The following is a 72,089-nucleotide window of genomic DNA, read 5'->3' as shown; positions in this document are numbered from 1 at the left end:
TCTTAAGACAGAAGTGGTGAACTTCATGACACCCATGCAGATAGACAATACAGTTACGACTACTGAATCTTACACAATTGCACTTTATAAGCACTTACATGAGTGCATGGAACATGCTATCCTCCAAAAAAGGAAGCCAATCTGGTGGTCCCCTGCCATAAACAAACTGTACAAAAAAAGGAAGAAACTCTTGCAAAAGAGAGTAAAATCCCACAAGTGGAGGAGCTCCCTGGTCAGCCTCAGTAAGAAGCTATGATCCCTGATAAAATCCTCCAAAGCTAGTTACGAAAGCAAAATCGCCACTGATTCTAAAGACAACCACAAAGCATTCTATAGCTATGTCAAGAATCTTAATGACAACACTCAGATCTGCTCTGAGTTGCAGCACAATGGCACTAAATATACAGACCCAAATGATATTGCCAAGATCCTGGCAGATAGTTTCAATGCTAATTTTACCCCCCTCACACCCCCTATAGAGCCCATCTCTATACCAGAAGAATGCAAAGTTCCTGTAATCATGGCTTCACAGGTAAAAAACACACTCTCCAAAGCCAAGAACACGGCATCCATGGGACCAGACAACATCCCAGGCTGCATTCTACACGAACTACAGAATGAACTGGCACCCCACCTAAGTACCATGTTCAGTCATAGCCTCACCTCAGGCTTTGTGCCTGCTGAATGGCGCACAGCAACAGTTATCCCACTCCACAAGTGGGGAGCCACCACGGACCCCGGGAACTATTGCCCCATTAGCCTTACGAGCCTGGTCTGCAAGGCCATGGAACATCAACAAAAACTGGTAACAGGAACAACTGAATAAAACTCTAATCCAGAAGGAATAACTCAATGGAAGCAATAATACATCCTTTTAATGGAAATCTCAGCTCGCAGCAGAACAATTACATAAAAAAATCAACCAAAATCTTGTTTTTGTAGATAAATTAAGCACTTTCATCCACTGGTATGTGGACTTCTTCAGAATGAATTAATCAATTAAATCATCTCTATTTAAACACACTTTGGCGCCATTTCAAGATAATAATTTAAAGAAACAGATATCTACATTTAATATAACACATTCAGTACTTCTTAAAAATTATAAACAACTCAATTATTAATGCAATTCATACACATCTATCCACATATATTATTTTAAAATCCTATGTTTAAAAAACCCTAGTAAAATCTAAAAAGTAGAGAATTTTTTATGTTCATGCATAATAACATACAAAACATGGGTTGGGAGAGTGGCCTAATGGATAAGGTGTTTGCCTTACAAACACAAAGTACAGGGTTTGAGTCTCACAGTGTATAATTGGCTACACTTAAAATGGCTGGCAAGGGCAGTTAGCTTAGTACAAACCTATGAACATCCTGATGTGCAGTAAAATTGTTTCCTATAAGCTTATAGTATGATGCATTGCTATACATCCCATTCTACTTTTGCATTAAAAATGTTCCCAGTGCCTGTAGGGTCTAATTGATATAAGTAAAAATGTATAAATATATATATAATTAAATACATATATAATTAAATAAATAAATAACTATATAAATATGTAAAATATAGTAAGGATGAATATAACAACAGTAGTTCTATAATCTTCAATACTAAGATTTGGGACCTTAAAAATCATGATGAATGTATAAGAATGAAATCTTAATGCATAAAAATACATACAAATTGACACAAACTGTGTAAGGCAAAAAATACTTCCATTTAAATAACTACTTAGGCAATACAGTATAATTATTCACACTTCCATATATTGCAAAATATGAAAATATATATATATATATATATATATATATATATATATATATATATATATATATATATATATATATATATATATCATAGCTATTAAAATATAGAATTGTAGAATTAATTTCCTTAAAATAACATCACATATATCAATAATTGCATGGTTTGGATCCAATAACTACAATTGTAATACTAATACTCATTCTATAAAAACGGTTTTAATGTAATATAGTCATTCAATCCTGGCAATGTTGATGCATCCGTTAAAATTTGCCATTTGGCTTCTCTCTCAGCTAAAAATGCCTTCAGGTTACCTCCTCTCAAATTCATTGTAACCGTCTCTAAAATGGCAAATCTAAAGAAATGCGTACTATCTGTATTTTGTATATGCTTAGCAAATGCATTAGTATTGTCTCCCTTCTTGATGGCATATAAGTGCTCATATATCCTCTTCTTAAACATACGTTCGGTTTTACCTATGTAAAAACAAGAACATATTGAGCATTTTGCCATATACACCACATACTTTGTGTTGCAATTCCCCTCTCCTAAAAACTATTTTAGTTTTATTAATGTTATCCAGAACTACACCATCCACTTCTAATATAACCGGGCAGTAAGCACATCTTCCACATTTGAGCGTTCCCCCTTGGTGCAAGGATATGTCATCCACCTTCTTAGGTCTCTCTAATATATGTTTTAAATTCAATCCCATCTTATAAACAAATATAGGGGCATCACCAACTATTTTCCTCAGTTCTTGATCCAGGGTGAAAATATTCCAATATTTTTTCAAGATGTCCTTAATGTGAGTGGTATAGGGTGAGTATTCCAAGATACATGCTCTTTTGTAATTAGTTCTCTCTTCCCTTACTACCTCTTTCTTTAATGGTTTACCCAAAACAGGGGCATATTTCTTTCCCCATTCCCCTATTACATATGTTTTGACTTCCTCTATTAAATAGGATGGATATCCTCTATTAATAAATAGCCTACTTATAAATTTTATTTCATCTAACATCTCTTTATAACCTGATGTCATACATGCCGCCCAAATGCACTGTCCTTTAAAAATACTTTTTTTGGTTTTAAAAGGATGGTTACTTGTAAATTCCAGATAATTATTAGAAAAGGTATTTTTTCTAAATATACATGACACAAATCCTTCTTTGTTGCTTGATATGTATGTGTCTAGGTAGGACAACCCTTCTTTATTGTAATTATGTGTAAATTTCAAAAACCGACTAGTGTTGTTAAGGTACTGAATAAATTCATCAATCATCTCTTCTTGTCCATCCCACAAAATAAATATATCGTCTAAGAATCTAGTATAATATCTAATATATTTATAATACTGACTCTTAAAGATATTTTCCATTTCCCAATCTAACATCACTAGATTAGCATAAATTGGGGCACAGGCAATTCCCATTGCTACTCCTCGGGTTTGTCTGTAAAACTCCCCCTCCAAGAAAATATAATTGTAATCTAATATAATACTCATTAATTCCATAATTACAGATGAATGTTCCCAGTCCAAATTCGAATACTGTTTGATGCTGTTATAAAAGCTGTCAATGCCCTGATCCTTAGGGATGCATGAGAACAAATCAATGACATCTATAGATATGTAAACCAATCCCTCCTTCCAAAGCTCAGGGGTTAGGTTTCCTAAAAACATCCACAAATCTTTTATTAAATGTGGACTTTTGCTGTAAATATGTTTTAACCAAGTGTCGATGACAACGCTCATAGGGAAAGTTTTAGAATGACTACCTGCTATGATGGGTCTAAACGGGGGGTCCTTTTGATTCTTGTGTACTTTTGGCACTCCTACTATAGTAGCTAAAATAGGGTCATCCACTTTCATATAATTATAAAGGTCAACATTAATTCTCCCTTCTAGCATCATATCTTCTAAAAACATATTTATCCTTCTATATCCAATTTGATCTCATTTATGGAAGCAGTAGTGTAATTTCCAGAATCTACTAATATATTGTACATTTTGTTAACATATTCTTCTTGGTCGTATATAACTATCCCTCCCCTTTATCAGGTTTCATTATTCGTATTGATCGATCAGCTGTTATATGTTCCAATAAGGCTAATTCATCCTTATTCAAATTACTACTATAAAATCTACCTTTTTTATTATTACTGTTTTTATTCACCCAAATATTGTTTTTTTACATATACATGTCTCGGGTCACTAATTTCTCATATAATGTTACATATGGGTTACCGGGGGGGATAAATGTACTTTTTTTCTTCAGCTTATTAGTTTCTGTCTTCCTTGGTGCATTATTATAGTAAATAACTAAATTGAATTTCCTGAGGTATTTCTTTATCTCGGTAATGGTGTCTACAATCCTAAATTTGTTGCTTGGAACAAATTTCATACCTTTGGAAAAAAGTGTAAAAAATTCATTACTAATTTCCATATCAGTATAATTAAAAATGTTAAATTAATTTTTCTGATGTACAATTCCATAAGCATCAACATTTATTGTACTACTTCCATTTTCTTGAATGTCAGTAAATCCTTCATCTTGGTACACCATGTGATTACTATCAGGTGTCACAATTAATATAGCTCCCTTGTTGAATGTGGATGTGGGTACCATTCTTGTCTCCCCCCTCTTTCGTTTTCCCTCCATTTCCATTTTTTCTGCCAATTCGTTCTCATAGCTGGTTCCCTTCCCCCATGAATGTTTTTATTTCCTCTGTATTCTTCATTTCCATACTCCATTTTTTTATTATTAAAATTATTTCCTTCCATTCCATTAGTATATGCCTTCCCTGTTTTCCATTGATATACCATTCCGTTTTTGTAATCGTACAAGTCCCTCGCTATCTTCTTATGCTTCCTTTGTATAATATTTTCGGCTTTACGATCAGCCTCTCTGAGCTGTTTCTGATATAGGTTCTCCCACTGTTCAAATAACAAATCTTCACATATGATTTTATTTAATTTTTCTACCTTATCAATATATTTACACAATTTCTCATCATTTTTCCTTACTAATAACTTCATAAATTCAAAGCCAAATTGATCGAACAGCGTTCCAAACTCATTACAGTTCTGTTCATCCATTTCTATTCCCATTGGTTGTTTAAAAAAACCTAAGACCCTTAGGCACCACTTTTAAAATTAAACATTGGTTCAAATAGGCATTATCAATTTTAATACCTCTAATAATATTAAGATGTTTACCCATAGTATAAATTAAATCACACAACGTGCCAACACATTCATCATTATTGACATTTACACTAATGTCATTGCAACTGGTTTTATCAAAACACATGTCAGCTGTGATAAAATTGTCCAATCTATTGCTACCACCATTCATAGTCTTTACATTGTCCATATTAATGTTAGTTCTAGCCCTCAGGCTAGAGCTCAAGTGTACAGTACCTTGTTGAGTGTTATTGTGGGCTGCAGCAGGAGTATACGTTTTCCCAGCCATGAAACGTTTAGGTTTGGTCCCAGTACATTTGGATACTTCGTCCAAATTGTACAGGGAAAAGTCAAAGGTAAAATCTTTATCAGTAAGCCTGCTGTTATCGGGAATACAATTGTTCATATCCAATAAATTATTTTGAGTCGAAGCTGTAGCCAATGATTTCTGTCCATTAGGTAGCTCAAAGTCCAACTCACTCGAGCTGGACGGCATCCTATCAGCGCCATGTGTAACCACTTCAATGCGTTTCACCTCGTATTGTGTTAGCATCTCCAATAGTCTAGTTACCTCTCCTTTAAGGGTGGTAACTTCTGAGTGAAGCTGTGTAAGATCCTCTGATTCTCCTGGCATACGCTTCCCTGTAGCCCCCTCCCCTGGATATCCATAATGAATCAACAACAAAAACTGGTAACAGGAACAACTGAATAAAACGCTAATCCAGAAGGAATGGAACATATTATCATGGAACATATAAACAAAGACATTGGTAATCTCCATACTCTGGACCCCACCCAGTTCGGGTTTGTAAAAGGCAGATCATGTCTCCTAAACCTGATAGACTTCTTTGAAGCAGTCACCAAAGCCGTAGACAAGGGTAAGGTCGTTCACACAGCCTATCTAGATCTTGCCAAGGCTTTCGACACCATCCCTCACTTTGGAATTATAGATAAACTCACTAAACTAGGTATAAATCCCTATGTCACAAGATGGGTTGCTAACTGGCTCACTGACAGAACCCACACTGTGAAAGTAGCAGACTCCAAATCCAACTTCAGACCAGTGACAAGTGGAGAACCACAGGGTTCAGTCCTGGGTCCTCTCCTGTTTGGTATCTACTTCTCTGAAGTACAGGCTAACACAGAATATCTTTGGCTAATGATGTTAGCAGATGACTGCAAACTAGGAGCCATAATCGAAACTCCTAATGATGTGGACATCCTACAAAAGGGTCTCACTGAGACAGATGCCTGGTGTCAAAGCCAAGGCCTCAAGCTCAATGTCAAAAAGTGCATTGTCATCCCCTTTGGTAAAAACTCTGTACCCATGAACTACAACATAGGCGGTAGTATACTTAACACCAAAAGTGTAATAAGAGACCTTGAGACACAGGTGGACAGTAGTCTCTCCTTTGATAATCACATCGCCACATTAGTCAGGAAATCCTTCTACATGGCACACCTCATCACAAAAGGTTTCTCATCCAAAAAAAGAGGTCATTGTTCCCCTCTACTCATCACTCATTAGACCCATTATAGAGTGCAACGCCCGTTTTGGTATGTACCTCACAAGACATCTACAACAACTGGAAAGGCCACAGAAATACCTCACAAAGAAGATTACCAGCCTCAAACAGATGCCCTATGCAGACCATCTCAAAAAACTTCAGCTTTACTCCGTCGCATATCGCCTACTCAGAGGTGATCTCTGCCTAACATACAAAGCTATGTCAAACCCAGAGCTGTTGGACATGCTCAACTTAAAGAAATACCAATCCCTCAGACCTACACACTCTAGGGACCTAAACCTTGTCACCACAATTAGCAGAACATGCCAGGGGGGTAGATTCCTGTCCCAGAGACGTCCCATACTCTGTAATAAACTACCTATCTATATCAAACAAAGCTCCTCATTAGCACTCTTAAAGAAAAATCTTGATGATTGGATAGGAAATAGGAAATTCACCTCGGGGATCGCCTCTGTGGCTCTGCTCGACAATGGCACAGGAAAATAATTTTCTTGAGTGGCAAACGCCAGGGTACCTTTTTGGCTGGGCTTTTATAGGCCCCAGGGCCGATAGCCTAGTACCTACCTATGAACCTATGAACCTATGTACCTATGAACGTACACATCCTGATCTCAAACACATACTTCATGGACATCCACCTTCCTAGTACTAGGATCACCACATGCTGGACAGATCCTTGTCCCATACACTTTACATAGTCCTGCCATACCATGCATTCTTGTCCAGCAAAGCTGCACATCATTCCCCTCTCAGACATGGTATGATGACTGTATGGTAAATGTATCATTAACCCTGTGGATCAGTAATGTGGCACTGCTCCACCTGGCCCCAGAGACCCGCCTGTTAGCTACAGACAGGTAACATTTCATCCTAGAGTGATACATGGCCCATGGCATATAGCCTACTAGTTGACCTTGACTGTACATGCTATAGTTGATATCCATCCCAGCAAATAACATCTGGCTAGCCAGTGTCCCATGTGTATCACATGTGCAACACAGGTGATATATGGCAGGATGTTGAATTGCTGTACAGTGCCATGTAGATGTATATGGCAGAACACATACATGTAAAACCTTACATGAACAAGTCTGCAGGGTCACAGGTCATGTCTGTTAAGGCAGTGTAAGTCTTTATATGTGACATATACACAGCATCAAGGTCAACTGCATTCATGTGGACACATCCAGCCATGTGCTGATAGGTAGGAACACCAGTACAGGCAAACAGACATGCCCACATCAAGACAGCATCCACATGGAGTATGAGCAATGTAATCAGGTGACATACACACATATATGGTGATAATATCCACTCACCATTGAGTGTCACATGTGTGTGACACAAACATGTCAGTGGTGTCAGTGCCATGTAGATTTGCAAATGCAACTATTTAATCGTAATAAATGTGATATACATGTATGTTCAGCTGTAGCTCTGTATGTCTCTGTGAGTTACTGTGACCTGTCTCCATCATTATGTCTTCCAGGTATGCCACGTGCAAGGCTACCCCCTTATACCCACTTGGAGGATGAGGCCCTCATCCCATACCTACATGACAATCATGATATCCTGTTCAGCCATGTGCCACAGGATGTGCAGCAGCGGGATGCCCTGTGGATGGAACTTCGCAGGAGGATTAATGATGTGGGTGGCCACAAACACACATACCAGCAAGTGCGCAGACACTGTACAGACCTCATTAGACAGGCAAAACAGCATGCAAATGCAATAATCAGGGAACAAGGTGCAACAGGTGGTGGACCACCAACCCAGACCCCACTCACACGTACCTAGGAGCTACTGGACAACCTGGTGACACCTGCAGAACAACATCCACAAGCCTTAGCTGATATTGTGGAGGTGGGTGTCTCTCAACCACTGAGCCTGGAGTTGTCTGGTAAGTCAGTACTGCACTTATAACAACTATATTCCATATAGTTGCAGGTGTCACTGTACAATATGTAATGTAACATCATATGCAAGGCATGTATACACACATGCCACATACTATAGTATGCTACTCTGTGTATGCACACATGTGCATACAACATAGTATAGTCTAATGTACTGGTGTATGTGTTAACATGCACATTGCACCCTGTAGCCATCATACAGGCGTGGATAATGCTCATACTGCTGTGTTACTCCTATTTAGGTATCTCTGGCGTTCTGCTGTGACAGCAGCCCATTGTAGGTGAGACTGCTATTATTTATCAGGTATTGTAATGCACAGATCTATCTGCCATGTGGCCATTTACCACATGTACACATAATGTATGGTCCTGTCACAATATACAGGTCAGACCTGCAATGCATCACAATGCCTACCAATGTGCAACACTTGCAAAATATGTGAATCACCTCACCAACATGAATCCTCACAAACTGTCATTGCCAGATGTGTGGAAAGCTGTGCATAAAAAGTTGGAGGTGCTGTTCACTGTAGGGACATGTACTACAGATTAGAACTACACATGTGGGGAATACAAACAGTACTACACAGTGGGCTGGAGTATGGCCAGCCCACAGGATTCACTCGTGTGGATCATAGCCCTGCTATGAATGTCACACAATATGATGTGCTATCTTGACACGTCCATGACATCTAGTGGCCTGGCTGCAACACTATCTAACTAACCTGAAAACATATCCATTGTACCGCCCTTTGTCTGCATAACCCTGCTGTCAGTGGAGCATATGACATCTATGGGTGTATGTCATATGGGACAAGACAGACATGTGAAATAGATGCCTATCACAATAATTTGGCTAACACATGTACACACATGGCCATGGAGGATGGCCAGAGACATGAAGCAACACACACAGTAGACGTGATGTGCTTGTGTGTACACCCTGTCATACAATGGCTACACATGTTCCAACTATGGCCTTTGTGTAATGGTTATATTGTAGATGTGGAACACCAGACATCCTACAGGCCTGTGCACATCTTGTGTAGGCATGACATCAATCCACCACATAAGATGTGTTGAACATCTTGAGGGTGTCACGACATGACAGCAGTCACCTGTACAGTATCCACATCAGCCCATAGATACAGTATATTCCCCTTGCTGGTGTCGGACATCAATGTCATACTTGCTCCTCGTGTGTGTGTGTGTGTGTGTGTGTGTGTGTGTGTGTGTGTGTGTGTGTGTGTGTGTGTGTGTGTGTGTGTGTGTGTGTGTGTGTGTGTGTGTGTGTGTGTGTGTGTGTGTGTGTGGTACACAGATGTCATGAACTGATGTGTTTGCCATGTCTGGCCATAGTTGCCAGGCAGCAGCAATATGGTTGCAGATGTGCAGGGGTGTCATCCGTATACACTTCAGTGACCTATGTCACACATTTCACATCATGGTTTAGTGTGTATACACCTAAGTGATGTGAGTCACATTCCACAGTATATATGTATTGTATCTGAACACAGTCATGGCTATGAACTGTTTCTGTAACTCATACTGTATAGCAATAGAGATGCCTCATGATTCCCGGAATGGCCATGCACATCAGCTAAAATGTGCAGTATATCTGTAGGACGGACAGACAACACTGCATTGGGACACCATTACCCCACTGTATATTTGACAGGACACCATTGTGTTAAACATGCATGATTGTCAAGGTCATATGTCACACATCAGGCAGGTGCACTATTAACCTGGGCTGGTCTACAAGGTGTAACACAGGGATGTATGCTAACTACTACTATGATTGTGAAATTTGCATGCCATCTGCTATGACGCATGCATGCTGTTGTGTGCAACCCAGGGATGTATGATAACTACCACTATTATTGTCTGCGCTGCATGCCGTCTGCCGTATCACATGCATGTTGCATGCCTTCTGTCATATTACATGCGTGTGTTTCTGTGTGTGTGTGTGTGTGTGTGTGTGTGTGTGTCTGTGTGTCTATTTTATAGATTGTAATGTATAGTTCTTGTCTGCCCTCACAGGTGATGTAGGTGTGTTGCCCTCCTGTGGTCCATCTGATGTTAGTGTCCCCACAGACTCTAGCAGTGATGATGAACATATAATTGAGGCACAGGTAGGGTTGTCAGAGGCTGAAACTGTGCCATTGGTCACCATTCCAACTATATCCCCCTCATCCCCGCACACAGATCCCATGCCTGCACATACCCCATCTCCAGTGGCCATAGAGGAAGGACAGTTGGCGTGTGGTAACTTGGAACAGGAAAGTGTGGGGGCAATTGAAGGTGTGCCTGCACACCATGGTGTCAGTCAACTGACTGGTGGTGCCCCACACAGGCACGTGGCCACTGCTGCTCATAGGAGGACCTCTGGCCAATATGCTCATGCAAGACAGAGCGCAGCAGCTGATGTCACCAGACGCATGTTTCAGGCTGTAATGGAGGCACAGGCACATGCTGAATGGCATAACAGAGAAGATCAGAGGCTTCAGAGGGCTGCTGCCCATTCTTTAAACAACAACATCCAGGCAATGGTAAATGTTCAACAGCAGATTGCTGAAGCTTTGTATAGACGGTTGGGTGACATTTTTGGAGTCCTTGATTGTGGCATGACAATCTGCAAGAGTGAGCTGTCTGTGTTGGAACATCTGGTAGGAGTGAGGTGTCAGGCACGTGAACGTAGGCCTGCTACATCACCTGGTTCAGGTGTACATGTACGAGCTACCTCACATGTCCGCTCCCATAGTGGCAGTAGCAGCAGCAGTGCATCTGGTGCTGTGCTGTCCACACCACGACACAGCAGGCCATGTGCATGTGGCCCGGGATGGTCCCAACAGGGACACTGTTCCAGTGGACAAGTGCCATCAGACAATACCCAATCTGCACCTCTGCCTGGCAGTGCCCATGCAACCCCTGGCAGGCACAGGTCACATGTCCATGGCTGGACACCGTGAACTGTAAAACCTGGCCTGTACAATCTGCAGCTGTCAATAATACCCCTGTGTAGGCCAGACACATGCCAGAACTGTGTGCATACATACACGCACACACTGGAAACATATGTAGGGCACCGCAATACACACATGCATAACATCCACACACACCCAATTAGATCAAAGGCCCTAACCCACACACATGATGTCATCCAATGGTGCAGCCTAGGCCTCTGGCAAACATTATCACCCTGTGCATATGATGATGCCTGCGCCACATCCCTGACATCCACAGCATCGATGCAGGACATGCTGATATGGTCTGATGCACAGGGTGAACAGACTAGGAAGATAAGTGTAGTTTACAATTGTTGTGTACTGTTGACAGGCAGCAGACATATCATACAGTACAGGTGTACAATGCATTTTGTACTGTTAGCAGTATGTGTCTTGTGTAACATCAGTAACTGCATGTTGGTTATGATGTTCTGCTGTCCTCCTTTAGGTCTAATCGCACGTGCCAGTGGATGTCAGTGTTTGAAGTTAGTGTTCCATATGTCAATGTGGACTACTCACAGGTATGAATGAATATACCAGCATGCACTGTGTAGCTGCCACATAACAGTGAGAATGTCCCACGTTCCAAACATGTCTACTGATCCAAGAGCATGATAGCTGTGTATTAAGCTACTGTGGCTACAGACGTAACATCCATACTGGGTGACATCACAGGCACAGTTACATGGAGTGGTGAGGTAAGAGAGTGGTCTAGCTGATTACAAGGGTAGAGGCCAGTGGGAAGTGTGATGCCTCATTGAAAAGCAGTAATACACGTTCCCATGACAGGATGCCAACACACAACTGCACCCACACACTCAGGTATTGACACACATGTATTCAGTGACACAGTAACACACCCACACACTCACGGATTCACCGACACAGTAACACACACTCACACACAGTTGCTACTGTTGAGTTGAGGACCCCTGCCTATATGCAAATCATCATTACAGTACTGTGCACCTACATAATGTGCCACAGAGAATACACATGTACAGGTAGTCAGTATGGCCTAAGATCGGGGACATCAACACAGATAGTAGATTGCATCACCTGGAGGGGGGGGGTCTTATCATTTCAGTATGGTAACATACATCCTCACTCCAGGGACCAGACAGCCATACAAACACACACACACACACACACACACACACACACACACACACACACACTGTGGCATTCAGTATTGAATACACCTATGTCATGCACATACAGATACCTCACATGTGTGAGATACACGCCCCTGCCTATGTCCTGCTTTCTGCATTGCAGTCTGTACAGATGTGTACACTAGTGTACAGGAGAGTGAGTAACAATTGAGATGTATTCCCCACCATACGTGACATATATGGATACACACGCAACCACACATGCCAGTACTGTGAATCAAAGACCTGCCTAGCTCATGATATGTATGACAGACTTACAACAGTATTGCATGCGTTACAAAGTGTACTGACGCTTCCTTTGGCAACAATGCTGATATATGCACACGGGACATCTTAACGGTTAACAGGTGTCAAGTGATCTACCTTCCATGTCACTCTGACCGCTGTCTTAGTTGTGTGTTATGTCCTTCAATTAACGAAACCATTACTTACCGGTTACACAAGTTATTGTAGGACCACTTGTGACAGACCTGTGAGCTGTCCTCAGCAAACATCCAAATGCAAAGATGCCCCACCACTTAGTTATTTCCACACATCTGTCCATACCTGAGGTACATCCTTCTGTACATTCAGCATATCACCATATACAGTTGGTAATGTTGAGGCTGCATTGCAATTGCATGAAGTACTAGGATATATGTTACCTGCATACATCAGCAACTGCACACGCATGGTATCTGAACACACGCCACTACTTGTACATGTGTGTAGGTCCTACAATCCTGTCATTTGGGCATGTTTGTAGGCATTGCAATTGGTGGGCATGTGTTATGACATACATGACACATGGACTGTTGTATGACATGATAGGTGTAATGGGTGACTGGTACAGAGGGAATGTTACCTCTGTCAACATTGATATCGCACCTTATGTACTGTTAGCATTCAGCAGCCATGGACCTTCATTCCATGTGCATGTGTGTAATGGCTGTAGCCACCTGTCTGCACAAAGGACAACAACAGCTATGCTATTTACATGTATGTTTTGTGTGTGTGTATGTGTGTGTGTGTGTGTGTGTGTGTGTGTGTGTGTGTGTGTGTGTGTGTGTATGTGTCTGGAATGTGTACAGCTGACCTGGTTACAGACAGTGGTATCATCGCATTGCATAACACATGATGCAACTGTGTCAGTACATCGGTACTCTCTACAGTTGATGTAGAGATTGGTACAGTCCACTGGTCAAGGGTCACATGGTGATGTACTCTTATATGTCCTACAACATGTATGGATGCATGTTGGTCATCCAAGGGCATGGTGGTGTCTGAGGTTTACATCCTAGAATACAGCATGTGACACTGTGTCCTGCACATGACTCATCTGTGATGCCTTTTGTTGGGGTACCAGTCAGTACATGTGAGTGGCCTCTATGTATGTGGGGACACCACAACCTGGAGCAGTCCGTACCTGTGTTATGGCCCACATGTCTGGTTCTGAGGTATATGGTGGTAGTGCTATTGTGCCATCAACCAGATGTGTTCCTCACTGCATAGATGTCAGTACTCCCCATTGTTGGATCTACAGTGAGCAGCTGTGATTATGGATGCTACACATCTAGCACTGGTTAGCATAAGCATACAATGCAGTTGTTCTGTAGGTGTCAGTGTGTTATCCTGTGTTTAGGACATTTGGCTTGGAATGGCACTGTGTGGGAGGATACGACTTGGGTATTATCCTACTCCCTTGAATCATGGATGCATGTGATATGTGTCAAAGGCCAGTCTACTGTCAGTCATGTCATCCCATAATGACAAACACTGAACAACCTCGTACTTACAGCAGGACATTGGCTCATTGTATTGTTCAGGCAGTTGCCACCTCTATCAAGGCTTATTGAGTTGTTCAAGCAGTTTCCACTCCTAGCAAGACATCACTGCAAGTGGTGATATTGTGCTTGGTATAGGATGGTACATCTAAGGTGATGGACAGCAGCTGACATTGTGTAAAAGACCGGTGTCAGGTATATGTAGAGCAGCGTTCCTGCTAACAATGACAACTACTAACACCAGAGCCCATTACAATGTGTTCTTTACATCTACCTGTAATAGCATGGCCACTGTGGCCTTACTTGTTTAGAATCAGAGTGCATCCCAGACAGCCCTGTGCTACTAACTGTATGAGCATGCCCAGTATAACCTTGTGTAGATGGACACATAGTGCATTCTGAACAGCCCTGTGCTACTGTGTGAGCATGCCCATTGACTCCTTGTGTTGGTTATGTGCCTCTGTGTATGGGCATGGCCATTGTAACCCTGTATAGTGATAGTAGTCGTCCATTCCACAGATGGGCATACTCCTGGTCAGGATGGATTCCTACTTTAAACACATAGGTTCACAGGTATGTACATCTTAACTGCCAGCATCCCTGTTGATGTCCGCATTCCTAGAAGGTCATAATGACAGTGTTGAAATGTGTAGTCTGTGTGGAGCAACTCGTAACTATGTAGTATTGTAATAGTGATCTGTAAATAGGCAGGTGTTCCGTTCCCACCACTGGCGTGTGTGTGTGTGTGTGTGTGTGTGTGTGTGTGTGTGTGTGTGTGTGTGTGTGTGTGTGTGTTTGTGTTTGTCCCCATTTGCCAGAGGACTGAAAAATGTTTTAGACTGCTCACACTCCATACATTTCTTATACCCACCTTTGGAAGGGCTGTTTATGTCACCCACCTACAAATACACCTCTGGGAGTGCTGTGTCCAAGTAATTTCGGTAGCTTCTGTAACTGCATAATTCTGTAGTGTAATAAAGTAGTTAGGTCTGTGTTCTACTCACAGACTTGCCGTGTGTGTGTGTTTGTCCCCGTCTGCCTGAGGACTGAGTAATGCTTTTAGACTGCTCTCACTCCATACATTTCGTATACCCACCTTTGGCAAGGCTGATGATGTCACCCATCTACAAATACACCTCTGGGGGTGCTGTATCCCAGTAATCTTGGTAGCGAGTTCTGTAACTGCGTAATGCTGTAGTGTAATAAAGTAGTTAGGTCGGTGTTCTAATCCCAAACTTGCCATGTGCGTGTGTGTTTGTCCTCATCTGCCTGAGGACTGAGTAATGCTTTTAGACTGCTCACACTCTATACATTTCTTATACCCACCTTTGGCAAGGCTGATGATGTCACCCATCTATGAATACACCTCTGGGAGTGCTGTGTCCCAGTAATCTCGGTAGGGTGTTCTGTAACTGCATAATGCTGTAGTGTAATAAAGTAGTTAGGTCGGTGTTCTAATCCCAGACTTGCCATGTGTGTGTTTGTCCCCATCTGCCTGAGGACTGAGTAATGCTTTTAGACTGCTCACACTCCATACTTTGTTATACCCACCTTTGGCAAGGTTGATGATGTCAGTCATCTACAAATACACCTCTGGGAGTGCTGTGTCCCAGTAATCTCGGTCACGCGTTCTGTAACTGCGTAATGCTGTAGTGAAATAAAGTAGTTAGGTCGGTGTTCTAATCCCAGACTTGCTGTGTGTGTGTGTGTGTGTGTGTGTGTGTGTGTGTGTGTGTGTGTGTGTGTGTGTGTGTGTGTGTGTGTCCATCTGCCTGAGGACTGAGTATTGCTTTTAGACTGCTCACACTCCATATATTTCTTATACTCACCTTTGGCAAGGCTGATGATGTCACGCATCTACAAATACACCTCTGGGAGTGCTGGGTCCCAGTAACCTTGGTAGCGCATTCTGTAATAATACAGTGTTGTGGGACATGCAAATCCCAGGCTATGTCCATGTGAAGGACGATCAAACACAGACATGGCATGCATTGCAAAGCTATGGCCATACACATTGGTAACCAGGATGTCAGGCAAGATAATGCAGTACCCATCTGTGTGGGACATTGCAGACACTACACCGCTGCACTGCACACCATTGTCGGGTGACGCGATGCCAAGGATTACCCCTCACCCAGCCTTGTACAACCATCTTGCACAGCCAACCACTACACACCCATGAAGCAATGCATACCTGCATGGCAGTAGTGGCACTTTCTGTCTGTGTGTGGGTTGTGATGCTTCCAACCACAGTCACTCCCAGTATAACCCTCACTGGCATACCAACAGATGTCAAGCACCTTCACATGCCCTAGCCCATAGAACTTCCAGATATCCCTTGTGGTGCATGTAGTCCTGTGCATTACTGCAGTGTGACAAACTAAGTAGATAGGTTGTGTATTTGTGGCCCTGGCAAAGAGTGTCAATGCGTGTCCATTAGAGAGTGTGGTTGTGGTGACAATAGCATCCATTCACGTGGACAGCCATGTGTGCCACACCTAATGTATGTCTACTATATCTCTGTTGCAGATGTCATTCATCTACACACATATATGTTCTTACAGCACAGCAACATGTCACCTTTGTGGCACATGTAGTAATGTCATGCACATGTAATAGTAATGAGTAGTCAGTCAGGGGGTTGACCCCTGTGCTGTTCGGTGTGGCAGACGATGCTTAGGGTTAAGTCTCCAAGCCCTTCCCTGGTGTATTTTGCCTGTCCCACCCACACACTCTCTTGTGGATGTGAAGGAGTACACCTGCACAGCAGCAGTATGTGTATTGTAAGTGATGGACATGGTCAGGTGATGGCCTCTGCACCTATTGCAGTCCTCCTCTTGCTGACTGCATGTGGTACAGCTGTGATGGTGTTCCCATATCCATCCGCATGATAAACACAGTACACTATCTAGGGAAAACATGTTATTTGGCCATGACAGTTGCTGTGAGTGGTACCTGGATGTGCTGTTCTGACACTGCATCACAGATGATATCTGGATGTACCTCAATCATTTTCCACAGTGGGAAATAGCCTAAAGACAGGAGGGTGATGTGCCACACATGACTACAGCATGTAAGTGTAGCTATGCTGCATTGAGACTACTGCCTGTTTAACATGTGTGTGGTAATGGCTATTCTGCATGTTATAATACAGACATGACAGTACTGTTCATGAGGGACCCCCATCTGTAGGGCCATCTGTGAATTGGTTAGTGTGTGCAACCATTTGTTTCCTGTGTTACACACTGAACACACCTCTGTGGACAGCAGAAGCATGGTGTGAGGATTGCAGACAGTATATGATGATAGGGATGTGTTACTGCCATCACATCCCTGACTGGACATGTTTCTCATGAGACAGTGGTATGGCAGACACTATCTGAGGTTCCCAGTGACAAGCCAATAAAGGGCAACTGTTCATAGCTGCGGTCACACGTCTACTACACATTGTACAGATGGCATGCAGTACATATGCATGTGTTATGCTCTCTCTGCAAATGTATACCATCTGTTGTGTTGTGTTGATGGTGATATCCATGCATACTGTTGTAGGTAATCCTGTATGCTGTTGTGTTGGGTTGATGGTGTTATCAATGCATACTGTTGTAGGTAATTCTGTATGCTGTTGTCTATCACTAAGCCATATGTGGGTTTAAACTGCAACACCATAGGCTGAATGGGTTGGGAGGTCCCGGCAGAACCTTCTGTCCCACTTCATCTGACCGTGGCACCATGCACAAGCATATCTGGGGCCCAGCCTTAGACATCAACCTCTGTTGGCTCTGCACCACCTTGTGGTGGTGCCACCACTGAGGATGGAGCATGTCCCCCTGGGAGCGGGACCAGACAGGTACATGTCTGCTGTCGTGTGGTCCCGGACGTGTTGCTTTGGTGGCTCACTAAGGGGTTCCGAAGCCAGATACGTAGACAGATATATATACATATATATATATATATATATATATATATATATATATATATATATATATATATTTATATATTTCATGTATGTAGGTATATATCTATGCACACATATTTGTGTGTGTGTGTGTGTGTGTGTGTGTGTGTGTGTGTGTGTGTGTGTGTGTGTGTGTGTATATGTATATATATATATATATATATATATATATATATATATATATATATATATATATATATATATATATATATATATATATATATATATATCTATATATATATATATATTACATCTGTACATACAAACATACATTTCCTATGCTGGGAGCTGCTTACACCCATGCAGGCGCACTCACCTATGCTTACTGTGAGTTACATATGCTTACTGCCGCTTATTTGTGCTTACTTGTGCCTTATTTATTATGACAGTACCACTTTGATTTAAGGGATCTGGTTAATAGTCCCATGTGATACACACGTTCACTTTTACATGTTTAAATGTCGGCTTTACAGCAAAGCGACATTCATTCCACAAGGAAAATGATATGTGCTATAGTTGAACTTGAACTGTGAATGCCTTTTCATTAGGCGGATGTTCTAACCACTACACTCTTGGTGTTCTGCTTCATTTATATGTATACCCATGGTTCATATTTACCCGAACACATGCCTCAACATTTCACTTACACAGCAGGCATCCATTTTCTTGTTGGGAAAACTGCACTACTACACATGCACCATTCCCTATTGCTCTGGACCCTTGCCGCATGTTGACTCACTCAAAGTATATTCAGACCTCCAAAGCCTATAGTCCTGGCACATACGTCTATTTGATTGTAAGGGTGTTCATGTGGTCATCTAGGTTTAGGCTTGCTCGACTGGGGACTGGGACTGCCTTGTACCTAGTTGAAAGTCAGACTTAGCATGGGTACATCGTTAGTTCAACTTTTGGCATCCTTCCTGTGGTTGGGGATGCAGAGGTGTGCTCACCTCTGGCCATCCTTATACATAACAGCACTAAATATTATGGGGGGTTCCGTTGCTGTTTCCCTTCACATTTGTTATGACTGCTATATTATGACCATGTTCATTCTTCATATCTACATATATATATATATATCGGTCTGTACATACACATACATATACACCTACATGCTTATTTACATTTCCCATACCATTGAATCGCCGCCACTTACTGTCACGCATACATGCTTGCATACCCTCTTACGTCTAGGGTTGCCACCTTTTCAAATGGCCAAAGTGGGGCATTTTCGGGATACACATCAGATTTTACAGGCTGACACATACCCACGGTCAGTACAAAGGTTAGAACTTTACTTATTTTCCCTAAATGAGAGCTTATTCTTGTAGTAGTTTAGTTGTTTATTCTGTTTCTTGTAACATTTAAGTATTTTACATAGAGAAATAACTGGTTTATGCAACTGTTACATGAAATATGGGACATAATTATTTCCTACAACCACAGGACATTTGCCATTGTATTATTTTTGGTCAGGACACAACTGCCCAAAAAGGGACTGTCTCTCGCAAAGTGGGACAGGTGGTAACCCTACTTATGTCTGCTTTAAAGCACCTTAATCACCCTATTTCTGACTGCCACTATGCAAATGTGTAAGGTATATATTCCCGATAATGCACATGGGGAGGCGTGCATCACGGTCAGGTGTTTAATCCCGAGTCATAGGTTCTGCAGGACCGGCTGTAGGCTGAACAGTCTTGTGGACAACTACTGCTCATACAACTTGTGTCCAGATGTCTACAGGACTGGACATCATGTCGTGACACCAAGTCTAATGTTTAGAACAGATACTTATCCCATGAGGGATATCCAAAAATTGTGGGGATCGAAGACCTTGATTCTTTTGGCTTTACGAAAATGAGGTTGGGTTATACATGCAAGGGATACATAGTTTGCAATCCTAATACTGCCTAGGGTGAGACTGCCTACTAGATATGAGTAGGGGTCACTATGTGCAGATATGGCTGCGCCATGCTAGAAGCCAGAGTATGAGTGATTTTGGTGGACATTCAGGAAGGGGGGTGGTGTGCTGTGGAGGGGATGATGGGTATTCAATTATGTATCCAGGTGTGTTGGGGTTGGATGGCTCAGTTCAGGCCAGACCATTATGTGGGCATGTGCCGGTAACGTTTCTGTACATGTGTATTGCACATTTTAATGTTCATATGTTTGTGGGATTGTGTTCTACAGTATGGCCTGTCAGGTTGTATTGTGGATTTGAATGTTTGTTCTTTGGTTTTCTTTCTGATTTACCCACTGCTCCCTCGTGCAACTACAGTTCACCTATTGTGCATCCAACCCAGTCTCCCCTTGGCAAATTATTACATTACCCGTCACCCCCCACCACCATATTCCACAAACACCATCCATCCCTTCTCTGGTTGATGGCCCATGGCACAGTCAACAGAACACATTGCGCGCACTACATATCTCTGGTACCAATATGGTTGTGAGGACTACCCTAGCATTTTTGATCTTCCACATGCTGTACTTCACACACATAGGTACATGCAAATACTTATCTTTCATGACATGGTAGGTAGACCCGGGTAATACCCGTTCATCTTTGTGCCGTCCTGACAAGGATGACTTGGACAGTGAATGGGCAGATATTGAGCGAATGCTCTGACCATTGGTAGGGTTGCCACCTTTTCATATGACCAAAATGGGACATTTTCAGGACACACATCAGATTTTACAGGCCAACACATACCCATGGTCAGTACAAAGAATAGCACTTTAGTCTTATGCCTAAATGTAAGCTTATTGCTGTAGCAGTTTAGTTGCTTATTCTGTTTCGTTTACTTGCTTATTCTGTTTCTTGTAACATTTAGGTATTTTACATATGGAAATAAGTATTGTATGGAACTATTACATAAAATATGGAACATAATTATGTCCTACAATTGCAGGACATTTGACATTTATAATGGTTTTGGTATGGACACGACTGCCCAGAGGGGGACTGTCCCTCACAATGTGGGATAGGTGGTAACCCTAACCATTGGGCTAGACTTAGCAATTGGCAGCATGCTAACATGATGTGTTTCACTTCCACTTGGTATAACTATCGACACTACAATGGAATACGGGCACTGGGTTTTAAATGTCATTTGTTCGAGAGACGGGGACTCAATATTCAGCTACGTGCCTTTGTGTTTATTTTTTTTATTTTGGTGTTCGCAAAACTGTCTTGTATGCTTTGCATACATTTCAGTATCCATGGATACTGACAGGAGTTATTACTATTAGAGGCAGGCTGTACTAGTCAGCATTTTAGGTTGTGCGTATATAGCCAACATGTTCACGCCTCCGTGCAGCACTTAGACACGCCCCCTACACTTGTGCACATTTCCTATGCACGTGGCCGCTGCGGCAGCACACCTTCATTAATATGCATGTGGTGCTGCTGCGCCATCTCTATGCCACACGGTCGGCACAAGGTTAATGCCGTCCTTGCGCCGAGCTTCATGAATCCCGGGGAATGTCTATACAACACCTTACATTATATAGCAACAGTTAAAACTTTCTAGTTTTCTTTGACAGTATCAACCAAACTATACTCCACAAAAAGTAACCTGGCTTTTTGCCAAAAATATTATTTATAGATATATATATATATATATATATATATATATATATATATATATATATATATTTCTGTTATTTCCCAGTAAGGTCTATACTGTGGATGCATCTTTAAGCTTAGTACTGTGAAAACCCTTTTCACACACACTTCTGTACCAGCAGTTTGATATACACATAACACAGAGTTCTAATACATTTGTAACACAAGCATATGAACCATACTGACGTTCACAACTGACATATAAATATTTACAAAACTCTAGACAGCTGGGCAGAGAGTGTCTCCTTTTGTTACAGTTCTATATAAATCATATTAATATTCACAAATGACATATAATTATTTACAAAATTCCAGCTAGCTGGGCTGGCAGTATCTCCTTTTGTTACATTTCTCCCCCCATTGAAGTCTCAAGCAAGTATTTCTTGTGACCCTTGAGAAGCGTTGCTTGAGAGGAGTGACTATCTGGGAATACATTACCCCAATCTCTGTCTTGAGATTCCAGATGCCATGGTATTGCTGACCCCCAGTACTGTGTTGCACTGTTCTATCATTTGCCTGCAACCCTAGGCTCCAAAATAGCAATTTGAGATGTTGCTGACTGGCTCCCTGTAGCCATAGACCCCCCTCAGACTCATCCTGCCTCTTACTGCAAATATTTAGCACCAGGGCCTCCTTATCATGGTAATGTTTCTTCATATTCACATGGTACAGTTTGTGCTCCTGCCTCCTGCCTAGCAGCTCTACCATGTAGTTGACATCACTGACCTTCCATACCACCTTGGAGGGTTGCTCCCAAGCTTCCTGCAGCTTGTTGTGTCTGACAGGCATGAGAACCATTACCTGCTTCCCTGCAGCATACTTTCTAGCTGGAGCAGTCCTGTCATACCAGACCTTTTTCTGCTGTTGGGCTTCTGCCAGGTTCTCCTGAACCAAGTCCATGAGTTCCCTTAGCCTTGCACTGAGGTTTAGGACATATGTCACAGCAGACTTGTTGTGGGATTCACACTCACCCTCCCACTCATCTTGAATCAAATCTAGAGGTCCCCTCGCCCAATGCCCATACAACAACTCAAAGAGTGAAAAACCTGTGGATTCTTGGGGCACCTCCCTGTAAGCAAACAATAGATGTGGCAAATATTTGTCTCACTCCCTCTTAAACTGGTGTGAAAATGTCTGTAGGATGGTCATGAGTGTAGAGTTTAACCTCTCAACAAAACAATGAATCTGGGGATGGTAGGGGGTGGTATTTAGGTGCTTCACCCCAATTGCTTTTTATTTATTTATTTACATTTGTTAACCAGGTAGTGTCTGAATGGGTTGATAAAAACCCATTTTCAGTGGAGACCCGGGGAGAAAAGCTCCACAACAAAAATAACATCATTAAGGTACAAGCAGTAAACTTAGTTTAAGTAGTCCATTGCTAACAATATATAAATAATCTTAACAAAATATTATAGCAACATACAACAGAAATACAATATAAACATGCATGTTCCATGCATACAGGAATACTTTTTTTTTTTTACAATATATATGAGGTACATAAGTCATGTAGCTTTACAAGGTGAGTCACTTCTGAAAGACCAAAATTGGTCATATAGTTTTACAAGTTAGGTCATCTGAAGGAACAAAGATTAATAAGAAAAGACAGATAGTGAGATAGCCCTATGTGGGTTGAGCACTATTTGGGCTATCATGTGTGAGATGAGTGGTAAACAATAGGAAGAATATTAGTTGGGAGCAATACAGGGGCATAGCCAATTATCATTTAAATAGTCTTTCAGGGTAGGTTTTTAGTTATTTGTTGAGGAAGGGTGTTCCAATCTTTGGCTATTTTATGGGAATAGAGGGAGTCTCAGTGATAGTTGTGAGACTGGGTTACTTTTAGCATTATATTGTTGGATGACCTGAGGAGTCTACAGTTTGTGTTTGGTTCAACAAGGTTTGATAGAGCTGGGCAGTCGGTAGGGTTGGGCAAGTAAAAGTTGTTTTAGTAATAATAGGTTGGGTTCTATCCAGTTGAGCTGTCAGAGAGCAGTGCAATGATGTGTTCTGTGGGGTCGGTTGGTGACAAACTTAGCTATTCTGTTATAGCAGGAGTCTAGTTTATTTAGGTCAGTTTTTGATAGGTTAGTAAAGACCTCAGAGCAGTATAGGAGGCTAGATAGCAAGTGGTATTTTGCAGTGGCCAGTCTAGCTTGTTGTGTAAGGTAAGGTTTAACCCTATATACAGCACCAAGATTAAGTTGGATTTTTTGATGGTCAGATAGATGTGTTTATCAAATTTTAGTGAGTCATCTATGGTTACCACTAGCAGCTTGGTCCAACTGGTGGGTTCAGTTTTTGTACTGTTGTTAGATAGTATGGAGAGGGATTAGGTACTGGGTTTGAAAGATTTATTAGAGAAAATTATGAGCTTGGTCTTACATGGATTTAGGATAAGTTGGTGACTGGTGTGGTACTTTTCAATGTCTTGGAACGATGATTGTATTTTGTGTTGATGTTCGTGTGGGGAGTGGGCTGAGTAGATAAGGGAGGAGTCATCTGCATATTGGATGACGGTGGCATGTTGAGTGGCAGTATATAGGTTGTTGGTTAATATTATGAAGAGGAGAGGCCCATGTATGGAGCCTTGTGGTACCCCCGTGGTGACTGGCAATAGTAGGGAAGGCTGTTTGCCCATTTAGTGGCCTGTTGTCAGTCAGATAGATAACTGTGAAATGTTAGGGGCTTGGTACTGATATTGTAAGTGGCAAGTTTGTTGAGAAGCAGCTGGTGGGACACTGTGTCAAAAGCTTCTGACATATCTAAGAAAATGGCTGAGACTAGTTGTCCTTCATTTTTGAGGTGGTGAATGGCCTCTGTAAAGGTTATGAGGGCCAAGTTAGTACTGTGTTTAGGCCTGAAGCCATGTCGGGTGCTGGAGAATAGGTTGTTGGTAGTGAGGTGATTCATGAGTTGTTGGTGGATACATTTCTCTAGAATTTTGGCAAGGAGGGATAAAATGGTGATGGGACAGTAGTTAGTTATGTCTCTAGATGGGCCGCCCTCATGAAGTGGTATGATATGAGAGATTTTCCATTATTTGGGAATGTACTGTTCGGAGATAGAGTGGTTTATTAGTAATAATATGGGGTAGACAATGGATGGGGCAGCTAGCTTTAGGTATTCATTTGAACGTTGGTCGGCAGCTAAGCAGCAGAGTTTTAATTTACATACTAGTTTTTTATGTAGAAAGTAAGACTAGGAATAAAGGAGATGGAGTTTGCGTCATTAGAGGTAGGGGAGGGGACAGTGATTGCTGGGATTGTTTTGTTGTTTTGTTGTCTAGGAGAGAAGTCATAGAGTTGATGAAGTGGGAATTGAATTGTGAGGCTAAGGGCACAAAAGATTTAGTAGTGAGGGGGGGCAGGGGTAGGGGCTTTACCGGGTTTAAGGAGGTAGTTGATATTCTGCCAGAATTTTTGTGGATTGTGCTGGTATTTTTATTGACAGGTGAGGAAATAGGTTCTTTTATCCTTGATGATGTTTTTCTTAGCATGGTTTCTAAGTTGTTTGTAAAGGGTGAGATCATTGTTATTTTTAGTCATATGATATAGTGACCATGCCTTATCTCTTTGTTTCATTAGTTGTTTTGTTTCTTTAGAAAGCTATAGTAGCTGTTTGTTTGTTTTTTTACGATTTTTTTTCTGAGGGGAGCAAGATTATTTAATATTTCAAGGAATTTGTTATTGAAGTATTGTACAGCTAGGTCTAGTTGCAGGTTTTGTAATGGGGACCAATTGCAGTTTTGTAGTAATAAATTGAAGGTGTAAGAGGAGAAATATTTTTTGCTATGGATGCATTTGTGTGAGATGCTGGTTTGTATATGTGTTTTCTCCCAAACTAGAAATATAGGGGCATGGTCACTTAGCGTGACTGGTGGACAGCCTGCCTGGTACCTGTGGTTTGGTTTATTGGCTAAAATCCAGTCTAGAAGTGATTTTTTTATTGGAGTGCTTGTCGATGTGGGTGGGGTAGTTAATAATTTGGGTGAAGTTGTATAAGTTTATAAATTGGTAGGGGAGTCAGAGGAGCAGGAGAACCAGTCTAGGTTGAAATCATCTAGAATGATGGTTTCTTGGGCTAGAGAAAAAGATGACCAGGATAGGAGGGATTCTATGCTGTGCAGGTTGTTGCCTAGTGGCAAGTAAGATGGTTATGATAAAATACAAGCCAATAGCTCCAAGCATGATCCACGTTTAATAAAATAGAAGTAAAATCCAAGGTAAGTGCTTTCGGCTGTAACACTAGTCTTCATCAAACAAAGTAACATCACAATACATTCCCTTATATACAAGCCTTCGATACCAATTAACTATTTAATTAACAATTATCAACCCATTAAAAAAAATTTTACTTAATTAAAATCAGTTATGTATTATATGACTTCATTTTTAAAACACTAGCAATAGAAATAGTCTCATTTAACCTTGGAAATTTTCTAGCATTTAGATAGGTTTGCCACCAATATTCTCTGGTTTCTAATGTGATTTTCCATGGGCCTCCCCTAGGACCTACTTTAATTTATTTTTTATTTTTATTTTGCATTTGTTTACTGGGAAAGTCTGACTGGAACAAGTTCCATTTACAGCGGAGGCCCGGGTAGAAAAGCTCCATAACATAATGGTACAAATGCAACAAATGACAAAAAGACTTCTGTACAGAGGCATATATACAATCAGAACTCCATGTCTTTATAAGACAACACAAATCCATGAATGACAGAAAATTTCTATACAGTGGCATATATATAGTCTAGGAGATTTTACATACCTTAGTTTGATTTGACCAAGCTTGGTATATATTGACAGTCTCATATAAATACAGAAAACATCTAAGCTATACTCTGTTATATTCCTGTCTGAATCTAAGACAAATAGCTGTACCCTAGTTAACTTACTTACAGAACAAGGCAAGCCATATGTGGTGAGTGGGTCTTCCAGTTGATACTGTCAGGTCAAATAAAAAAAAAAAAACAGACTGCCCTGTCTCTCTCAGAGAGTTCTTAAATTAATATCTCAAATGTTACTGCTGGGTTAGCTTGCAGGATGATATCACTTCTTGTCATCTGACTTTGGTTCCCAGACTAAAACCCCATTGCTAGAAGCTGTCAGCCTTTAGCATCTACCTGTGAAAAATACATAGCCCTTAGATCTTTGCAGCTGTTGGAAGACATAAAGCAATAAATCACTTACAAGACAATGCAGAAAGCTTCCTAGTTTTAGACATCCTTTCTCCTTGCTGCATCGAAACCACTTTTTATGGCACAGTTATAAAATAATTTAATTTCAACTATTTTCTGACATTTTGGAAGTTAACCTTCTATATTCCAGTTCCCACTGTTAAATATATATACATTTACGCAGTTAAAATAGTTTATAGTTTATCCCAGTAGGGTACACTGTAAAACATCTTTAAGCTCAGTACTATACAAACCATTTTCACACACACTTCTGTACTAGCAATTTGATATACACATAACATAAAGTTCTAATATATTTGTAACACAAGCATATGAATCATGTTGACATTCACAACTGACATATAATTATTTACAAAATTCCAGATAGCTGTGCTGGCAGTGTCTCCTTTTGTTACACTTCTATATAAATCATATTAATATTCACAAATGACATATAATTATTTACAAAATTCCAGCTAACTGGGCTGGCAGTATCTTCTTTTGTTACACTATGTTTAGAAGTAGCTCAGTGTTTCCCATCTGTTTCCATTCTGTCTTTGGCCAAGATCCTGAAATGGCATAATTCATCAGCTCAAACTCTGCTGTGCCAAAACTATTTTACCAGCTCATGTCACACTCTGGCATTGAAGAATAAAAACCTTGGCTATACCCAAACAAACCATGTCAGAGTAGCAGCTAAGGCAATGGAAGATGCAAGCAGAGGAAGGTAGGGGTGAGCAGCTGCTGCCATCTTGCCTACAAAGGAGAAAGAGAGTAGTCATCTGGTCAACTGTTTTGTCACATGCAAGTGGAGGTTTGCAGGTGACAAAGTTGTTGCAATTAGCCATGGATATAGATTTGGCTTGCCAAGCAGGTGGCAATAAATTTCAGTAGTGAGTTGGTGGGAGCAATCACTTGCACTTGGAAGGCATAGTGAACTAATAAAGTGACACAGGCACAAAGTCAGACAAAGGAAGGTGGCATTACAGACTGAATAGAAATATCTTCATTGCTTGCATTGGTAGATTCTAGTGAGGGCACATAAAAAACTGTTTGGCTGCCTGGAAGATATTTCTCTAAGGTCATCTCTCCTTTCTGTGCAGGAGGTTCCCTAAGTGGAAGGGAAAATGGTCTTGGGACCAGTACTAGAAAAGCTTGGTAGATTGCAGACATAGAGGGAAACATGATATAGGGGACAAACTTTGACCAGATCCTCTACACTTTATGTAACAGCTTTCCACCTCCCCACAATATTACTACATATGCACCTGAGCAGCAGATTACATTCTTTCCTTTCTTTATGCTTTTGTTTACCAAGTAAGCCCCCTTAAAACAAGTGTCCTCTTTCAGGGGCAACCCAATAGTGCTGTCTTGCTGAGTGACTTGCTCAGAATCACATGATTTGCCAAGTGGAAATTTGGGGAATCAAATCTAGGACTAAAAGATGAAGCTAGTTAGCAGCTCATAGCCTTAATATTCTGAGCTAAACTGCCAGACTAACATCAGCTGCTATCACCTCCCATTCTGTTATGATCCCTCTGGTGTGGTGAGCCAAAAATGGAAGACATGCGTATTCTGATCTGTCAGTGAATCCACCAACCGCAGCCCTTAAATAATTAATAGCACATATTCCCACAAATACATTACCTAAAACCATATTCTTCCCTTACCCACTTTGTATTCAGCCTTCCCAGTACCAATTTTCTTTCCTCCTCACCTAGCCTCTTTGCTCATTCTCTTATACCACAGCCAGTCCTTCACAAACAGTTGATCACCAATTAAATCCTCCTCAAAGCTCAGCAGATTTCTCACCTCTGTCTGCTCATCTAGAACTCCCAAACTTTCCTCCTCATTAAGCCCCCAGTTTTTGAGCGATTTATATACCCCTGGCTTCTTCCAAGACTGTGTGCCTGTTCCATTTCTCCATTATGAACAGATGATAGTTATCGTTTCTAAAACCAAAAACCTTATGGTTCAAGTTGATAAACATATTTTCTTATTTGTCCTAAGACTCAAGACATGTCTTTCTGTCTTCTATTCATTAATCCTTTTAGCTGCAATCATATTTCTTTTAAATTTTGGAGCGTTTCTCCCCGCACCTCCACTGAAAATTGGCTTTGTTCCAAGTTGGACTTTCCCGGTTAACAAATGTAAAATAAAATAAAATAAAAATTCAGGCATGCCTCACCATGCCCTTCCCCACCAGATAAAGCTATCATACACACTCTGCCATTCTTTCAGTTCCATATCCAAGATGGTAGTTTTTTGGAGTATTCCCTTTCCTACAAGATAAGTTGAACTCAGAGTTGGTAGATATAAGTTCAGGGTCTCCCACATTGGGGAGCAGGTGGACTTGCCTCACTGCAAAAAAACAAGCTGAAAAGAGAACAGCTATGTTCAAGATTCACTGTTCTTCTGTATTTTCAGACTTTATTCATAATTCTAGGGCTTGCATTTATAAGTCTTATTATTACGGCAGGAAATTACTGTACGTAACTGGTCGATGATAAGGATAATAATAATGATGGCTGTAACTGCTTCCAAGATACTACTTTCCTTACAAATTTTTGCCCTTTCTTCAGGCTCCTGTATCACTCCATTCCAAACCTAACTATTATCATCTCATCTATCTCTGTCATATGCAGACTCAAGAAGATCCAATATAAATCTCGAAATATATTTTATATCTTCAAAAAATCAACACTTTATATTTCATAGTTTTAACCACTTCAATAAATTCCCCTAGTCTTTTATTCTTCAGTTTCTATATAAACATCCCATTATTAACTCCCCTCAAACTCAAAAATCAGTCCATCTTAATCCTGCTCTTTAGCCATTTTTATGTCATCTCACACAGTCTTATTTTAATGATTCAGCTCTATCAGTCATCACTTTCTTCGACTTTCATGCTTGCCACTCCCTCAACTTATTGTAGATGAGATCTTCCTCACATGGCCTAGTTCCAAGATGAGCAGTACATTATAGCCTTCAACAAGCACATTCTGCTGCCATCCTCACTTGCTGCCATGATGTAACTACAGAACTTTGGAATATTCTCTGCACTAATGCAGTTAGGTCAATATCAACTACCTAGCCCTAACATTATCACTAATACTTCAGACTTTACTACTCTCAGCTAAACCTCACTACAGTTGTTCACCATTAACCCTTCCCCAAGTACTGTCTTACTTTCCAGAATTACTGCTACTTCCTTCCTCTTTCCTCTTAACATTTTTACAATCTGTGAAAACCACCTCCTCTTTTTCCAACTTCACTTCCAGCATTGCAACCATCAGTCCTATTATATCTCCTCAGAACTACTCAGCCTGAGGCTAAATTGTTAGACTGCAACTGTTCAAAACTGAGCAGCTTGACTACATAAAACATATAATCACATACTTGCTCAAAGCTATCTAAAATACAGAAAAAGGAATTTTTGTAGAAGAAGGATTCTGCTTTACCATTAACATTGGGGCATCAGCTACAATATCTACCCTGTTGTAATACTTAATATTTTGACTCCATAGCTACTGCATCTGAGATAAAGAGCAACCAGTTACATATAACCAATAATGTCTCACTCTTTCTCTGGGATGGTATGATCTAAAACAGAAAAAAAAGACTTCAGAATGAGGAAATACTTGCTATCCCCACATGGAATGAGAAAAAAGATTTGGCATAGTCATTTATTTTATTTATTTATTATTTTACATTTGTTGACTGGGCTAGTCCAACTGGATACATGTCCATTTTCTGCAGAGGCCCGGGGAGAAAAGCTCCATTAAGCTAATAAAACATACATGGATGATTAGCATCAATAACATGACTACAATTTAAACACAAAATGGTATCAAACTGTAAAAGCAGTTCCCACACGGAGCTCTCAGTATGGCAAAAAAACGATGGACGCCTCGGCTCGGACACACAGAACTTTATTGAACAACACTTTCACACCAAAGGCCTTCTATCGTATTGCTTTAGCAAAAGCAATACGATAGAAGGCCTTTGGTGTGAAAGTGTTGTTCAATAAAGTTCTGTGTGTCCGAGCCGAGGCGTCCATCGTTTTTTTGCCATACTGAGAGCTCCGTGTGGGAATGACTACAATTTAGAAAACAGCACACTACTACTATATACATATTTACAGAGTAGACAGTTTGAGATTCATTACATTGAAGGCTAAAAGTTCAAACTCATTATAAGGTTTTTTCAAAATTCTACACTCAAAGTGAAAAAAGTGTCTAATATATATACATAGAGGAAACTTGTGCTCACAGTAGAATGATTGTTCCACAGTTAGGACTCAGAGGTAGATTTAAGAAAGACAAGGCTAGAGTCAGAAATTAAGGAAGCTTAATAATCTTGCTATATGAGCTTTGGGAGTAAGGTTTAGGGAGATGCAACAAGGGAGAAAGGTGAGGATGTGGGGTGAAAGGAGAGTGTTAGTCTGGGTTAGTACAAGGGCATAGCCATTGTGTTTTAAGGAATATTTTAGTTGCTTTTTGAGAAGTGGTAGTGAGGAAAGTGATGATAGATTGCTGGGAAGCCTGTTCCATGTTTTTCCCACAGTGTTAGAAAAAAGGGAATCACCTGCTTTGTTGTAGGACTTATGGATGGTTACTAGTAATTTGTCTTCTGAGAGAAGGGTTGTAAGATTTTTGTATGGGGTGACAAGGCTATAGAGTATTGGAGTATTACTGGGATGATACAGCATCTTATTGGTGATAGTAAGTTGCTGAAATTGAAGCTAGTTTTGCAGTTCCAACCATCCAAGCTGTTTGAGATTTTAAATCTAAATGGGGAGCCAGTGGCAAATCTGCCGATGTTGTTATAGGAGGTTACCAGTTTGTTAATGTTGCTTTTGGATAGATTAATATAAATGGGTAGGCATAGAGGAGGGTGGAGATCAAATGGGTGTGGGAAATGGTAGTACTGGCTACAGGGGTAAGGAGCAAACAAGCTAGAACAGGAGTGATTTGACTGATTTAGTACTGAGCAACAGAATGATACTTGTAAACAACCCTCTAATTTATTTCAGCATTACTGTCACCCTCTCTGCATTAATAGGATTTCTCAGACCCATCACACTCAACATAATAAGCCAGACTCCACTCATCTGCCTCCTCAAAACTCCCATATTCTGCTGAATGATCGTGTCCTTTCAAGCAATACCTCCCTGGAGTTTGGTGGTCCAATTGGCCCCCAATAATAGCCAGCAGGGTAGTTGAACTGTCCAGTATTTGTTGCAGTAGCCAGACACAATACCTAACTCCAGGAGAATCTATCCCTCATCACTGCAATCACATTACAAATCACCATAACAGCCACTCATTATCTCATACTCAGTTACTCAGGTATCCTCCTATCCAAACAAACACAATACTAGTCTCTCGTTTGGATACCAAGTCTTGGATGAGCACCTGTGTCCTAGATTATCAAAATGCACCTCCAGACTTTTCAGTTTTCACCCAGCAATGGCAGCCATGGACCCCCTTGTACACAGCATTCAGCCAACACAATCCAGGCACAAAGTAAACTAATCACATTCAATCATTAGCTGAAATAACTCAACACCTATCCTACAGATTCTAGGAATCACACCTCATAAATTTATCTCTACAGCAAATTAGTAAATCTCCAGCCCATAGACTGTCTCACAGTAGCTTCCTACTTTCTGGCCAAAACACCACCCAATATGTCTGTAATTCATACAGAAAAAAGCACAGAACATCTAATAACATCACATTACCTAAACATAAACAACTGTAGTTTATCCCAGAGAAAGCAACATTAAGAAATATAGCAGCTGCTATGTCTCAAACATGGCATTCCTGAAGGGCACATTCTCATAAAGTCTCATTCAGACAAAAAGTCATAGATCTTAAAGTCAAAGTTTTTGATCACTTCCTCCAAATATTTTTACTAGATTAACAACTCTGGATGTAGCATTCTCAGCTACCAAAACTTACCTTCTCAGCATTTACCCTGTAAAAAGCTTAGCAGCCTGTTTGTCAGTGAACAGTCAGGAAACATTTGTATTCCAACTATTATACAAAAGTATTACTTAAGACTTACATTAGACCTCTCGCTCTCCTTCTCCATTCACAAATTTCTTGTCACAAACTCTACCATCATATCTCCTACTTGTTCTCTCCTTCTTGCAGTGCTATAGCCCAAAATGTTTTGATTCCAGTACTAGAATACAGACCACCATTATTTTTCTTCCACTTATCCTTCAACATGCACAAAATACAAATCATAGAAAATAAAATATTCAGATTTGTTCTACTTGCTGACAGAAATATGATTTACTGTAACCTTTTAGATGAAACTGTTACCTACTACAAGCAGTGCAGTCATGTCACATTGATTTATAAAATTCTCCAAGCAGGTTGTTGCCCTCCATTGAAAAGACTACTCCACATTATGGAGACAGAGTACTCCCTAAAGAGCAACAAGAAATTATGGAGACAGATTATTCCCTAAGGAGCAACAAGAAATTACGAAGACAGATTACTCCCTAAGGAGTAACAAAAAATTATGGATACAGATTATTTCCTATGGAGTAACTAGAATGATGCCATTTTAAAGTAGTCAGACCAAAATTCAAAACAGCTATAGGGAAAAGATCTTTCTATGTGTTAGGGACTTATTAAAAATATCTTCATTGCTTATGGAATGATATTAAAAGTAACAAATCCATCCATGCCTTAAAAACATCATTAATGGAATACTTACATAATGAAGCTAATTGTTTTCATGTTGGTGGCTAGAAGCCTCTGACTGTTATGATTATGTATACTTTTTATGTGATCTTGCACTGATCATTATGTTAACTTGATTTTGGTCTCATTGTACTGCTAAGTTTTCATATTCTGTCATTCTACTGAAATGTTTTATATCACATTTTCATCCATTCAAATTGTCCAATTGCTGTGCTAAACGTAATGAATTGTGCAATTTTTATAAACTTCCCCTGGTCATGACTGAAAATAACAGTATACCAGCTCATTTACCCATTTACCAAATTGCTTATAAATAAATAGAGAGCAGTGATAGCACAATTTTACATGTACACACATACTCAAATATATCTATATCTGTATCTATATCTAAACTTTTAGAAAAATGCATTCACACACAACTCATGAAACATCCGATCGATAACCTCTTTACACCAACTCAACATGGTTTCCGTCCAGTACATAGTACCACCACTGCCATCTTTTCCTTCACAGACACTGTGAACAAAGCCCTTGACACTGGTCTAATTACTTCAGTACTTCTGTTAGACCTATCAAAGCCCATAGTGTCTTACCCCAAATTACTTCTACAACTATCAGCTACTGAATGTTCTCAGTCCACCCTTAAATGGTTTTCAAGTTACTTAGCAGACAGACAGCAAAGTGTCAGATGGCAAGATAGTATATCTGAATTCCTGTGCAATAAAACAGAGTCCTCCAAAAGTCCATTTTAGGTCCACTGCTCTTCAATATTTTCATAAATGAACTGTTTTCTGCCTCTCTTCAAAGCACACTTATCCAGTCCACCATCATCACATCCTCTAACAATATTCAATATTTCCAAACCTTATCACAAAATACCTTTACATCAGTTGAAACCTAGTCAACTGAAGCACAACTTCTACTTAATGCAAAGAAAACTAAACTTATGCTCTTCACACAAAGCCAGTCTCACAAGAATTTACCATATACTCAAAAACCACGACAAAAATACAAATAATAACACATGCTAAGTTATTAGGGATTACCATAGACTGCAAACTCTCCTTCGAACAATGCATACTTAGTGGAATAAAAAAAAAAACACACGTTAAACATGGCAGATTAGACAGACGCAACAGATAAACCACTAAAAAGACACTTGCCAACAGTCTTTTGCTGCCATCCCTCTTTTACGGATCCCTCATCTTTACCAACCTCCACCAATCTCTTGAAAAGAAAACAGCATAGATAGCAGGCTATCACAAAATTGACAAATTTGCAAATGGTTTACCATATCATTCACATCACTGTCTAGCGCTTAAGGAACTCAGCTGGCTAGAGCTCCAACAATACCTCAATTACCCCACAAACAAATTCATAAACCAGATAGCTGTCCTGCCTTTCAGGACACACTACAGCCCTCTCCCCACCCCAAAATCTATGATTTACCAACTTGTAACCATAGGGAAACCTAATAAAAGAGCTAGACATAGCCTTTACTCCAATGCCATAGCTAGGATTTGGATGCACTTCTCCCAGATATCACCCTCCTTGACTCATTAAATGCTTTTAAATTATCTCTAAAAAATACTTTCTCAGCAATCACGCCTGTCCCTATACCGATCCAGTAGACCACCATAAATAAACGTATAGTTTTTCTTATCACCTCCATCCTCTTACTGCCATACTTCTTTTATCTTTTATATCTCCATCCCTCTACTTCCTAACAAACTTAGAATTTTTCTTATCCTTCTCTTATCTTTTCTCATCTTTTGTACCTCAATTCTCCTACTGCAACACCTCTTTTATTATTTTATCTCCATCCCCCTACTCCCTTATCTCTCTCATCATACCCGCCAAGCTACCTACTTCTTCTATTCACATCATCCTTCTATTCACATCATCTTTCTATTCACTTCATCCTTCTATTCATGTCATCCTTCCATTCACATCATCTTTCTATTCACGTCATCCTTCTATTCACGTCATCCTTCCATTCACATCATCCTTCTGTTCACATCATCCTTCTATTCACGTCATCCTTCTATTCATGTCATCCTTCTATTCACATCATCCTTCTATTCACGTCATCCTTCTATTAATGTCATCCTTCCATTCACATCATCCTTCTATTCACGTCATCCTTCTATTCACGTCATCCTTCCATTCACATCATCCTTCTGTTCACATCATCCTTCAATTCACGTCATCCTTCTATTCATGTCATCCTTCTATTCACATCATCCTTCTATTCACATCATCCTTCTATTCACATCATCCTTCTATTTATAGGTTCATAGGTTCATACTAGGCTATCTGCCCTAGGGCATTTATAAGCCTAGCCAGAGTGTGTTTGGCTTTCGCCACCCATTTTAAATTAATTTTGCTATGCCCTTTTTTGAGGTTAGTATACTGTGCCTCTGTCTAACAGTGACACAGAAGTGATACCTGGGGTAAACCTATGATCTCCCATCCACTCATCAAGATTCCTCTTGAAGAGAGTCAATGAGGGACTCTGCCTAACTTGGACTGGGATTTTATTCCAGAGTGAAGGGAGCCTCTGAGTTATGAATCTGTCCCTCCAGCATGTCCTATATATTTCAGTGCTGAGGTTCAAGTCTCTCGAGCACGTAGCTCGATGGGATTTGGATTTTCTGAGGTGCAGCATGTCCATTAATTCCGGGTTGGACATGGCTTTATACGTCAGGTACAGATCGCCTCTGAGCAGGCGGTATGCCACTGAGTAGAGCTGGAGTTTCTTTAACCAGGCAGCATATGGCATCTGTTTGAGCCCTTTGATCCTCTTGGTGAGGTACTTTTGGGGTCTTTCTAGTTGCTGCAGGTATCTGGTAATAGTACAACCCAAAAGGGGCATTGTACTCAATTATGGGACTGATGAGGGATGAGTAAAGAGGCACGATGACCTCCCCTAATCTAGATGTGAATCCCTTCATGATTAGGTGGGCTATATAAAATGTATTTCTAACCACTTTGGCCACGTGGTTGTCAAATGAGAGATTGCTATCAACTTCAGTCCCCAATTACTTCTTCTGTACTTAATGGATTACCACCTATGTGGTAATTTGTGGGCACTTTGTTTTGCCAAAGGGGATGACTATACACTTTTTGGCGTTTATCTTGAGGCCATGGCTCTGGCACCAGTTGTCTGTTTCTATGAGGCCCTTTTGGAGGAAGCTTGTGTCGGCTGGAGAGTCGATTATGGCGCCCAGTTTGCAGTCATCTGCAAACTTGGGCAGCCACAGTCCTTCCGTGTTGGCCTGTACCTCCAAGAAATATATACCGAACAAGAGCGGTCCCAGGATTGAGCCTTGTGGGATGCCACTTGTAACTGGTTTGGAGTCTGACATGGCTCCAGCAATTCTAACCATGTGGGTTCTGTCCTTGAGCCAGTTTGCAACCCATCTAGTGACATAGGGGTTTATATTTAAGCTGGTGAGCTTATCTATAATGCCCGAGTGGGGTATTGTATCGAAGGCTTTTGCGAGGTCCAGGTAGGCTGTGTGGACCACCTTCCCCTCGTCAATGGCCTTGGTGACTGTTTCAAAGAAATCGACCAGGTTTAAGAGGCAGGATCTGCCCTTAATAAAGCCGAACTGGGTAGGATCCAGTGTCTGTAGGTCCCCAATATCTTTATTTATGAGGTCCATGTTGATCCTTTCCATAGCTTTGCAGACCAAGCTAGTCAAGCTTATGGGGCGATAGTGTCCAGGATCCGTTGAGGCACCACCTTTGTGGAGAGGGACCACTGTTGCTGTACACCACTCTTTGGGTACATATCCTGTAGTAAGGCTGAGATTGAACAGGAGTTTTATGTTTATGTTTAGCTCTTCTTGGAGTTCATGTAGGACGCAGCCCGGGACACCTTCTGGTCCCATTGATGCTGTGTTTTTTGCTTTGGAGAGGGCGGCTCTTACCTGAGCATCTGAGATGTTAGGGGGGCAGCACTCTGCTGGGATAGATATTTGCTCTTTTGTTGGGGGGGGGGTTTGCGCTGAACCTGTCAGCTAGGATGTTGGCAATGTCTGTGGGTTCAGTGTATTTTTTGTCATTTTGGACTAATTCTGAGCATATCTGGGCATTCCCACCCAGGTTCCTAACATAACTAAAGAAAGCCTTGTGATTATCCTTAGTGTCCTGTGCAATTTTTCTCTCGAAGCTGGCCTTAGCCAATTTTATGAGTGCCCATAGTTTTTTGCTAATACTGATCAGAGATGCCTTCCCTTTTTGGGATTTTGCTCTATCATATAGTAGCTTCCTCCTTCTATTGTATAGTTTGTTTATGGCTGGGGTCCACCAGACAGGACGTCTGCCTTTGGAGGATTGGGTCTTGGTTTTATTTGGGATTGCATGATCCATGCATTCCTGAAGGTGTTCATAGAATGCGTTTATAAAGGATTCTGCGGTCTGGGCCTTATTTTCCACAGGCCTGGGGGCTTTGAAGGATTCCACCTCGGTTTGAGGAGTGTGAAATTTGCTTTAGAGAAGTTTTTCACTGTGGTTTTCTGGGCAGGGGGTGGGGTCGGGATGTGAATATCCAGTGAGACTAGTTTATGGTCTGATCTTACCAGTGAGGGATACACTTCTGGTCTGGAGCATAGAGTCACCATGTTGGTGATGATCAGGTCCAGTATGTTTTCCCCTCTTGTGGGAGTGGTAACAAGTTGTTCCATAGCATTTGAGTTTATAAATTCTAGGAACCTTTGGGCTAGGGTGTTGGAGCTAGAGTAAAGCTCCCAGTCTATGTTTAGATAGTTGAAGTCACCCACTATAATGGTGTTTGGAGAGACCTTCATATTTTTCAGTGTTCTCAGGAAGGCCGAGTGGGGTTCCTGGGTTTGGGAGGGTTGTCTGAAGCAGGCTATAAAGTGAAAGGCAGTTTTACCCACTGTTAGTTGCACATGAATAGTCCCTGATGCTTCGTTCTGTGACACCAACCTGGAGGTGTGGGTATCTTTGACGAATATTGATACTCCCCCTCCTTTTGTGGTTCAGTCCAAGTTTTGGGGCTGAAAAGCATGGTATGAGGTATAACCTGGTAGTGCTGCAGTGCTCTCAGGAGCCTTGAACCAGGTTTCTGTTACTGCACAGATATCGATGTTCTCCATGCTAAGGAGAGTTTTGAGTGCATGCATCTTGAGGTTTAGACTTCTGGCGTTGAGTAGCATTACTCTTAGTTTCTTATCCCTTGTGATACCTATGGAGCTGGGTTGGTCTTTTGAGCCTTGCCTAAAAAAGGCACTATGGGGGTAGCAAGAGCCTTTGCCAATATCCGAAAGCACAGGGGTGACAGATGCAAGCCGTCCCTAGCAAAGCATCGTGGCTTGTCGAGCATGTCATCCCAGGCTGACAGGCATTGGATCCCCTTTGAATGACACCAATACTTAAGCCAATTGTTGAAATTGATCATCTTGTCTTCATATTGTGGCATCATTCTTGGTGAGGGTAAGATGATACTCAAGGTCAGGGTCATACCGGCCTGGGCTACATGCTCAGAGAGCTCCTCTATGTCTCTTTTCATGTAGTCCAGGGAGGTACGTCTCAGGTCATTCACACCAGCATGGACAATGACTGAGTCATATTTGTACTTGCCTTGGAGTGACCTGAGTGCTTGTGTTATGTGGCGGATCCTAGCGCCCGAAAGGCAGCTCACCTTGACCTTCTCCTTGTTCAGCCTGGTGAGTGGGACGTCAGTGTGCCTGATGATAGAGTCACATATTACAAGTGTATCAGGTGTGTTGTTTAGCCTTAAGGGCTGTGACTGTTCGGCACACTTGCTTTGTGAGCTATGTGTTGCACGTGTTTTGTTTTGGGGTAGCGGTTGCTTGGGTGTCTGCTTTGGAGGTCTCTGCTGCTTAGGCAGATTTTTATGTAGAGCCTCCGAGTATGTTTTTGTGTGTTTATGTGTTTGGTTTGCTGTCGTGGTAGGTCTATGTGAGACTGGAATTGTAGTGAGTGTGGTTTCCTTCTCCTCCTGACTGGTTACGCCAGTACTGAGTTGAGAGAGCTTAGCCGCCAGTTTGGCTATATGGTTGCATCTCTCACATGTGTTGGAATTTGTTGGGAGGAGGAGAGGGTTATCTTTGTACATGAGGCAGTTGTAAAATTGCCTCAAAATTCCCAGATTCACCAGCTGGACCGGAGAGGAGATTGACAACTGACCTTTGGACATGCTAGAATAGTATTGGGAATTCCTTTATAATTGAAAAAAAAGGGCCAATGGGGAAAAAGGTACTCAAGGGGAGTTTGTGAGGGTGTAGTGCTTTTAATTTTTTAGAGCTGACTTATATAATTGCTTTAGTGAGCAAGTGCCAGGTAACTTAAATGCAATGTGTTACAGGTAACTTAAATGCAAAAATGACAAACAGTAACTTTCTTTCAAGTGAAACAAGGAAATAAGTACAGTAAGCAATGCAGATATCAGTAGGGATCCACAGAAGTGCTGAAAAGCCGCTTTTTAGGTGGCATTAGCGTTTCAGGGAAATAACAATCAAACAAACAACAAGCATACAAACAAAGCTAGATTCACCAGGCCTGGATCTAGTCTATGCTACAGCAAACAAGGTGTACCAATTTCAGTAAGAAACAGTTCAAATATGCAGGCACTATAAGCCTTTAACCAGAAATTCCCAGCTCAGAAGGGCAGAGTCCAGCCTCTCCTCCCACAAGAGTGCAGACCATGAACCATCTTAAAGTAAAATAACTGGCCTGAAGCCCAAGTGCTTAAACAAGAACTAAAACACTTTTAGAATAACAGACACTGAGCCCTCAATCAGCAGTTCCCAACTTAGAAGGATGTAAGCTACCTGTCCTGCCACCACAGTGCAGGCCACAAACCTTCCTAATGTAAAACAACTGGTCTGAAGCCCAAGTGCTTAATCCAAAAGACTTAGAATGATAGCTACACCTTAATCAAGTTACTACCAAGCAGTAATAAATACAATTTACATCATCCTTCTGTTCATGTCATCCTTCTATTCACATCATCCTTCTATTCACATCATCCTTCTATTCACGTCATCCTTCTATTCACATCATCCTTCTATTCACTTCATCCTTCTATTCACATCATCCTTCTATTCACATCATCCTTCTATTCATGTCATCCTTCTATTCATGTCATCCTTCTATTCACGTCATCCTTCTATTCACATCATCCTTCTATTCACGTCATCCTTCTGTTCACGTCATCCTTCTATTCATGTCATCCTTCTATTCACATCATCCTTCTATTCATGTCATCCTTCTAGTCACATCATCCTTCTATTCACGTCATCATTCTATTCACATCATCCTTCTATTCACATCATCCTTCTAGTCACGTCATCCTTCTATTCACATCATCCTTCTGTTCACATCATCCTTCAGTTCACGCCATCCTTCTATTCACGCCATCCTTCTATTCACGCCATCCTTCTATTCATATCATCCTTCTGTTCACGCCATCCGTCTATTCACGCCATCCTTCTGTTCACGCCATCCTTCTATTCACGCCATCCATCTATTCACATCATCCTTCTATAAACATCATCCTTCTATTCATGCCATCTTTCTATTCACGCCATCCTTCTATTCATGCCATCCTTCTATTCACGTCATCCTCCTATTCACATCATCCTTCTATTCACGTCATCCTTCTATTCACGCCATCCTTCTATTCACTTCATCCTTCTATTCACATCATCCTTCTATTCACGTCATCCTTCTATTCATGTCATGCTGCTATTCACTTCATCCTTCTATTCACGTCATCCTTCTATTCACATCATCCTTCTATTCACGTCATCCTTCTATTCACTTCATCCTTCAATTCACGTCATCCTTCTATTCACATCATCCTTCTATTCATGTCATCCTTCTATTCACGTCATCCTTTTATTCCCATCATCCTTCTATTCACATCATCCTTCTATTCACGTCATCCTTCTATTCACGTCATCCTTCTATTCACATCATCCTTCTATTTACGTCATCCTTCTATTCACGTCATCCTTCTGTTCACGTCATCCTTCTATTAACGTCATCCTTCTATTCACATCATTCTTCTATTCACATCATCCTTCTATTCACATCATCCTTCTGTTCACGCCATCCTTCTATTCATGCCATCCTTCTATTCATGCCATCCTTCAGTTCACACCATCCTTCTATTCACGCCATCCTTCTATTCACACCATCCTTCTATTCACGCCATCCTTCTATTCAAGCCATCCTTCTATTCACATCATCCTTCTATTCACTTCATCCTTCTATTCATGTCATCCTTCTATTCACTTCATCCTTCTATTCATGTCATCCTTCTATTCACATCATCCTTCTATTCACGTCATCCTACTATTCACGTCATCCTTCTATTCATGTCATCCTTCAATTCAAGTCATCCTTCTATTCACGTCATCCTTCTATTCACTTCATCCTTCTAGTCTTGTCATCCTTCTATTCACGTCATCCTTCTATTCACTTCATCCTTCTATTCACGTCATCCTTCTATTCACATCATCCTTCTAATCACATCATCCTTCTATTCACGTCATCCTTCTATTCACGTCATCCTTCTATTCACGTCATCCTTCTATTCACATCATCCTTCTGTTCACATCATCCTTCTGTTCACGCCATCCTTCTATTCACGCCATTCTTCTATTCATGTCATCCTTCTGTTCACGCCATCCTTCTATTCATGCCATCCTTCTATTCATGCCATTCTTCTATTCACGCCATCCTTCTATTCACGCCATCCTTCTGTTCACCTCATCCTTCTATTCACGTCATCCTTCTATTCCCATCATCCTTCTATTCACATCATCCTTCTATTCACGCCATCCTTCTATTCACGTCATCCTTCTATTCACATCATCCTTCTAGTCACATCATCTTTCTGTTCACACCATCCTTCTTTTCACGCCATCCTTCTATTCATGCCATCTTTCTGTTCACGTCATCCTTCTATTCATGTCATCCTTCTATTCACTTCATCCTTCTATTCACATCATCCTTCTATTCACATCATCCTTCTATTCACGTCATCCTTCTATTCATGTCATCCTTCTATTCACATCATCCTTCTATTCACGTTATCCTTCTATTCATGTCATCCTTCTATTCACGTCATCCTTTTATTCACGTCATCCTTCTCTTCACGTCATCCTTCTATTCACATCATCCTTCTATACACATCATCCTTCTATTCACGTCATCCTTCTATTCACATCATCCTTCTATTCACGCCATCCTTCTATTCACGTCATCCTTCTATTCACATCATCCTTCTGTTCACGCCATCCTTCTATTCATGTCATCCTTCTGTTCACGCCATCCTTCTATTCACGCCATCCTTCTCTTCACGTCATCCTTCTATTCACATCATTCTTCTATTCACGTCATCCTTCTATTCACATCATCCTTCTGTTCACGCCATCCTTCTTTTCATGTCATCCTTCTATTCACATCATCCTTCTATTCACGCCATCCTTCTATTCATGCCATTCTTCTATTCACGCCATCCTTCTATTCATGCCATCCTTCTATTCACCTCATCCTTTTATTCACGTCATCCTTCTCTTCACGTCATCCTTCTATTCACATCATTCTTCTATTCACGTCATCCTTCTATTCACATCATCCTTCTGTTCACGCCATCCTTCTATTCATGTCATCCTTCTGTTCACGCCATCCTTCTATTCACGCCATCCTTCTATTCATGCCATTCTTCTATTCACGCCATCCTTCTATTCATGCCATCCTTCTATTCATGCCATCCTTCTATTCACCTCATCCTTCTATTCACGTCATCCTTCTATTCACATCATCCTTCTATTCACATCATCCTTCTATTCACATCATCCTTCTATTCACATCATCCTTCTATTCACGCCATCCTTCTATTCACGCCATCCTTCTATTCATGCCATTCTTCTATTCACACCATCCTTCTATTCACGCCATCCTTCTATTCACCTCATCCTTCTATTCACGTCATCCTTCTCTACTTCCAAGCAAATATTACAACTTTCCTTACTGTACTTTCACCCTTATTCTCATTATGATGAATGTACCACATATAGCTTATATATCATTATGTGTGCTTTCTTATCTATTATTATGCATGCTTTATATTATTATACATATAGTAACCTTCCAATTTTATGCTGTTATATTAATTAACACATTCAATGTATTTTTTGTTAAAATTTGTTCTGTATGTTAAGTTTTATGTCATATTTCTGGAGCTTTTTTCCCCAAGCCTCCACTGAAAATGGTTCTCTGACCCATTGGTCTTTCCCGGTCACCAAATGTCAATCAACAAATAAATAAATAAATCGGTATCTATATCTATATAGATATGAATATCTATATCTTTATATCTATATCTATTATCTATATCTAGCTCTATACATTAGTATATTTAAAAATATCGACACATGGAAATGTACATACCCACTAGCACTATCATACACCAAAATGCAGACAGTTCAAAATGTGGACACATCAAAATACAGAGAAAAACACACTTAAACCTATATTATATTAATAGTAAAAAATAGGCAAAACTACTTTTCTGATCTATTCACACTAAACATGCACTAAACGAAACAAATACAATTACTAAAACATACCAATACCATATAAAGCATTTTGTTTGACCAGTGGTAGTGTTATGGGAAGGATTTGTCTACAGTAAGGTACATGGTTAGGGGAAGGGATAGGGTTAAGAGGTTAGCACACATTAGTAAGGTGGGGTGGGGAAGTGAAGGTGGGTTTTCTTTTGGGATTATTTTTTGTTTGCTTTGTTAAGTCTTGTTTTTAGTAAGTTTGTTTTGATATGCATGCATTGGTGTATAATGGTTCAATATTTATACAGTTATTTATCATAAACATGCACACACGCACACACACCTAGCATACCTTCTCACTCCTCCTCACTCTGACCTCCTAGGTAGACATGCACTTGCACCTGCAGCAACACAAACACATGCACACCCACAATACTACCGAACTGCTAAACTCCTCAGCACTTAATTCTGTTGTGATGGATGAAAACTAGCTTTTGGCTGTGTTCATTACCATGAGTAGCCAGGAGTAAATCTGCTAATTTATGTAGCTGAGTGATTTTTCTGAATTGGTCTGCTGGGTAAATGGCTTACCACAGGCAGTTCTTGGGGAGAGACCATGGCTAATTAGCATATGATACCCTTCGACCTCTTTACTCAAGAAATCGGGACAAAGCCAAAAGTAATGGGGGGGACAAAGGACCAAAAATAGGGACAAATTTTAAATATTGCTCTTTTAAACTTTAGCATACATTTTCTGAAGGACGTGAAATGTGAAACCCAAATCCATTTAGTGAATTCAGTCCTCACTGATGTGCCAGAAAACCTCAAGTTTTATGATGAAAAAAACAAAAAATATGAGGAAAATGTCTGGACATTCTGTGAGAATCTGGACAGTTGAGAGGTGTGGCATATGCCTCTCCCCAGAATGCCTCATTAGCATTTAGCATGGCCACAGAGACAGCCCACAGCAGTGCGGTATGTCTTTTTATTGCAGCACTGTGACAGGTCTGTCTCTAAATCAGAAACGGTTTCTGCGAGGTGTGCCACTTATGGAAACCTTGTCTACATCATTCTGATTCAGGCTCTCAATCTTTTTGTGTAGAATTGATGTTTATGCTCAAATTATAAGCTGAGGCAGAAAAAAAATGACGTACAAATATTTTCATTAAACCTGAGAATGCTACGCTCCTTTGCCTTTAAGAGTAATATCCCACTTTTAAGGTTTATAGCTAATCATGACAGTACAGCTATAAATTGCGCCTGGATATAGAATCCAAAAGAGACATTTTTTATCTTTGGGTGACTGTCATTTTAAGTCCTTAACGCTGATTTGGCCAGAAGAACCAGGACATGAAGCACTATTTGTTGAGAACAAGAAGTGTTACTTATCTTCCAGCTTGCCAATGATATTCACTTTAGTTTCTAAGTTACACTCCTTATTGGTACAGCTTTCATTTGAGCTTCTTACAGATTGATTTATTACTGTTATTTTTTTTTTAACAAATCCAAGACTTTATTTAACCTTCAGCATATAACAAAAACAGAAAACAACAGCCAAGAAAAGACAGTACTTCCTTCATTTGCATTACATACCAACAAAAAAACTATAAAAAAAAAAAAATATATATATTCCAGTCCTTCATGTTATCATCCTTATGAATCTATGCAACTAACTTATGGAAACTAGTCAAAAAGAGTGTATATGGATTTTTTTGGGATTTGGGATTCTCTTTCCACACGTTAAAGCAACAATTTAGCATGGCAGCAATCACTAACCTTACCTAATACCACATTGTAATTGGCTAAAGGCCAAAAACAAAAATAAAAAACAGCATCCCTAGAGGGTGGCAAGGAAATCCCATTTAATAGAATCAATTAACTCATTCCACTTGGGTCTAAGAATTACATAATCCCATACCATCTTACTGGTTTATTGTTTATTTATTGCTTGTTTCTTATTTCAACATGTGAGCCTGTCATCACACCTTTTTTCAAACAAGGCCTATAGCACAAGACAAAGATAAGTATAATATGATATTATACAATACTCTTACAACAATAAATAATGTAATATAACACATGCATGTAGAACATTTATGGATACACATACAAACTGTAATAGCTAAACTGCAGTTTTACATATCACTGCTTACTTGAACTGTTTTTTTTTTTCTGAAATTCTTGCACTTTGTTTGCTATAGCATAGACAAGCTTTAGACCTGCTGAATTTAGTTCTGTGTGTATAACTTAACCACTAAACCAGGCCATCTTTTGTTGGAGAGGGTTCCCCTGCACCCTAATGGAACGAGTGTGCAGTTAGAACTCAGCTGATTGAAAGTTGGTGAAACAGGGCTCAATTTCGAGCTTTATTATTAGTTAGTTTAAATCAGTTTGATCTTGTTTGCTACATAAGCACTGCGTTTGCACTTGTTTGCATATCGCACACTGCCGAGCAGGAGTGGCCACCATTGGAGGTCATAGACGCAAACACTTCGTAGAAGGGCTGCAAATTTTCCTGTAGTACTCTGTTGGTGCTCCATCCATGAGGTCTCGTGATTGCCCCTCACTGACAGGTGATACAGTCAGTGAAGCTCTTGAGGTACCAACACAGATCTTACTCACTAGACCTTTGTATTGTTGTCCATTTCTCCTGTCCTCTACTTTACCTGGTCCTTCTTATCCTCTCCCTGTTTTCTGACCATATCAGCTTACCTAGCATTATTAATGGACAATTCCTCATAGTCTCTCCAGCCAGCATGGTCAACATGGGCATCCTAAGGCAATCCAGTAATTGCCTCATGTACACTGACAACCCACTTCATCTAGTCCACACAAATTCATTATGAGAGAGATGCATCTATATCAGCAACCTAGAATCCAGGCTCTCTCACTCACTAGTCAGTTCATCTGATACCTAGCAGATTGTCAGCATGCACACCTCACCTCTTACATCTACCAAACCAAGAACACATAAACCTACATATGCGGAGGTCCTCACCATAAGCTCACCTAAACATCAGAGACCTCCCAAACACAAACACAAGCACTGTTCAGATAATCCATCCTCTGCAGAACACAATACACATAATATATCACACACCAGTGTCTCACCAGTCAACCCCCTAATGCATAACTCAGACTAACTTTGGATGGCGCAGTGGTAGCATTGTCACCTCACAGCAAGAAGTTCTCCAGTTCGATTCATGGCTTGGGTGCCTTCTGTGCGGAGTCTGCATGTCCTCCCTGCATTCATGTAGGTTCTCTCCAGGTGCTCCAGTTTCCTCCCACATTGTAAAGACATGCGTCTCGAGCATTTCTCCCTGGGTCTCTGCTGAAAATTGGCTTTGTTCCAAGTTGAACTTTCCTGGTAAACAAATAATAAATAAATAAATAACTCAAAGCAAACATCTTAGTCATAGGCAACTCAATTGTGAGGCACACAGATGTCCCCCTCACCAGGCTGGATAAGGAAAGAGTCACATTCAGCTGTCTGTCAGGTGCCAGGATCTGCCACATTACACACACACACACACGCACACACACACACACACACACACACACACACACACACACACACACACACACACACACACACACACATAGGCAACTCAATTGTGAGGCACACAGATGTCCCCCTCACCAGGCTGGATAAGGAAAGAGTCACATTCAGCTGTCTGTCAGGTGCCAGGATCTGCCACATTACACACACACACACACACACACACACACACACACACACACACACACACACTCAAGTATCTCAAAAAGAGGCACTGTTATGACTTCATCATAGTCCATGTTGGTGTGAACGACTTCAGATGTACCTTACTGGACTATATGAAGACAGATATGACTGAGCTCTCTGATTATGTGCCTCATGCAGGTATGTCCCTAGCCTTAAGCAGCATTTTACCTTCACTTAGGATGATACCTCAATACAAACAAAAAATGATTGACTTCAAGAATTGGCGTAGTTTCTCATGTCATTCAAAGGGGAACTGTTATCTGTCAGCCTGGGATGACATGGTTGACCTACTTTGATGCTATGCCAAAGATGGTCTTCATTTGTCACCCCTTGGATTTCAGTTATTGGCTAAGGCTCTTGCCACCCCAGTAGTGCCTTTTTAGGCAATGTCACAAGAACAAAATTCCTGATGTAAAAATATCCTCTAAAAACTACCTCAGGGTTATGCTGCTAAATGCCAGGAGTCTAAACCAGAAACTGTGCTCACTGGAAGCAGTCCTCACCTTGGAAAATGCTGACATTTGTGCAGACACTGAGACCTGGTTCAAGGCTGTGGAGAGCACCCCAGCTATATCAGGTTACATTTCCTTCCACATGTTCAGACCAGAAACAGAAGGCATGAGAACTAAAGGAGGTGGTGAATCAATATTCATTAAAGATAAATACACCCCTAGATTGGTTAAACTGCACAGTTACCTTTAATTACTTCAGGACCAACTGACTGCATGTAACACCCCTCTTCAGGTCACTGCCAGCTTTAGAACCCCCCTCCATGAATCAGGACATTCACTCAGCCTACGTGGATCTACTTGTGTCAATCAAGGTACAACCAAACACCCTGATTTGGTTGGCTTTAATTACCCATCCATTGACTGGGTAAATTATACACATTCTAATTCACTTGCTCAAGGTTACTGGACTTTGTTAACTCCAATGCCCAGGACCAGCTGGTTGACACACCAGCAAGGGGCTCAAACATCCTGGATCTGGTGCTCACCAACATGGGAAACCGCTGCAGCACCCCTAGTGTGTGGCCACCCCAGTGAGATCTGACCACAAAGCAGTCTCACTGGACGTAATTATAACACATGACCCCCCCCCCCCATAGCAACAACTAGACGAAAAAACTTCTCCAAAGGCAATTTACAACATCTTATGTGACAACATATATAGCTTCAAAGCCCCCCCCCCCCACCTGATGGAACAGACACCTATGCTAAGTTATACACCAAAGCTTTATAGGAGCACTTGTACTGTATTGACTTTGCTGTACCTGATAGAAACAAATCAAGATCTTCAAGGAAAAATAAACCTTCCTTTGGACAACTGCCATCAATCAGCTATACAACAGGAGAAAGAAATTGTAGTCTAAGAGTAGGAATGAACAATTTCAAAACTGGAAACACTTCCTCCTCAACTTAAACAAGTAAATAAGTCTCCTAGTGAAGTCCTCCAAAGCTAACTATGAATCTAAATTATCTTCCCTAACTATTGATAACCACAAGGCATTCTTTAGTTACATTTGTAACCTCATCAAAGGTAAGGCCTAGATTTGCACTGAACTCCTAGCTAATTATACTATATATACATAACCTTGGATATAGCAAACCTGCTGGCTGACAGATTCAGTGAAAACTTCACTCTCTTGTCCCCTCCATATATGCCCCAAAGCATCCCTAACACCTGTTCCCCATGTAGTATCTCCAAGGAGCAGGTCTTAAATACCCTCACCAAGGCCAAACATACAGCATCTATGGGACCAGACAACATCCTGGGCTGTGTTGTACATGGGTTAAAACAGGAATTAGCATCATCATCGGGCTCACTTTTCAATCACAGCCGAAGCACTGGCTTCCTCACAGTGGAATGGAAAACAGCTACTATCATCCTTTTGCACAAAGGGAGTGCATCCATGGATCCCAGGAACTATACATCCATTATCCTGACCAGCCTTATCTTCAAGGCCATGGAACAAATTATCATGGACCTTATTAAAAAAGATATAGGAAATCTCCAAATGCTCAACCACACAAAGTTTGGCTTTATCAGGGGGGAGATCATGCTTGTTAAACTTGGTGGATTTCTTTAAGACAGTCACCAAAGCCCTAGATGAGGGAAAATCTGTGCATACGCCTACCTAGACTTAGCCAAGGCCTTTGACACAATCCCCCACTCAGGCATCATTGATAAAATCATCCAGCCGGGTATTAACCCATATATTGTCAGGTGTGTTGCAAACTGGCTTACTGATAGAACTCATATGGTCAGAATAGAGGATTCCACCTCCTCCAGCAGACCCGTAATGAGTGGTGTTCCACAGGGATCAGTACAGGTTAATACTTAAGCACTGTGGCTGACAAAGATTGCTGATGACTGCAAACTGGGAACAATCATTGAAACCCTAGCGATGTCAACATCCTGCAAGAAGGTCTTATGCAGACTAATGACTGGTGCCAAAGTTATGGTCTTAAACTTAATGCAAAACAAAAATGCATTTATCATCCCCTTCACCAAGGGTGATGCTCCAGCAAGCTACCACATCAATAGCAATACCCTAAGCACACAGTCAGTGGTAAGACATCTGGGCACATAGGTCGACAGCAACCTTAACTTTGATCACCATGTGTCCACAGTGTTAAGAAGGGCATTTTATATTGCTCATCTCATAAGTAAGGGCATTGCCACCAGAAAAAAAAGAGGCTATAACTCCCCATACTCTTCCTTCATCAGGCTAATAATAGAGTATAACACACCCTTTGTATGTTCCTTTCCAAGTACCTGTAGCAATTAGAGAGACCACAAAGGTTCCTTATAAAGAAAATTCAGGGTCTTCAAAATCTGTCTTATGTGGATGGACTAAAATCATTATCACTTTACTCTGTGTTGTACAGACTCCTCAGAGGTGACCTGTGCCTTGCATATAGACCAATCTCTGGCCCAGCATTAATGAAAATATTGTACATTTGCAAGTCAAAGGGCACATTGGTCACTCGCTCAAAGGACCTTAACCTGGTATATGACATCAACAGAACTTGCTGAAAAGACAGATTTGTCTCACAAATGTCACCCCCACCTACAGAACGAGCTTCCTATTTATGTTAAACAAAGCCCCCATTAGCCCTATTTAAGCATAATTTGGACAATTGGATAGGTAACTGGAAATTCACCCCAGGGATTCCACCTGTGTCCCTCTTGGACGGAGGCAGTAGGTGCTGAGTTTAGTGTCTGCTTGAACCAGATACCCTTGGGAACATGGGTGGACTTGGCTAGGCTTGTAAGGGCCATGGGGCTGTTAGCATAGTATCCTATGAGTAGTCCCAACATAACAGAGATAGAAGGCAGGCATGTGCATAGTGCATTCACAGCAAAAACTAGCATATATCACCAAACACACTGTAAATATGTGCATACATGGACTAAACAGAGCCATTCTTCAGCCAGAGCCAAAGACCAGATTAAAAAAAAATACACCAAAGTTGTTGACAGAGCCAAAAAGAAAACAAAAAGTCCTCTGGACAAAGAACTAATGTGTTTATATGCTCTTTTCACTGCAGAACCTTTCAGAAACTTTACCAAAGAGATGTACTAACTCCTGCCTACAGTTCTTAACACATAAAGACCCCCCACACACACACACACACATACACAAACACACTGTAATCAAATCATTTTAAGCAGCTATGACCACAATCTTACTGATACTGTACTCCTGCACAGCTGGCAGAGGATTGCCAGAAGTGATCACATAGCAGACTTGCAGGGAGTGATAGACACCTCTTCTGCAGAGCTGATTGCACCTCCTAATGCTTGCACTTGTGGCTGCCACCCATCTGTCCCTTTCTAGCTACATCTTTGGATTAATGTTGGATTAATGTTTAATTTGCAGTTATAGTTGTATATTTTGGATGGAAGCTGTGCTGCTTATCTGAAATTATGCCCTACTTGCTTATGCGTTCTCAAATTTGTTTATGCACAACTTTATGAAGAATTTTGGCAAAAGGGAAGATGTTTGCTAGTGGAAAATATTATTTGTCACATGTGGGGAATGGTAGTTCAGGTAATGTTATTGTTATAACATGCTTAAATCTGTAAGGCAAGGAGACAATAATGATAAGCATGAACATTGGAGCAAGATATTTTATTTTATTTTATTTAAGTTTATTAACCAGGGTAGAATGCTGGTATCTAAGGACCATTTACAAGTTTGGCATGGGAGTTTAAAAGAGAAAACATAAAGTGAATAATATGAAACTGAAAGGCATTGGAACATAGATGTGATGTAATACCTTTAACTGGACCAACACAGGTTTGGAATTACTCAAGCTTTAAAGCTGGCATGAGCCCTTCATCAGGAAAACTCAAGTAATTGTAAAACCTAAGTTGGTCCTGTAAAAGGTTTTACATCACATCTGTGCTCCAGTGCCTTTGTGTTTCCTGTTAGGGGACCAACACAGCATTTCTTTATTTTTTTTCCTTAATACAAAAGTGTTATTACAGCACAGAGTGTAACAATAAAATAACAGAGAATCAGTAGACATAAAATACAAATTTTGTCTGGAACAATCAACATGAGGAATGTTATTTGCTAGGTCAGGATTAAACAGGCGAACATTGTGGGTTCTTGTTCAGACAGCTTTATTAGATGCAAACACATCATAAATGAGGTTAAGTAACTTTATCTTATAAGCAAATTAGCTGTCATGCACATAGATGTTAACACTCTGGCTGCACCTTCAAAACGGCACTGAAGATAATACATGCTTGGAATGTATATGCACAAACAGATCTTGGAAATGTTTTTTAAAGGTACAACACACCTATTATTCTACATCCTCCCTCTTTGAGAAAATGAGTTAGACATTGTTGCTGAGATTAATAAATATGCAATTTACACAGGAATAATTTTCATCAAGCAATTATACAAAGCTAGATACATATATACAACTATGTCCAAGTTGCTGTATATTTCACACTAGGCTTTGAAATGCAACCATATCATGTGACATAAAATTTGGGATCTGGTTTAGCAACTGGGATTCTCTCTGCTGACTGTTCAGTCTTAGGAACACTGGGATTATCTGCTGGAAGAGTATCAGGAGTCAAGACACATTCTGGAATAGGAATATCATCTGGATTGCTCTGAGAGTTAGAGTCTTTATCACAGATGTGATGCTGCAATATCGGTTCTGCTAAAGGAAGATGTCTTCAATTTCTCCTGTACTCCACACCCTCAGATTTAACAAAATAGGATGTCAGCTCTGCACAGATACTTGTTACTTGACAAATTCAATTGAAACCTTTCATCGTTTGGATCCTTCCTGTCTCTCCTTTTTTAAACGGATGAAGAAATCTACTCGATTTGTCATAGCTGGACTTTTGGAAAGAACGCTTTCTAGATAACTGGGCTTTGATTGCTTTGTTGTTTTTAGCTTTAGGCCTCAATAAACTAGAACTGATAGGCAACGTTGTTCTGGTTTGCCTAGATAGAAGTCTCTGAGCAGGTGAGCCAAGTATATCATTAAGGGGTATGTTTTTGAGATTGAGTAAATTAAAAAACAATCTGTATTATCACGCTTTGACTTCTCAAGTAATTGCTTTGCATTCTGTACTGCACGTTCAGCAAGTCCATTCGATTGTGAATACTCTGGACTACTAGTAACATATATAAAGTCCCATTCTCTGACAAATTTCTGAAACAATCGACGGGTAAATTGGGTACCACTGTCAGAGATTAATTTCTGTGGACTGCCATGGATGGAGAAATGGCATTTCAACTTAGTAATGATTGTAGTAGAAGTTAGATTAGGTAGCAGATCGATCTCTAACCAATTTGAGTAAGAGTCTACCAGTACTAACTAATGTTGTGAGTTCCATTTGAATATGTCAGTAGCTACTATAGACCAAGGTAGATCAGGGACTTGACTTAGCTAAACTGGCTCTTTTGGCAAATGCACTTCAGTACTATTACATACAGAACAAGAAGAAAGTACTCTATCAATGTATTTCACTAGAGAAGTCCAAAATACTAGTTATCTCACCCTTCTCTTGGTGGACTTAGAACTCAGGTGACCGCGATGCAAAATCCAGATATATTCTTGTTGTAAGGAAGCAGGAGCAACAATTTTAGGACCTTTGAAAATAATGCCGTCTTCCATCAACAACTCATCTCTGTAAGGAAAGTAAGATTGCACTTTGGGTGGTACACTAGATTGCTTTGACGGCCATTCAGCACTGATGTAGTGATTGAGCTTTAGCAAAACTGGATCAGTCATTGTATGATCTCATAGTTCATCAAGTCTTGTGGTAGAAAAATTATGCACTTCCATGACATCTAAGTCAAAATTCTGTGTGTCAAGCCATTCCACTGTATTTCTGGGTGATCTGGATGAGGTATCATCCAGATAAAGAAGTTTACCTTTTGTGTAGACCATTTTGAATTTGTACTTTTGCAATTTAAGCATGATTCTTTGTACTCTCACTGGAGCTGAATGCATAGGCTTCTTTAAAATAATAACCAAAGGTTGATGACCAGTTTCAATCTGGATATCTTGACCACAGATATAGTCATGAAACTTGGAACATGCAAACACTATTGCCAAAAATTCTCTGTCAGTTTGAGCATACTACATCTCAGTCTGTGTAAGTGTTCTAGTTGCGCAGACTACTGGCCTGCCTTCTTGAAGAATAACTGCACCTAAACCAAATTCTGAAGCATCACAGGAAAGAGCTACTGGTTTGTTGACATCATAGTATCCCAATGTTGGTGGGGTAGCAATTTTCTTCTTGAGATTTTCAAATGCTTTCTGCTGCTGTTCTAGCCATGACTTTGTAACGTTTTTACGTGTGAGCTCTCTCAAAGGCAAAGGTGCTGTCGACTCACTGAAGCCTGGTATAAACTTGCCCAAATAATTGACCATACCAAGAAAATGTTGTAGAGCTTGTATATTATCTTGTGCTGGCATTTCAAGAACGGCTGCTTGCTTGGATGGGTCTAGTCTCAAGCCAATTCTTGTAAATAAATGACCTATATATGTAACATCTGGTAGCCTAAATTTGCACTTCAAAGGATTGAGCTTTAAGTTCACTTCATGTACTCTGTCTAGAGCTTTCTTAAGATTTCTGTCATGCTCTGCCTCGCCACTGCCTCGGACCAGTAAATCATTTACTATTATGGCACAAGGATAACCTGAAAATGTTGTTCCATTGCACACTGAAAGACTTTGCTTGCAAAATTTATTCCAAATGGCATGCTGAGGAATCTATATCTTCCAAATGGGGTACTGAATGTAGTCAGTAGTGAAGATTTGCGATCAAGCTTCACTTGCCAAAATGAACTTTTTGCATCTAAGACAGAAAAAACAATGGCATTTGGTATCAGGGTTGCGAACTCTTTGACTGTACACATAGTATGATGCGGTCTTTTCAATGCTTTGTTCAAATCTCTTGGGTTAATACATATTCTGATTTAATCTGAGCCTTTTTTATGAGCTGCTACCATGGACTTTACCCATCTGGTAGGTTCTGTAACTGGAGAAATTACACCTTGTTGTACCATTTTGTCTAACTGAGATTTGACTTTATGCTGCATAGCTATCAGAACTCTTCTTGCTGGTCTGAACTGAACTAATTGCTGGGTCTAGTTTCACAGAATACACAACTGGAAGTCTGCCAAACTTGTCATCAAAAATATCAGCATACTCTGAAAACATAGGGTCAGTGAAGCTGGAACTAGGACATATGCTTATATGATAAATTCCTTTGGTAAAAGAAAGCAGATTCATTGTCAGACTGCCTCTGAGACCCAATAATGACTGCACAGATCTTTGAACCACATAGAATAATAGGCTGTAACAGTTCTTGGCCTCATAACATGAAAGCACTACTGAAGCTAGTCACATTTAGTTGTTCACCAGCTCTGACCCTTGCAAAAGATTCTGCAGACATGACATTATATTTTGAACCAGTGTCTTCTTTGAGCTTTGTGGATTTACCATTGATCCAGACAGTACAAAACACTTCATTTCTTGCCAATAAAAATACTGCATCAGTCTTTTCACCAACTACTGACACACTATCTACATAGAAAGTAGACTGCTGCAGGTCTGTTTGATCAACTTGCATTTTTGAGTGACCCTTCTTTGTAACTGTGTGAGGTTTACCTGATTTACAAAATCTTTAAAATAGTTCCACTTACATTTGTAACATTGCTGGCCAAATGCTATGCATTTTTCTCTTCTGGACTCATGGTTGGCACTACAATTGTGACAGTTAACAATAAAGCTTAATTTGGGTGTTGCTGAGTCACCCTTATACTGTACTGAGCAACAGTTGTTGTACACTGACATATTCCTTTAACTGAACTGTTCTTGAAATGTGCTAGAAGACTACAGGTTTTACTTGGAAGTCCCACTGGGCCTTTTACTGCCATATGCCTGCTTTTGCCAGTCACACGTTGCATGCTGTCTACATTAGCTCTGGAGCCTACTGAAACCATGCTCTTATCACTAACAAGCATATTTGTGTGCCTTTCTGTAACTTCATAGATCTGACAAATCTCAGTGGCTTTGCTCAGAGTTAAATCACTGTCACAAAGGAAAATCTTTCCCAGAGCAGCATTATTGGTAACACACATGAGTCTGTCCTTTATTAACTCATCTTTTAAATCCCCAATCCAACATGTTTTAGCCTTGGTTCTCAGGTGAGTGATATAAGCTGCAAAAGCTTCCCCATGCCTTTGATCTCTTGTGTAAAACAAATGCTTCTCTAGTGTAACATTAGTCTGGGGGTTACAAATCTCTCAGAATTTGCACTTTAAACACTCAGGGTCTTTCCTTGATTCAGCCTGCACAACAACACAATAAGTTTCTCTTTCACCTTCATATACTGCTGGTTCATAAACAAATGAACGCTTCCTTTAAGTGGCCTCTGACCCTGCTAGGTTTAGCAAAATGAATGCCGTGGTGCATGCATCTTTATCAGAATAAACTGCTTATATAAATATATCATACTCTTGCTCAAATATTCTCCAATTCTCTGCAATATTCTGATCAAACGCAAGTGGTTGTGGCTTGCGAAATCCATCTGCCATATTAACATATCTCAGTGAAGACTCTTGCAAGTATGCATGAACACACACACACTTGTACATACACAGGGTCTATATCAGAACATCGAAGTATTAAAACTTTGAATGTTCTGATATCGAACACTATTCAGCAAACGCTAAGAATAGCGAAGCTGCAGAACAGCGAATTCTTTCCTTGGGAAAGAATTCAGTTGGCCGTTTCTGTGGCTTCGCTATTCTTAACGCTGAGATGGAAAGTTACGAGTTGGGTTCAGGTAAGTGTGTGATTGTTTGTATGTTAGGGTTAGGGGTGGGTTAAGTGAGTTAGGGTTAGGGCACGGGTTAGGCATGAGTGCGATAGTGACAGACTTTAGGGTTAGGGGCGGTTTAAATGAGTTAGGGTTAGGGCGCGGGTTAGGTGAGTGTGCGATAGTGACGGACCTTAGGGTTAGGGTTTGGGTTAAGGTAAGTGGGTAGACAGTAGTGTATGTTTAGTTTAGTGTAGCGTTAGATGTAGGAATTTAAGTGTATGTGTGTGGTTGCTGTTTGTTTGATGTGCTTGTGTTGTGTCTATGTGTTTCAGAGCCACAATTTGTTTTCCATGGGAAAAAATTTGCTTTTCCGAATGTTCGATATTTTCATGTTTAGATGTTTTGGGGCCGATGAAATAGCGTTCGCTATTTTCATCTTTCGATAACGTAATATAAGCACCATACACATATACATGTGACTGAAATTTATGCCTGTACTTGTAATAACATAATGAGCATTTGTATAGCTGAACTTTACGAAATAAGTTTCCTGTGCACTGTGATATTCTGAAATCACTTTACTGTAAAAGTCACTCTGAGCACTACAATACTCTGAAATCACTTTACTGTAAAAGCTACTTGCCTTGAAATTATTTTACTGTACGAGCATTTTATCTTGAAATTACTTTATGGCAAAAGTCATTTATCATCATTTTAAGAAACATTCCGAACAACTGCACAGTGTGAATAAACTGGGCAATAGAAGCTGAGGGAAAGAAACATTTTGAAGTAACTGCACTTTGCGAACAAACAATCTCAAAGTAATGGCACTTTGCGAATAAACTATTTTGAAGTAATGGCACTTTGTGAAGAAACTGTTTTGAAGTAATTGCAATTTGCAAATAAACTGGGTCAAAGTAATGGCACTTTGCGAATAAACTATTTTGAAGTAATGGCACTTTGTGAAGAAACTGTTTTGAAGTAATTGCAATTTGCAAATAAACTGGGTCAAAGTAATTGCACTTTGCAAATGTATTGGGCAGAAGAAGCTCAGAGTGAGAGACACTTCAAAATAACTGCATTTTGTGAATAAACATTACCATTCTGATGCTTGTTTTATCAAATAATTCAGTTTCAAATATTTTGTTTGATTAATGAGCTTTTTTCTGCTTCTTGTTTGCTTAATAAATGTTTCTGTGGTATCCATTTGCTTAATAATACATTTTGTAGCCTTGTAATGCTCTGTTTTATCTCTTTTAATAAATAAATCATTTGTGGATGTTTTCTTTACCCTTGACTTGTTTCTGGCCCTTTTTTGTTCTCAGTTCTTTTAGTTTGCTTTCGAGTAGCATCCTGCCATTGCCCAGAATGATGCCACAATACAAGGACAGAATGATTGACTTCAACAATTGGCTAAGCTTCTGGTGTCATTCTAAGGGTATCCAGTGTCTGCCTGGGACGACATGATCGACAGACCACGATGCTTTGCCAGAGATGGCTTGCATCTGTCACCCCTGGGATTACGTATACTGGCTAAGGCTCTTGCCACCCCTATAGTGCCTTTTTAGGGAAGGTTCAAACAACAAACTCACCACTGTAGCAGGTATAAGCAATCAAAATCTGAGGGTAATGCTACTCAATGCTAGAAGTCTAAACCTCAAAATGCACTCACTCAAGGCACTCCTTAAAATAGAGAACATCAACATCTGTGTAGGGACGGAGACCTGGTTCAAGGCTCCAGAGAGCACTCTTGCATTACCAGGCTATAACTCATACCACATCTTTCAGCCACCTAACCTGCACCAAAACAGACAGAAGTGGCAAGCTTCACAACACCCATACAGATGGAAAATAGAGGTACAACTGCTGAATCATATACAAATGCACTGTATAAGCACATACACGAGTGTATGGATCGTGCCATCCCAACAGAACCAAGACACTATCCTCCAAAAAAAGGAAGCCAATCTGGTGGTCCCCTGCCATAAACAAACTCTACAACAGAAGGAAGAAGCTGTTGGAAAAAAAAAGAGTAAAATCCCCTGATTGCAGAAACTCCCTGGTCAGCCTCAGTAAGAAGCTGAGATCCCTCATAAAATCCTCCAAAACTAGTTAAGAAAATAAAATCGCCACTGATTCTAAAGACAGCCACAAAGCATTCTACAACTATATCAAGAATCTCAATGGCGACACTCAGATCTGCTCTGAGCTACAGCACAATGGCAATAGATATACAGAACCAACTGATATTGCCAACATCCTGGCAGATAGGTTCAGTGCAAACTTCACTCCCGCTCACCCCCCAAAGGGCCCAACACTATAGCAGAAGAATGCATAGCCCCCTTTAATTATGGCTGCATGAGTAAAGACCACACTCTCCAAAGCCAAGAACACAGCATCCATGGGACCTGACAACATCCCAGGCTGTGTTCTGCACAAACTACAGAACAAACTGGCACCCCACCTAAGTACCATACTCAATCATAGCCTCACCTATGGCGTTGTGCCTACTGAATGGCACAAAGGGGGGTGGACCCCTGGAACTACCACCCCATTATCCTGACAATCCTGGTCTGCAAGGCCATAGAATGTATCATCTTGGAGCTTATAAACAAGGACATATTAACCTCCAAACTCTGGACTCCACTCAGTTTGGTTTTGTAAAAAGTAGGTCATGTCTCCTAAACCTGACTGACTTCTTTGAAGCAGTCACCAGAGCCATGGACGAGGGTAAGGAGGTGCACACAGCCTATCATGAACGCGCCAAGGCTTTCAAAACCATCCCCCACTCTGGAATTATAGATAAACCTACTAGACTGGGCATAAATCCCTATGTCACAAGATGGGTGGCCAACTGGCTCACTGATAGAACCCACACAGTGAAAGTAGTCGACTGCAAATCCAACTTCAGATCAGTGACAAGTGGAGTACCACAGGGCGCAGTCCTGGGTCCTATCCTGTTTGGCATCTACTTCTCAGAAGTCCAGGCTAATACAGCAGGTCTTTGGCTAACGAAGTTTGCAGATGATTGCAAAGTAGGCGTCATAATAGAATCGCCTAATGATGTGGACTTTCTAAAAGGGGCCTCACTGAGACTGATGCTTGGTGTCAAACTCATGGCCTCAACCTCAATGTCAAGAAGTGCATTGTCATCCCTTTTGGGAAAAACACTGTACCCATGAACTACCACATAGGCTGCGATAACAGACCTTGGGACACAGGTGGACAGTAGTCTCTCCTTTGATAATCACATCACCACAGTAGTCAGGAAATCCTTCTATGTGGCACACCTCATCACAAAGGGGTTCACCTCCAGGAAAAAAAGAGGTCACTGTTCCTCTCTACTCATCCCTCATCAGACCCATTATAGAGTACAATGCCCCATTTGGCATGGACCTCGCAAGACATCTACAACAACTAGAAAGTCACAGAAAAAACTCACTAAGAGGATTACTGGCCTCAAATAAATTCCATATGCAGACATTCTAACAAAACTCCAGCTTTACTCCGTACTTATCGCCTATTTAGAGGTGACCTCTGCCTAGCATACAAAGCCATGTCAAACCCAGATCTGTTGGACATGATACACTTAAAGAAACCCCAATCCCTCTGAGCCACACATGCCAGGGACCTAAACCTTGCCACCACAATAAACAAAACATGCTGGAGGGATAGATTCCTGTCCCAGAGCTTCCCATGCCCTTGAACAGACTACCCATTCATGTCATGCAAAGCTCCTCATTAGCCCTCTTTAAGAAAAATCTCGACAATTGGATGAGAAACAGGAAATTCACCCTGGGGATCACTTCTGCGACTCTGCTAGACAGAGCTGTAGGAAAATAACTTTATTAAGTGGCGAAAGCCAGGGAACTTTTTTGGCTAGGCTTATATAGGCCCCAGGGCTGATAGCCTAGTACCTACTTATGAACCTATTCGTTTTGTGATGACACTTGTTGATTCACAGTGGTACGCTATATGAAATTAGAAATGAGCACTGTAATGAATCTCACAAAATCTGTATCTAACACAGGTCTTTGGCAAGGGAGTGAAATTTTGTGCATTACTTAAATTTGTCTGTATATAACGGGATGCTCTTTTTTTCTGATGCAAATGTAGTACAGAACTGTAGGACAGGTATGTAATGCAGTTTACAGAGGAACAGTCTTATTCTTGAAACTATCTGGAAGTTGATAAAGGGTGGAATGATGACAATGCTGGGAGTAAAACATACAAATAGGTTGTGATGTGCACATAGGAGCCTTGTATGAAATATGCAGCTGTATTCTATTAAAGTTCCACAAGTGTGAAAAAAACCCAGTCAGGGTCATTTTGCAGTACTGTGAGTACAGTTCAGAAGTATGCATAACAAAACTAACAATATTATGTTGACTTACGCATAGGTTCATAAGTTCTTAGGTGTGTACTAGACTAATGGCCCTGGGGCCATTACAAGCCTAGCCATAGGATTACCATGGCATAGTGCCACCCGACCTTAGTTCCCAGTGCCTCTGTCGAGTAGAGCCACTGAAGTTATCCCCGGGGGAATTTTCTTTTTCCCTTCCACTCATCAAGATTTAATTTGAAGAAGGTCAACGAGGTTATCTGCTTGACATGTATGGGAAGTCTGTTCCATAGCATGGGCAGTCTCTAGGTTATGAACCTGTCACTCCAGCATGTTCTGTTAATTGTGGTAATGGGGTTGAGGTCTCTGGAGCGTGTGGTGTGGATGGATTGGGATTTCTTTAGATATAGCATTTCTAACAGTGCTGGGTCAGACATGGCTTTGTAAGTCAAGCAGAGATCGCCTCTAAGTAGGCAATATGAGACAGAGAATAGTTGGAGTTTTTTGAGTCTGTCCATATAGGACAAGTGTTTAAGGCCTAGAATCCTCTTTGTGAGGTACTTTTGCGGCCTCTCCAGTTGCTGCACGTGTCTAGTAAGGTACATGCCGAATGGGGCATTATACTCAATGATTGGCCTAATGAGGGAAGAGTAGATGGAGACAATGACCTCTTTCTTCCTGGATGCAAAACCCTTAGTAATGAGATGTGCCTCATAAAAGGACTTTCTGACCACAGTGGCAATGTGTTGATCAAAAGAGAGGTTGCTGTCAACTTGTGTTTTCAGATCTCTTATAATGCCTTCTGTGTTCAGTGGATTACCATCAATGTGGTAATTCATGGGAACCGGGTTTTTCCCAAAGGGGATGAGACACATTTTTTGGCACTGAGCTTAAGGCCATGGTTCTGACATCAGTCATTGGTCTCAGTGAGGCCATTCTGTAGAAAGTCAACATCACTTGGGGAGTTAATAATAGCCCACACCTTGCAATTGTCTGCAAACTTTGTCAGCCAGAGTCCCTTCTTGTTAGCCTGGACTTGAGAAAAGTAGATACCAAACAGGAGAGGACCCAGGACTGAACCCTGTGGGACTCCACTCATGACTAGTCAGCAGTCTGACTTGGAGTCAGCCACTTTCACACTGTGGGTTCTGTCTGTGAGCCAGTTTTCCGCCCACCTAGTGATATAAGGGTTGATGCCAAGCTTTGTAAAATTTTCTATGATTCCTGAGTGTGGAATGGTATCAAAAGCTTTGGTCAGATCAAGGTAGGCTGTATGAACCACCTTGCCTTCATCCACAGCTCTGGTGACTGATTCAAAGAAGTCAATCAAATTGAGCAGGCATGATCTACCCTTCACAAAACCAAACTGTGTGGGATCCAGAGTTTGGAGATTCCTTATATCCTTGTTTATTAGTTCCATAATGATGCGTTCCATAGCTTTGCATATCAGGCACATCAGGATAATGGGGTTATAGTTCCCAGGGTCTGTAGTCGCTCCTCCTTTGTGGAGAGGGATGACTGTAGCAGTGCACTATTTGGTAGAGACAAAGCCTGAGGTGAGGATGTGATTGAACAAGGTACATAGGTGAGGTGCCAGTTCACTCTGTAGTTCATGTAGAACACATCCAGGGATATTGTCAGGTCCTATAGAAGCTGTATTCTTGGCCTTGGGCAGTGCTGTTTTAACCTGTGCAGGAGTAATACTGGGTGCCTGGCAATCTAATGGTATTATGATTGGTCCTTTGGGGGGGGGGTGAAGGTGGCACTGAATATGTCAGCCAGTATACTGAAATGTATGCAAAACATCTGAAAATAATACATAAATTAGTAATTATTTCCACAGAAAAAATATGCAGTTCATATCATTTTAATTGCAACAAGCATGAGGCTACCAGCAGCACAACACACACAATGCAACCTATTCATAACTGCATAAACTTAATGTCAAATCCTTGAAAAGTTTTGGTATGTAAAATAGTTAAACGCCCAGTGCAATACTGTTCAGATGACTGAATTTACATTGTTTTTAATCGTGTCAAATTTGAAGCCCAGGTTTGGGGGTTGTGCAGTGGTGTAGTGGTTAGTGCCACCTGACAGCAAGTGGTTCTCCAGTTTGATCCTTGGCCTTCTGTGTGGAGTCTGCTTATTCTCCTTGCATTTGTGTGGGTTTTCTTCAGGTAATCTGGTTTCCTCCCACATTCCAAAGACATACATCTTGTGCCATTTCTCCCTGGGCCTCTGCTGAAAATGGGCTCTGTCCGAGTCTGACTTTCCTGGTAAACAAATGTTAGATAAATAAAAAGTAATAGCAAGTCTGTCAAAAAACCCTCCCATGCTTAAATATTGCCATCTCCATTCTAGCACTGTTACTGAACATGACATCATACTAGGGAATTAACTTTTCAGGAAAATAAGTTTCAGAATTCATACAGAAGCTCTGCCTTCACAGTTTCCTTTAGGAAATAAATAATTTCACAAGAGAAAACACATATGACAGTTGCCACTAATAAAAGCCATACTACTATTGAAATGTATGCAAAACAAAAACAGAACACTTAAAAACATTTGAGGAATCTCCTTAATGTGGGTGAAGTATCCAAACTTTGATGTACATTTATGTATGGGAGATGAAAAGGAGGTTGGCATAATTATGTTTATATAATAATTCACTTCCTAGCAGCAACAGTTTAGACTGAAGAACAAATACTGAAGCTATAGATGCGTTTTCTATTTTTATGTTGAGGTCTATATTCATACATAAATGCTAGGCTAGCTGGTCTTGTAGGCCATTTTAAAACTAATCAATTTCCCTTCCAAAGGTAAGAATCAAACCCTATTCTTTGAGGCTGCAAGGTAAACACCTTAATCATTATCCATGAATGATTAGCATTATCCATGAATGATTAGCAATTCAAAGTTAAACCAGCAGCACATCTTTGCAAATAATTGTGCCTGCAGCCACAAAATAAGTTGGGTCGGATTCCATACCATTCACAGAATCTGGCACATTTTGCCGGTATCTGTGCAAAAGTTGCATATAAGTCTGTAATATGCAAATATGCCTCAGTTAAAGTAGACTGTCTCATTGAAAACAGAATTATCCAGCAGTATTCACAACCAATCTGTAATTAATAAAGTCTCTCATAAACCATGATGTGAATTACCAAAGCTATGGTAATTATACAAGCCCAATGCAAGCTGCAGGACATTGAAAGGAATATGTATGTACAACAATCCATCCAGTAGGTTCACATACTAGTACAGATATATCCATAAGCTGTGTACTAATAAAATGCATTCACTGCAAAATAGGAACTGCAACAGCATCTGTTAAATTTCTAATAAAAATATGTATTAAGGCAAAGGGCAATCACAGCCAGCTCAACAGGGCTAACAGTAGCTAAAAATGGGTGTGGGGCATGTGTGGTGAACACAGGTAATGCACACACTAAAGAAATAGGGAGATAGAAAAGCAGATGTGGGGTATAGGTGAAGAACAGGGATGCATAAGAGGTGTGTTGGAATAAGAAAACTTAAGGGAAATTGACAGAGTCATGGGCAAATCAATTTGTTTTTTTTTTGGTGAGACTAGGCCCCATTTTTTTTTTTTTTTTGGTAGAAGGAAGGAAAGGAAGGAAAGGAAGGCAAGAACATCAAAGCAGCTGGTAGACACATATAACAAATATCACAAGAGATAGGTTCATAGGTTCACAGGTTCATAGGTTCAAAAGTTCACAGGTTCATAGGGGTGTACTTGGCTAATGGCCCTGGAGCCTTTACAAGCCCAGCCCCCAAAAAATGTGCCCATGCACCATGCCACCCGATGTTAGTTCACAGTGCCCTTATCCAGTAGGTGTATAATGAAGAAAGGGCTGGCACAAGGTGACATTCTAATAATTCAACCATATAATAATGGATGAAAATGCAAATGAAGGTTAACATGACAAATAAAGGTCAGAAATAAAAATAAAGGAAAGGTAAGGTACACAGAGAACATACTCTACAACATTGGTAACGAAAATTTGACAGACAGGCTAGGGTTGCTTACCAGCCATGATGGAATGCAGAAATTCATAAGTACATATGTGCAATGATGTTATAACATGTTGCAAATTGTGTGACAGTCATAGCTTAATGTGTATGACTGATCACAGGTGCATTGTGTAGGAGAAGAAAGAGGAATCACAGTACACATTGGATATTGAATCCATTACTTAAGTAGTCTGTCAGGAGTGCAAGTATAAGCCAAGCAACAGCACATATGACCAAATTCAGCCCATGAAATGCTGTAAAGGACCACTGGAGGACAGAACACAACCTCTGACCATGCATGGGAAAGGCAAGCAACCAAGCACAGTGCCAAACAGTAGTACAGTAGCAAAGCAGCAAACCGGCAGCTCCTTACACATGTAGGTGTACACAGCTTAAACATACCTGAAATAAAATGCATACTACACTGATATATATCATGTCAAAGGCAACACAGAGGTGCTGACATAGTGACTTTTACTGGCCTAAGAGGAACCCATCAGAAAACTAATGTCAATATACATACATATACCAATGACATGAAATAATAAATATTAGGACATTCAGGATTTATGTTATATAAAGAATGTCAGGTTGTGCACATGCCGTGCAACAAATTACTGCAGATAATATGAAACAGACAAGTATAACAGGAACAACAATGTAATACAAGCAATAGCCAGCACCTTGTGTGCATATGTCCTGCATGTGTATAATGGAGAAAGGGTTGGTACACAGTGACATTCTAATAATTCAACCATGTGATAATGGATGAAAATGCAAATGAAGGTTAACATATACCATGCATATGTGCAAGATATATGCCAAACCTACAAAGGGGGAAGGAGGACAACATGGTCCCACATCAAGGAGGACATGCCAGCAAAGTAAAATAGTTGAAAAATAAAGCATGGCAACAGTATGTAAGGAGACACATTGTAAATGCATATGTACACCACACAGAGTGATGTTGAAGTCCACCCAAGGTACAGTGAAGCAAATGGCAAATGTAAATGTATGTCATAAGGACAGACTGTACTGCTGATGGCACTAAACATGTCATATATAAATCACACAAATGCACACACTGTAATATGCAGTCATCAAACAGCAAGAGGCCTAGGTACACAATCTAAGAATCAGTATTACATACATATATATTCTGTCATGCCAATGTACAACAAAATGTGGAAAAAACACCTTTAGTGATATATATATATATATATATATATATATATATATATATATATATATATATATATATATATATATATATATATATATATATATATATGTATATACATATATATATAAAGATATATATGTATATACATATATAATCTATATATATATAGATATATATATATATATATATATATATATATATATATATATATATATATATATATATATATATATATATCATTGCCCCTTTAATATACTATATGCTTCTAATGATAAGGATGGTTGCTGGAGTATTCCAAATAGGAATTTGTAAAGGTGGTTATTCTATTATTTACTATGAAGGATAGTACTATGAACAGATTAAAAGTGGGACTATGTGGGCCTCTTGTGCCCCCATATTCTAACCTTGTCCTTTTAGACTGGGAAAATCAGTACATCTTCACCAGTAAATACAAGACTAATCTAAAAAGTTATGTCCGCCTTTTGGACGATATATTTATTTTGTGGCAGGGCTCTTTGGAAGAATTAGATGGATTTGTTAACTACATTAATAGCACTAGTACTTACCTTAAATTTACACACTCTTATAGTAAGGAAGGGATTGCCTATTTAGACACTTATATATCTCATTCAGACAATGGCTTCAAGTCCCAAATTTGTAGAAAAAACACCTTTATGAATTCCTATTTAGAATACTCCAGCAACCATCCTTATCATCAGAAGTGTAGTATATTAAAGGGGCAAGGTATCCGAGCAACGAGTATGACATCTGATTATTGTGACATGATTAATGAAATTGACCATATAGCTTGTATGTTTATTAATCATGGATACCCCCCAGAAGTTAGTCAATGATGTTACACATTTTGTCAAGACTGAATGGGGAAAGAAATATATACCTTTATTAGGCAATGGGTTTACATCACCTAACAACAAACAGAATGACAAAGGATTTGATAGAGCTCTTGTTATAGAATACAATGCTTTGTCTGCCAATGTGAAAAATATAATCACTAAGCATTGGAATTTACTTAGAAGTGACAACGCTACATACAAACTATTAGGGGAATCTCCCAGATTTGTATATAAAACAGGAGCTAATTTGAAGCACAAGTTTGAGACCAAGGCAATCACTGTTAATAAGACAAAAGGGCGGAAAAAGAGAAACACCAGAAAGTGTGGTAGATGTAAGCAATGTGTGGCCATATTGGAAGATGAATACATCATATTAGACAATGTCAGTAGAACCAAAGTTTGTTTTATGAAAGGGAACTGTAACACTAAACACATGGTTTATTAAGCCAAGTGCTTTGATTGGCCGAGTTTCTATGTTGGTAAAACTAACAGAGCATTACGTAATAGAATATACAAACATACTTATCATATGAAAAAGGAGAATCCTAATAATGCTTTCCATAGACACGTTCCAGATAATCCTACTTCTTCAAAATTTAAATTTCCCATTTTAGAATGTTTGGAGGTGAATCCACAGGGGAGGGGGTAACATCATAGTTCTTCTAGAAGAGAAGGAATTAAGATGGCAATTATTATTAAATGCCACAACCCCGCCCCCCGGTATTAATAATTATATCTCTATTAATTCAGTATTGAAACTTAGAAAGTAATTAGTTGCTTATTTATATAATATTGTTTTTGTACTGTGTTTTACATGACATTTTTTATATAAGCAGGCTATTTAGGTGTACTTTCTTTTTAAATGAGACTTTTTAATTAATTAATTAATTAATTAATTAGACATTTTTTCATGAGATCTTATTGTTAATTTTTTTTGTATTTATATGTAATGTCTGGAAGTTACAATCAGATTCTGATGAAGTCCACGTTTGAGTGGATGAAAGTGCTCAATCTTTTATAATAAAAGTGCTGTTTTTATACAATTGATGAGGAGCGAACATTTCATTTCATCTACAGGCTACTGGTGTGGTAGAGCATTATCCTGTTGTGGTTCTTAGTGGATTTATTATGGCCCCATCATTGCCAATGCATGCCAAACACAATGCCAGTAAGCCAGTGTGACGGCATGGCACAACAGTGTCATAGAAAGCACAGGGGGCAAAGCCATGTTCTGTTGTTAAAAAGACATGACACAACAACCCACAAAACATGCCCATCTCACTGTGTTATGTGTGAACTACAGGAAAAATGTTTGAGAGTTGCTGTAAATCCCACACGTCTTGCCATCAGTAGCAGCAAGTTAACTGCAAAATTCATAACTGTGAAATACAGGCCTACAGTGTATTGGGCATAACAACAATATGTTGCACTGCATAAATAGGAGTACACACATACACACAGAATTAAGGACTACCACGCCTGCCCACATGGAGTAATGTATGCATCAAATGTAGCGTTTCATGGACATTACTTCCTGTCTAATGTGGTAATGTGTGTCCAGGTGCAACATAATGCAAAATGTCACATGACATCTGCACTGTATGGTCATATGTGTATCACATAAGCATGGCTGTAATATGTTATGCTTGCACAAGTGCACCTATACAGTACAATTGTTTATATGTCAATGATCATGGTGGCAGAAGTACACAAGTGAATCACACAGACCATACTTACTGTCCTGAGGGCCTGCCCTGATGGGACTGAACATCACGAATGATCTTTTAGGCTATTTCAATGAATGAGTCTTGCATGGCACATGCCATGTCTTAGAAGAAATTTCCCATCAGGTCCCTCATCTGTGTCTGAAGGATATCAGTCATCACCTCTCTGATCTGGTACCAGAAGTCATCTGCCTGTAGCGGTGGTGGTTGACGTCTCCTCCTGGGTGCATAAAGGATTACAGTACATGCAGGTTCAGTTCCTTCCTCATTGTCATCATCATCTCCTTCATGGTCATCATCATTGGAATTTGAGTAATTGGGCAGTGGTCTAGCATGTGCTCATCTCTGGAACCTGATAGGAGTGTGACCACAGGTCCCGTGTTCTGTCAAGGTGAAACACAAAACAGGGAAGAAATTACAAAATATCCATTCCTGCAACTATATGTCTCATAGCACACCAACTGTGACATAATGCACGGGCTGAAAATATTCAGTATGATATATTACAATAAAGTATTCTCATAGTCAGATCTACCACCATATGCAATGCAAGGCATGAAGCCAAATCATAATGATGAAAAACAGTTGTCTATCAGTTCGCATGTTCCTGTGCAAAACCAGGCTGTCTTGAAACACAGATGTATACGTAAAGAATGTGACATTATTAAGTACTATCAAAAAACAAAAAAGCCAGCATTCAACTGAAGCAAATATCTAGTTTTAATATACAAAAACAGACCAGTTTCGACCCCCAAGCCTTTTTCAATGTAAAACACATCAGTACATTCCCCATCTTATATATCATCACATAATAGAATAATTATGTCTCATTAAACAATTATTACAAATGTTCATTAAGACCAGGTAGAAACAATCCCCCCAATTTTACCATCCAAGAGTTTTCTTTTTTTATTCAAAACATTATGCCAACCACTTTTCATTGATCTATGTCCCAACACGCTGTCAATAATAATGAATTTAAACATAGCTGTTTTGTGTATAATAATATGTTTATATAAGGCATTAGCTAGATACTTATTTCTAATGCTACTTAGATGCTCTGAAATTCGCAATTTTAATGGTCTGGAATTTTGACGTATATAAAAGGCTGTGTAAGAACAAATAGCCAGATATTTAGCCCAGTCACTATTACAATTGCTAAACATTCTGATGGAAAAAACCTAGATGTATTCTTACTTGAAAATTCCTTAGTTGAACATATAATTTTACAAAACAAGCAGTGGCCACAGGAGTAACAACCCACCACTTGTGTGCCATCTATAGTAGTTTGTACAGAATTTATAGAGGGTAAAAAATGTTTATAATGGCTAAAGTAACTACTTAAATTTTCCCTTTCCGAAAAGAAAATGCCCAAACAACTCACAAAGCCTATCATTTGTTAATAGAATGTCCCAATGTTGTTGTATCATATCTAAAAATCTATGAGTGTTCCTACCATAAGTGGTAGTAAATCGTATTTTGTTCTAGATCAAGGGTCACAATCTTTGTACTTCAAAAGCTCTCTTCTTGAATATGATTGTACTTCCCTACTAGTCTGTCTGACCTGTGCCAATGAATAGCCTTGTTCAACAAAATGACCTATAAAGTCATTATCAAAATGTATGTATTCTTCAGTATTGGAACATATTCTATGTATTCTCATAAACTGTGATTTAGGTATATTTGCTGTAATATGTTTAGGATGACAACTGGATGCATGGAGTAAAGTATTTAAGTGATGGGGTTTTGCATATAATGTACTTGATAGAGTGACATCAGATTGTTTAGACATTTTAACATCTAAAAATAAAATAGATGTAGCATCATAATTTACTGTAAACCTGATGGCCCACTTGTTTTCATTCAAATATTGAATGAATTCCTGTAAATATACAACATCGGACTTCCACACCATCCAGCAGTCATCCAAAAATCTGTGCCAGATATCAATTTCATCAAGAAAAATATTATGAAGTATATCATATATTATTATCCGTTCCAAATACCCCATAAAGAGATCATCATAGATGAGTGCAAACGATGCACCCATCGCTGTATCCCTCAGTTGCAAAAAGCATTCGGTATTGAAGAAAAAAACATTTTTAGAACACATGCTCCATTAAGTATAACAAAAATGCATTGAAACCTGGGCTAGATAAGGACATTCTATTTAACCAATACTCTAAAGCACCCAAACCAGCCCAATGAGGCTAGTATATAAAGATGTACCGTCTAAAGTACATAGTAACCAGTTAGACTCTAATTGGGCATCTGAAATAATATTCATAAATTCAGTGGTGTCCTTTATCCTTGCTCTCACTCCTGATAACAGTGGCTTTAAATTAAACAGTAAAATAGGCAGACAAAGGTTCAGTCAGAGAGCCTTTAGCGGACACAATCGGTCTAGCCAGTGGCTGCTGCATGTCCTTATGTATTTTGGGGAGAAGGTAAAAATATTGAGAAGACAGATTTTTAACCTTTAGA

The sequence above is a fragment of the Protopterus annectens genome, chromosome 2.part1 (genome assembly GCF_019279795.1).
Source record: "Protopterus annectens isolate FY-2018-M chromosome 2.part1, PAN1.0, whole genome shotgun sequence".
In the NCBI taxonomy this organism is placed as follows: domain Eukaryota; kingdom Metazoa; phylum Chordata; order Ceratodontiformes; family Protopteridae; genus Protopterus; species Protopterus annectens.
Note: the sequence above shows the minus strand (reverse complement) of the source record.